This window comes from Patagioenas fasciata, chromosome 4 (genome assembly GCF_037038585.1).
Source record: "Patagioenas fasciata isolate bPatFas1 chromosome 4, bPatFas1.hap1, whole genome shotgun sequence".
NCBI lineage: Eukaryota > Metazoa > Chordata > Aves > Columbiformes > Columbidae > Patagioenas > Patagioenas fasciata.
Genome location: NC_092523.1, coordinates 29,759,863 through 29,829,687, shown reverse-complemented (window position 1 = coordinate 29,829,687; position 69,825 = coordinate 29,759,863). Strand labels below are relative to the sequence as shown.

Sequence of the window (69,825 nt, the reverse complement as noted above, 5' to 3'; positions counted from 1 at the left end):
AAACCTTGAGCAATTTTATCTTTCCCACTGTCTTGCTGCTCATTTTTCATTTGTCTCCATTCTGCAAGGCAGAACCTCTCGGTACCTCCCAGGGAGCTGAGAGCTCAGGGAGCTGATCCAAGGTCTGCATCCACGCTGTCTCCTCTACAGTCCTGGTGGCCCACTGGCTTCAGCTGGATAATGAGAGTCATGTTAGCTTGCCATTGGGTTGGAGACCAGTGCAATTCATTTTTGTGGTAATCTCTGCAAAAATGATATAGAAACATCTGAAGTAAATCAGATTTGCACGATGCACAGAGACAATGTATATGGTATCATCACTGTGGTTCTCCAAGGTTATCCCATTTACCTGGAATAAACATTTACATCTGAGCAAATAAAGTGCATAATTATGCTAATAATAAATAAATAAAAGGCAGCAGGGTTCTGGGCTCCTCGACTTCTATTACAAAGGCTCATTTGAAGTGTATCTCCAAATCAAGATCAATGCACCGAACAAAATCACATCCAGAATCTAAAAGCTGATTATCTGGTTTCAGTGAAGAAAACTTCCTTCTGCTAAGCCTTCACAGAAGCTGCATCCACAAAAACAGAGCTGATTTGAGTGTACTTTGCATCGGCTCATTCAGAGAGACATTTGCTGCAATCTGCTCCCAGTTAGTCTTCAAGTCACTTATTTCCATTACTGAGACACCTTCAGAAAGCTTTTTTAGGTAATAATGCCGCTTTCCTGCTCATCTTTAATTGTGATAGTCCTTCTGTTATAGTGCTTACACACTTCATACATTTTGTACTCTGACACTGAATATCATTTTCAAGTCTTTCAAAGATTCATAGTTGTGAAAGCCAAAAGATCCTGATGACTTTTAAGCTCTGTCCCACTTTACACAACGCAGCCATGCATCTAGCTGTAGTGACAGGGTTAGAAAACCCTGCAAATTATAATTCTAGCATGTCATGACTTTACAGAGAATACCCTCACTCACTTCAACCTGACATTCATGCAGACAGAGGTATTATCTTACTCAGCACCTAGGTATGTATTATATCACCCAAAAACACAGGTGATGCTTTCAGTTTAAAGGAATTGAAGCTGTATGTTACCTTCCAAAGCCTCTTTGAGGATATGTAATAGATCATTAACAATTTAGAGGTGTAAGAAATTTACTGTCATATCACTGTTCTGTCCTATGAATTAGGCACTTAATGAGCAATCGGTTCTTCCTGTTACCACAGATATATTTATCTGGCCGTATCTTTACAGTTAGTTACTTTTAACAGACATTTCTGATTGAATAATATCAAGATTATTAAAGGAAATCCTTTACAAATTAAAGGTGGCATAATTACTTTGCAAGAACTTGAAATATTAAAAGCTAATTGCTTTTTACTGCAACAGAAGCTCTTTCCAGCTGCATTGATTCTAGGTCTATTCAGATCTGAAGCCCACAGCTCTACACATCTCTACAAACTTGTCTAGCATTTTTATCTACCTAGTCCAGGGGTGCTTTTTTTCAAAGCCAAATGGTTCATTCCCTCCCGATTTGGCATTTTTCTGTGTGGAAAGCCAGCAGTGACTCCTGGGACCCATGCAGGTAATTTTGTGTTTGTGTGCATCTTAGTGTGTGCACGTACGTATAATATACATGGATTATCAGTTAAATATGTATTGACAGACAGCGTAGGCAGTAAAAACCAAGGCCAGAGCTTAAATCTTGTCCCTGTATTTCTCTTTCCTCTCCTGTGTTCTGGTCCCTGCTGGTAGTTTACTGCAGGAAGTTATATACTAATCAGCCTGTAAAATGCTGCTTTGGGGGAGACGGTGATCCCAGCCACAGGCTGGGGCAGATAGTAGACTTGCCTTACTTGACCAAAAGATAAAAGAGTGCATTTTGTTCCTCATTATTTCGCTATTTTTGGGAGGCAGGTTCTTTCTCTCTCTTGTTTAAATGACATAAACAACACCAAGTGTCATGACAGGAGTGGGAGACTGTCAATGCAGCCCTATAATTAGAAAATTTCCATGCATGAGGCAAAATGGGTGTCTTCAGGCCACTTCCTGACCCACTCATCCACAGATCAAAAACCCAAGTAAGATACAGATAAGAAAATGCCCAGGAAATGAAACATCCTCCATACTGCTCATTTGGGCAGCCTTATTTTTTTGCTGCAGCCAGGGGCTGCCTCATGCAGCAGTTCTGTCCAGGCACGTCATTGTGTCATCACTGAATTTGAAAGGGTAGCAAAGCAAAAGGCTGCTGTCCTGCTGCAGCTAAGCATTTTGTCTTCCTTCTTTTGTTCCACTTTCTTAACCAGCGTGTAACTCTATGGACACTACATAACACCATGGGAAACAACAGGCTTGTACTCATATTGCAAAGCCCAGCAAGTACCTCTCCTCTCCTCTCCTCTCCTCTCCTCTCCTCTCCTCTCCTCTCCTCTCCTCTCCTCTCCTCTCCTCTCCTCTCCTCTCCTCTCCTCTCCCTCTCCCTCTCCCTCTCCCTCTCCCTCTCCCTCTCCCTCTCCCTCTCCCTCTCCCTCTCCCTCTCCCTCTCCCTCTCCTTCTCTTCTCTCTCCCTCTCTTCTCTCTCCCTCTTCTCACCTCTAACAATTATTCTTCTGCAATTAATAGCAGCAGAAAAATCTGCCAACCAACTCCAATGAAATATTATCCCTGTTTCACTTTTTTATTCAACTATAATACTTGCTTCCTGGCACAATGCCACCAGATAAGCACCTTGCTTTTTGCAAATGCCAGTTCTGTACTCTCCAACCTGTGCCCATATGCTACAAATGTAGAGCACGCGAACACAAATAGCAGCCAGCAATATCAATCATGTAGCCACTTTTTGGTATTAAAGGCAAATTAATACCAGACTCTTTAAAAGTCTAGATGCTTGGGGCTAGAGGAAGGCAGAGTGGTTCACTGCAGCTGCTTATACGTACCCAGGGAGGATAGGGCAGGGAAGTTTTACTGGCATTGGCTTCTGATCTGATCTGACTGATGAGCCTGACATCTTAATGCTTGTGAAAAGTGCTAAGGACTCTTCAGTGAGAGTGTGAGGCCAAGACCTCAGTGCTGCAGCTCGGCTGAGTGTATGTACAAACTTCTCACAAGCACGAGAGTTAAGATCATCTGTCAACAGCTCAGTCCCATAATGTGCTGAGAAGTCTGGCCCAGGTCCAGGGCTAATTTTAAGCATATGGTTAGCTTATTTCAGGTCAGTGAGAGCAGCAGAGTAAGCTGCTGGCTCCAGGAGAAGGATGCTTGGGCACTGGTATGGCTGGACCACAAGGAGATAGAGACAGTGCCACCCCAGAGTATGAGCTTACGGGTGGCAACTCAAGCTCAGCCATCACCTTCCCTACACACACAGTCCCAAAGCCCTTCAGCTAGTGCCAGGGTTGCAGGGCTGCTTGTACTGCATAGGATTTCCTGTACAGCGTGGTCAAAGCCCATGCACTGTATGACAAGCATATGGGATACATATTTTCCTGTGTTTTTTGCAGTAAACAGCCACAGTACCAGATGCTTGGGAGTCCAGGCTGGTGGTTGGTGGGGAAAAAGGCTATTTCAGACTTGTAGAAAAATTGCACTGCATTTACCTTACCGTGTCTGCCCTGCACTAATGTGGGTGTGCAAAGGTCTGAACAGGTGCAAGTGTGTCTGTTTGAGAGGAAAATATGGTCAGAACTATGACCAGAGTCTGTAAAAGCCTTATATAATTAACCTGGGCAATAGTAACATCTTCACTTCTGCAGCAAACTCTTAACCTTTACCAATGAAAATAGCCAAAGCAATCAAAAAATTTTTTACGTTATTACCTCTTTTTGCTTGCATATGAGTCTGTAATTTTATGCAGATTTCATGTAGATCACATTTTTAGCTGATAAAAAGTGTAAGAGATTTCAGCTGTTACTGTTGCACTTATCTATTGAAATGTTCCTGGAGACCTACAATTATTAGAAAAGTAATTTAGTTTCAGTTTGCAGACTTTCCTCATGAAGATTGTATCTTCAAAGTCGATACACTACGCCCGTCTTCTATCCAAATCACTCTATATCTCAGGGAAGAGCATGTCTAGTAGAGAGCAGCACTTACATCCAAAACTCCTGTTATCTGAGCATGTTTAGCTCGTTAAATTCCATGTCTCCAATGTCAGCCAGATAAAGAAAGCTACTGTATATTTAGGACACAGCCTGCAGAAAAATTCTTACCAAAATACAGTATCATATTGGACTCTGCTTTATTAAAAATGACTTGTTCTAACTCAGCCTTTTCAGACTCCCACATAATATAGTGATTTTTTTTTTTTTTTTTGAGTTTTAGAGTGATGTCTCAACAACTTTCTATCTAACCTTTGCTTCTCTTCTCCTGACTCATTTACAGAAGATGTAGTCTTGTCCCCTTCCTAGCTGAACAGCAATATTTGTGTGAAATATACCAGAAGGGTACCGGCAAAGGACTGAATGTTTTGTGCCCTATACTGTGTTGAATCAGCCAACTATTGTGTTTATCAACTCAATTAATTAAAATGATCCATTTTTGTTAATTTTCCTTTCCTGTGAACTAACCTGAGAAATATGTTGGTAACACTGAAAATACCCTTCAAGAAACACTTTACTCTCTTCATCAAAACACCAAATGAAGGGCTGAGCATCTCGCAAAACTGAAGGGTCCTCTGAACAGTTGCATGGGTTGTGCTGTTTTTGTTGTTGTGGTTTTCTTCCAAGGTGCACTGTAACCCTGCCTGAAGAGGTTTGCTTACATTCTTCTTGCTGCTTTGGATGCTGTGAATTAAAAAACCAAACCAATCCATATGGACTATAGTCAGAAGACACTGACAGTTAAGAATCAGAAAAAAATGCTTTCTTCAGAGGTGTTTTCTTTAATTTGCAACACGTAGAAACTCAAGAACTTCTGTTACTGATGAGGAAGCCCGGGAACAATAGTGCTTTCCTGTGAGTATCAGTAAAGTGATGACTAAACAGGTGCTACATAGCCTGATGTTAAGCAAGGCCACCTCCAGCGGGCAGGCACTGAAGTTAAGGATGGCTGCTGAGAAAGATGGTGAAATTATACCCTATTTATTAAAATTTCCTACCATATTTCAAGAAGGCGAAAGTGACTACAAATCTGACAAGACACAGTAACTGCTGGTAAAGTGCAGTGATATGGTAATAAATTCTATCCCCACATGGTCCAAACCTCTTGTGCAGCTGTATCGCAGCTGCATTTCAAATTATGGTCAGGAAAAACAACCGTCACCTTCCGCACTGGTCTTGTGGACAGATGGATACACCAGTTTTCTGGTTCACCCACACCCTTCCTTGGCCTACCAGTTCACCTCCTCATATTGTCCCATCAGCCATCATCTCATCCCAGGCTTCCATTTTCCCTACTGGAGGTGTCCCGCACCATGAGTGTGAAAGCATCAGTTGCTTTCACTTAGTAAAATGAATGTAAGATTACAGGGAGTACACCTGGAGAATATCATCTTGCTAAATACTTAATGGGCCCATGCGGAAGCTTGAAGGCCTCTTTCTCTCCAGGTGGGAGCAGATATGGATTGTTACTGCAGGATGGAGACAGCGCTGTCCTGTCTCTTGTGCAGAAAGCAAATGTCAAGGCCATGTGAGCTGCTCAGCAAGAATCCAGCTAGCATGAAAAGGAAAGCAGGACCTCTGGGCTGCGGTGTGGGTAGTGTTTGTCAGGAGTGACATGATGTGAACTTGGGGAAGCCTGTGTTTGTACACTGCTGGGAAGGATTTTAGTAGAATATGTGTTATAGTAAGAGCCTAATTAGAATAACTACAGTTAGTTCAGTCAAGGTCAACTGAATGGTGTCAGAAAAGGTGGGATAGTTAAAGTAAGAAAACCCAAGTTGATTTCACCCCTTCAAGACTTACCTTCTTATCATGACTTTTCTCAGTTTGTGGTGATTTCAATGATGATTAAATTTTTCCTCAGACTCTGGTGATCTCCTTTGGGCCTAGCCCATGCTTCTGGTTCTGCCCAATCTTGCATGTGCCTGCTTCAGGCACTGCCCTGACATTCCCAGCATGACAGCAAGCAGCTTTTGCTCAGAAACAAAGCTAGATGAATTCATTTGAAAGAATTGCTGAACTTAGCCTCTTGTTCCCCAGAGAAATGACTGGTAAATAGATTTATTTGTCATAAATTTTTGGCTGAGTGATTTCTGCAGATGACTTTTAGCTGCAGACCATTTGCAAATAGTTTGCAATTAATATTGGAGATTTGAGATTATTTGCTGTAGGTTACATGAGAAATTTCTGCTCTCTTGTCTGGATGAATATAGCTCCTAGAATCAGGTTTCTTGCAGAAATTCTTTTGTGTATAAAATCCATATTTACTTTCTACAGATTCTTTGTAGTGTGTGGGTGATCCTGCCAGGGGCTTAGCATGCTGTCTCTGCTCCAAAAAAACACTTATACATGTGCTTAGCTTTAAGGACAAGATTAGTTCCCCAGAAATCAAGCCGAAGTTAATTTGGGCATGTGTAAGAGGAAAAACAGTGAAGTTGGTTTAGGATTATATGATCATGAAAAAATGTGCTTTCCTCTTTGTCCTGAAAATGGTGCTCAGCAATAGCTGTGCTCCTGGCCTGGCCTCATGCTCATGGAACCTCTACCCCTGCCCAGCCACCTCCTGCCCCAGTGTTCCCTGAAACTTCTCTGCTCAACACCAAACCCACAGTGACTCTGGGAGGGCTGTGCTCCCCACTCCCTGAGGCCTCTTCACCTTCTCCAACACTCCCAAAACACTGTGCCCCACTTCTACCCTCAGTCAGCACAAGACAAGCATTCTCCTGGTTGTGACAAGCACAGCAATTTTGTGATATGTGAGACAGGACTTCAGTCTCATACCAAGTCAAAGGAAAGGGCCCTCTATTTGTAATAACCTTTTCCTGAGTTTTTTCTTCGCTGGGTGCAGGATCACACCACACAGCAGCCATCTTTTTCATAGCATGAAAGATGACTTTTTTCTGGAGCTGGCAGATAAAATTATCAAAGCCACAGCTTGTTCTGAAAGGGGCTACGGTTTGTCTTAAGGACAATGACATTATGAAGAGCTTAAGGCCTGAGGCACTCAAAGAGTCGAAATTACGAATTTGAAATGCCAAATATTTACAAAATCTCAATGAGAACTTCTGCAATTCACTGGAATGAACAAGCCATACCTTTCAGAAATGCTTCTTGCTTTGCAAAAATCCTGTAGCAGAAAGGAGCCTGTGTAGATGGTAGAACTCTCCAGGGTCTGCTTCACATTGCAAACACCAGCATTTACTTCTTTTCTCTGTGTTATAGCATAGCTAGGGACAAGGGTAATATTTATTGACACTGTTTCCTTATTTCTCATTAATGTTTGAGAATTATTGGGAGAATTGATTACAAAAAGGTCATTCTATATACAGCTAAGTGAAACTGATTACCTCAGGAAGGCATCTGATGATGGACGTTGTAAAACCATATAGGAGCACACTGTGCTCCGAATCCTAGTATAGAAATACCTGGGGTAGGTGTGACCGACCTGGGAATGAAGATGCATCTGCAATCTAGCTAGAAGATCTCTCTGAGGGCGGCACACACAGACATGCTAATCGGGAGGCAGTCTGGAGCATTTTGTGTCTTATTTCATCCATCACACAGTCTTGAGATACTGAGTTCCCCCTGACTACCATCTGCGGCTCCCAATTCCAGAGATGTAGGCTGAACACTTGCTCAAATTTCTAGAAATCTAACTTCCTACACCTGGGCAAAACTCCCTGCTCCAGTGATTCATTGTTCAGCCATTCTTTGTGGGAATGATGGTCACACACGGTAATGCAGTGCATTCATGGATCTGCTTCCCATTCCCACAGGATAGATGACCACAAATCCTGCTGCAAGAGACTGTGTTGGTCCATTTTGGCTGAGTCTGGGAGACCAGATGTCCTGCGTCGATGTAGATAGTCCTGATGTGCAGGAACTGTCCTAACCCTTCAACAAAAGACTTTGCACATCTATCTTGCCTTCATGACTCACAGAGATACGGGATTTTCCTGGTCTCTCTCTTTTGAGCTGTAGCCCTGGGAACCCATCATTCATCATGCTGCCACAGGGAGGTGGGAAACAGGGGCTGCCCTGCTCCTACCTAGTGTGCTGGGGTGGAACAACCCAGCAGGGGCACGGCCTGGTGCAGGAGAGATCCCCATTTCCTGTTTGTCCCCTTTTTGGAAAGAAACCTAATCCAACACCAAAGAAAAACCCTCTTGCTGAGATCTTTAGACTTAGGATTGAGTTAACACTCAAGCAGAACTTAATCTTCCCTTTCCAAATGCGGTCACCTGGATGATGACTGAAAATACTGGTGTTACAACACAGAAAGGCTACCTTCTTCTCTGTTAGAAATCAGAGGGCTTTAGACTTCACACTTCAGGAGTGTTAGTCTATCCCCTTCTTCAATAAGCTATTTCTATTAATAAATACACAAAATTAAGAAAGACCTTGGGGTCCTATCACTCCACCTCAGCATGCAACAACAGTTGTGGGTAAGCCCCATGTGAGAAATAAGTCCTCACAGCTGCTATCCTGTTAACTTTAGCTATTCTGTTATTTTGGCTAAGTTGTCAAAATGTTAATTTCCTGATGTCTGGGAAACTGGCTGAGCAGCATCTATAGTGCTGGGCTCTGCTTCTTGCTTGTGAGACAGAGGAGGCTGGATATAAGAGAGCAGACGTTCAGCAAGTGGTAATGCAAAGAAAGGACTGCTCTTAATTCCTCAGCAGCAATTTTATCTTATCTGTGCACATTGCTGTTTCCAAATCAAGACCAGCCTTTTCATTATTATAAACAACTAGAGAGTGGGAAAATATTCCCTGAGGCAAGAAGCAGCACTTGAACTAAAGCACTGTAATGGAAGCTGCAGCACACAGCAAAATTAATCACTCCTTAAGACATACTCCTGCTCTCAGTAGAAAAGTCACTTTTGCCCCAAATGATACACAGCCTAATGTCAACTCTGTGAGTCCAGTGAGACATAGGAGAACAACATGTTAAGTCTCAGCTTTTAATCATGTGAGGCTCAATCTCATGAGGTGCTGCAGCTGAATGTCCCAGCTGCCGTCCCATAGTGCGTGTCAACTTAGCACATGTCAGCCTTAAAACACTTTCCCTGTTTGTGGAAGGCATAGGAGCCACATACATGCCTAAAACTGAGCACACAAACCCGAACCTCTTCAGGAATAGTGAGGGCAGGACCTTGCAAGACCAAGCTGAAACAAACCATGAGTAAATGGACGTGCATGGGGCCAGAGCACAACTCTTGTTAGAGGTGATGTCCAAACTCAATTATCTTCTTTAGGGAAGAGAGTTGCTTATTTAAAAACAAAGCTTTTTGTCAATAAACCCTATTAAATTTTATGACCTCTCCCACCTCTTCTTCCTGCACTGTGGTGCTGCTGCTTTTATTGGTAGTTATGAACATCCTCATTGTTACTACTCTTTCTGTGAATCTGCTTGTCGCTAGCTGTTGTATGTGGAGTGCCTGGGTGTTTTGGCATGGCGGTGTATCATTTCACCCAGTATTTTCTCCGGCGAAGTGACTGAGTCTGCCTGTAATCGGAAGACTGTTTGCGAGAGTGTGGTCAAAGTGCACCGCACAGCACAGGATGACAGCCTCAAAGTCAGCCCTGCAGCTGTTGTGCTTCTTTGAAAAGGCCTCAGTCAGCTTTTACAAATTTGCTGATGTTATTTCATTTCCATCAAACACGCCAGGAGCCCCAGAGTTGTTTCTTTGCCCATCTGCTCCAGCCTTCCTCACATACCTTGCTGAGAGCTTGTTGGAAAGGCTTCCTCTTCATTTCAAAGCCTGCTGGCACTCTGAACCACGTCACTCTAACGAAGTGCTTACAAATAGTCAAAACTCAGCAGTTACTAGTAGTCAATCACGTTCTTGAAATGTGATTGTATCAGAGGAGGACTTTGCTTTTTAGTGGTGTATGAACTTATTTTTATCAATAGCTTGCAAAAGGAGAAAGAAAAGCAAAACTTGCATGAAGTCAAGGTTGATGAAAAGCTGTTTGCAGAGCAGTTGTCCAGATTCTGTGCCCTCAGGAAGGGAAAGGAGAGCACAAAAAGGGAATCATGAATGTGATTCAGCCTGCAAAGGCAAGTGACACTGATGCTTATGACAGTTCTGGAGATGATTTTTTTTGGAAAACAGGAAGCTTTGCAGAGAACACAAACCACTAGACTCAGTTGAGATAGCAGCAATACCGTGCAATTATATGATTTAGCAAAACTGACCTAACTGCTCACTGTTAACAAGAATCACAGAATCACAGAATCACAGAATTGGCTAGGTTGGAAAAGACCTCAGAGATCATCAAGTCCAACCCTTGGTCCAACTTCAGCCCATTTACTAGATCATGGCACTAAGAGCCATGTCCAATCTCAGTTTAAAAACCTCCAGGGACGGTGAGTCCACCACCTCCCTAGGCAGGCCATTCCAATGCCTGATCACTCTTTCCGTAAAGAACTTCTTCCTAATATCCAGCCTAAACTTCCCCTGGCAGAGTTTAAGCCCATGTCCCCTTGTCCTATTGCTAACTGCCTGGGAGAAGAGACCAGTTCCCACCTGACTATAACTTCCCTTCAGGTAGTTATAGAGAGCAATGAGGTCACCTCTAAGCCTCCTCCTCTCCAGGCTGAACAACCCCAGCTCCCTCAGCCTCTCACCATAGGTCATGTGCTCAAGTCCCTTCACCAGTCTTGTTGCTCTTCTCTGGACCCGCTCCAGCACCTCAATATCCCTCCTGAACTGAGGGGCCCAGAACTGAACACAATACTCCAGGTGTGGCCTCACCAATGCAGAGTACAGGGGAAGGATCACTTCCCTTGTCCTGCTGACCACACTATTTTTGATACAGGCCAGGATACCATTGGCCTTCTTGGCCACCTGGGCAGACTGTTGGCTCATGTTGAGCTTGCTGTCAATCAGTACCCCCAGGTCCCTTTCTGTCTGGCTGCTCTCCAGCCACTCTGTGCCCAGCCTGTAGCGCTGAAGGGGGTTGTTGTGGCCAAAGTGCAGGACCCGGCACTTGGCCTTGTTGAACTTCATCCCATTGGAATCAGCCCATTTTTCCAGTCTATCCAGATCTCTTTGCAGAGCCCTCCTGCCTTCCAGCAGGTCAACACTGCCCCCCAACTTGGTGTCATCAGCAAATTTGCTGATGGTGGTCTCAATCCCCTCATCTAAATCATCAATAAAGATGTTAAACAGGACTGGACCCAACACAGACCCCTGGGGGACACCACTAGTGACTGGCCGCCAGCTAGATGCAGCCCCATTTACCAGCACTCTCTGGGCCCGGCCCTCCAGCCAGTTCTTAACCCAGCAGAGAGTGCACTTGTCCAAGCCATGGGCTATCAGCTTTTGAAGGAGTATATTATGGGAGACAGTGTCAAAGGCTTTGCTGAAGTCTAGATAGATCACATCTACAGCTTTCCCCTCATCCACTAGGTGGGTCACCTGATCATAAAAGGAAATCAGGTTGGTCAGACAGGACCTGCCCCTCCTAAACCCATGCTGGCTGGGTCTGATCCCTGGTCCATCCTGGAGGTGCTGTGTGATTGCATTCAGGATGATCTGCTCCATCACCCTGCCAGGCACCGAGGTCAGGCTGACAGGCCTGTAGTTGCCAGGGTCAGCTTTGCAGCCCTTTTTGTGGATTGGGGTAACATTTGCCAGTTTCCAATCATTTGGGACCTCCCCAGTGAGCCAAGACTGTTGGAAGATGATGGAGAGCGGCTTGGCGAGCTCTTCTGCTAGCTCCCTCATCACCCTAGGATGGATCCCGTCTGGTCCCATAGACTTATGAGGATCCAGATGGCTCAGTAAGCCACCAACTATTTCCTCTTGGAATACAAGGGGACTATTTGGCTTCCTATTCCTGTCAACCATCTCCAGAGGCCAGTTATCCTGAGGGCCATCTGTTTGACTGGTAAATATTGAGGCAAAGTAGGTATTAAGTACCTCAGCTTTCTCCTCATCTTTGTTAACTATATTTCCCTCAAAGTCCAGTAGAGAATGGAGGTTTTCCTTGCCCCTCCTTTTGTTATTAACATATTTAAAGAAGGACTTTTTATTATCCCTAACAGAATTGGCCAAATTAACTTCAAACTGCACTTTTGTTTCCCTGATTTTTTTCCTGCACGATCTAGCTATTTTCCTAAATTCTTCATAGGTAGCCAGCCCTTTTTTCCACAGTCTGTAAACTCTCTTTTTATTTCTGATTTCCTTCAAAATCTCCCTGTTTAGCCAAGCCGGTTGTCTTCCCTGTCGGCTAGCCTTTCGGCGCACTGGTATAGCCTGATCCTGTGCCCTCAAAACCTCCCGCTTGAAGTATGTCCAACCCTCCTGGGCCCCCTTGTTTTTAAGCATTGTTTCCCAGGGTATGCTCTGAACTAGACTTCTGAATAGGCAAAAATCTGCCCTCCGGAAGTCCAGTGTAGAGGTTTTATTGGTGGCTCTCCTTGCATCTCTAACTATTGAAAATTCTATTATTTCGTGGTCGCTATGCCCCAGGCGGTCGCCAACCACTACATCTCCCACCAGCCCTTCTTTGTTTGTAAACAGTAGAAGGTGATCTCTGCTTCCCAGTTTTTATCACGCATTCACAACTCTTTAGCAATTGCATGATTATGGGTTGCATTGGTCCGTTGAGCTGATCTGATGGAAAACTGTTTCTTGGAAGTGGGTTTGTTTTCTGCCAGGTGAGATCAATGGACTGACTCCCTCTAACTATGCAGTTACAGCTGTAGAGAGGAGCAATGACAATTTATGCTTGGGGCTGTCGGAAGGTATTTATCCCTTTCATTTCAGTCTGTATCATGCTGGAATAGGTGAAATATTCAGTTTCATTTTCAGAGGCCATGTCTGAGCCATCAGCTGGGCTGCTGGTGGTCAGATTCGCCCTAAAGTCAGGACTGGGGAGATCAGTGTTGAGGGCAGGAGGGAACTGTGTTTCTTCTAGGGCTGTAGCACTAATGCTAGCCCTAAAAAAGCAACAGAGATGCATATCTGAGGCTCGTGGGGAGGATGGGACCATCTTTCTCAGAAGCAGTTTCATCTTACCACACTTGTGAGGCCACAAGATCAGGGCTTGAACCTGCTGCTGCTTGTGAGTAATGTAGGTGAAAGCATCTGTGTCCAGTTGAGATGAATACTACTAGTAAAACACAATTCCTAAATCAATGTTGTTCCATTAGTGTCAGTACATGTGTGTCATGGCGAATGATTCAATCACAAGATTTTGAAACCTGACCATCTAGCAGATTTGGCTATTACTGCAGCTACACAGTCAAAAATCTGTTTAGCTGCCAAATACATAATTTCACACTCATTTGCAGTTCCCTTTCCAGAACAGGGAGCACAGTTACACTTTTTACACAGAAGGAAGATGAAGGGCCAAGCGATGGCATCAACAGCACACCTCTGGGTGAATGCAGAGGTCTTGTGCCCATGTTGGCAGCAACTGATTTTTGACTATTTTTTGTTAGCAAATGATGAGCATGACCTGGTTTCAGCAACATATTAGAAAGTGGCAGGGGAAGCTCCAAAACCACTTCTGTGTTGAGTGATCCTTCATCTTTCTCTAGGGGTGTTTATCTGGATGTGACAACCACATGGCTAGAGGGTCTCTGGAAAGACCTCAGGAGCAGGATACATACCTGGTAAAACATGATGGATTTAGGTGTCCAGGTCCCTATCTGTTCAGTCTTCTCTTTTCCTGAAGGCTCTTGCGCTTACCAAACCACAGCAGTTTATAGTCTTTTCACAAAATAGGCACTCATTCTGAGATATTATGCTGGATTGTAAGCCACAAGGATTTAAAAGCTGTCACAGGAGCTGGTGAGATGTCCTACAACAAAATCACCAGCTTCTGAGAAACAGGTGGCAGAAATCACAAGTTTTTCCAGCCCTGGAATCAAACCTTATTTCAAAGAAAAACCACCATTTCCCTGTCTTCTTAAACAGTAACTTTTATTTTAAAACAAGAGACTATTCAAATGAATTTGCATATCTGTGGAGTTATTTCCTCCAAGTAAAGGTACTGAAAGAAACTTGTTAAAAAGGAATTAGGTGTCTAGACATACACAGGTTCCTCTCACGCTTTTTTCTCATAGTGAGTACTTGGGCAGCAGACAAAATGAAGGAAGGAATAACTTTAAAATTCGGGAAAAAAAAAAAGGAGCTTTGTGCATAATTTCTGCCCAGACTGAGCATCAGGAATGTACAGAACCATTGAAAAAAAAGGTAAGATTTCAGCTTGTTTCACCATCAAAAGAATTTAGCTCCAAAATGCAGTAGACCGGCAACTCTTAATGAAAATCCAGGTGTAGGAAATTTGTATGAGTCTTCTTGGATTTTTCTTTCTTTGTTCAGAGTTGATAAGTTCCGAAATTTCACCATAATTTATGTTTTCACTTTCCCCTTACTTAATCTTTAGTCTTAAAAGTCCAGTATGCTTTAGATGATAATGGAGAAATGTATTGTAATCTTCATCGGGCTGGGATATTGAACAGTCACTTATTTAAAATACGGTATAGGAAGTGCAAACGGGTGTAACTCTGCATTCAAAATAAAGGCTTTGCTTCCTGGCAGTTTATTTCCCATCATCTCGTTTTATCTAGGTCAGGGTGTGCTTGCCACTTTCACTGGAAATCCATGTTCGGCTCTGAGTTTTAAGAAAGGATTCAAGAAGTAAAAATCAAATGGAAATATCTCCTGTAATGAAGGGGGCTATCAGAGCCTTTTGCTACAAGATCCCTTTTATGTGTGAAATATTTATTAGTCCTTGCCTGTTCATTATTTGAAGGGATATCTGAACTGGTGTATCCTTAGGGAATCATGAGAGGAGCAGAAGGAATGTTTACAGTGAAAATGGTGCTTAATCTCCACGAATGACAGGAAAAGATTAAGCAAACTGCAGATAAACCATCTTATCATTCAAAAGTATACACGTTGAATGCATTGTAAAATAAATACACAGCTGCACTTTAAATCCTTTGTGCATCAAAGGACCAGAAGCACAAAAAGGACTTACCTCAAACAGGATTTATGTGGACCCTCCACCCAAAACTAGGATTTAAAAGAATTTCCACTGAACGAACAGCTCCGTCTAGCATTTGCGTTTGCTTGGAGGTCCCTGTTGGACCTGGACATCAGACCTGTATGTTGTGCTGCCTCAACAGCCAGAGTGATGCCGGCTTTAGCACCTCCATGCTCCTCTCCTCCACTGTGATTCGGAAACTGGGCACAGTGGTTCCTGTTCCTATGCTGGCTTCACTGGGCCATTACAAGACTATACAGCCTTTATTTTAGGAAAGGCTGTTCGGGGTAGCTCATTTTATATATAACACAGTAGTCAACTCACATATCCAATAAGTGGGTGGCTTGGGTTTTATGCACTTTCTGTTTAATATAATTCAAAACTGTAGTTGCTGACATTGCATGATGACTGTCAGACTCCAACTGGACCTTTGGAAAACCTAAATATTTAGACAACACAACCTCTTGATTGACAAATGGCATTTTGAGAAGGGTTTCATAGGTGGAAAATTATCTGTGCCTATAAGACTTTTATTGATAAGGTGAGAACTCATGAGATACTTTTCTCACTAACATGTTCAGAAGATAATCTAAGTGTTCAGATGCTTTGTCATTGTCCCACCATACAATTCTCTCATAACTAGAGCATTTTTCTACCCCTAAAGTTAACGTAACAAACCCAGAGATTTCCAGCCTTCATAAAATTTTATTTTGCAGAGACTTTCCTGGCATCTGACACCGAGATGAAAATTCTTCCTCATGCGGTCCATTACAGTTCCTCTGGGGCTTGAAGGCTGCATTTCCAAAGTGCCATATGGCTACCACTAAAGTAAATGGCAGTGGCTGAGCTAAAGGCAGGGGCAGTTTCCTCTACTCCTGGAAGAGGACAACATACGAAGCATTCTATGGGATGGATAAAGTGTGGAGCTGCCCGATCTGCTGTTGTGCCATGTCACCTTCTAAAGTAAATTTCTTCCAGGTTAAGACTGTCACCAAATAGTATCTCCAAAATTTCATACAGATTTTGCTGTATCAGAAACTCACCTATCTGTCACTGGGTATTGATGTTTGTAAGAAAATGAGCTTTCTGTTCCTACTGCATAAAAAGCCCTGCCACACTAACAGTGGAAGATTGAATCTTTTTCATCTCCAACTGATAAAAGTAATGACTTTAGGTAGATGCTTGATAAAAGCCAACCAGCAAGAATTAAATCTGACCTGTTCATACTGAAGAAATCTAGATTAACTCTACTGGTGGAAATAACCTCACCAAGTATTCAAACCAATTGTAACTGAATTCCTGCCCTGAGAACACAACCTTTTAAGTTCTGTTTTTTCTTTTTACAAAACCAACAGATTTCTACAGGCAGTGCAAACACTCCATGATAGATGAAAGTCAGTGTCCTTCTTTGCATAGGTCCCTTCTCACATATAACACTGAGTGTTGCTTTTTAAGAAAATAAGTAGATATAAGCCCAAGAGTGACAGTTTTTTTACTAGTTGGTGGAAGTGTCCATGTGGGGACTCCAGATACTGCAACCAGAGGATGATATTTCAGATGAAGAATTACTTGGCATTTCTTCCTTCATCAGTCTGAGGCAAATTCATTATTGACTTCAGAGAAATTAAGGGTTACTGAATTTGGGTTACTGTCAAAAGGAAAGTTTCTTCAGGGAAAGCGTTGTCAGGCATTGGAACGGGCTGCCCAGGGATATGGTTGGGTCGCCATCCCTGGAGGTGTTTGAAAGACATACAGATGACGCTCTTAGGGACATGGTTTAGTAACAACGTGAAGTTAATGGTTGGACTTGATGATCTTGAGAGTCTCTTCCAACCAAAATGATTCTATGATTTCTTTTTACTGTTTAGCTATGCCTGCTGCACATCAGAGTGGAGAAACACTGCTTTGTTTTCCAATTGCAAGGATGGTTTGAACCTAAATATGTTCCCATCACACAGCTATCACCCAAGCTGATTAAAATAGTGAACCCTGGACCCGAGGAAGGTACAGGATGTGGTTGTGCTAGCAGGTGGCAAGTCCTTTCAGCATAGGAGCCAAGGGTCAGGAAACATGTGGAGCTAAAGGGGCGGAAGAGAAAGTAGTAAGCCCGTACTCAGTTTTCCTGGTGACATGCACATCCAAGAGGAAAGCTGGAGACTACAGAAAGTAACTTTCGCTGACTGCACCAGGCGAGCATGGTAAACCTCCCTACTTACCTTTGTTCTCCTGGCTGGCTGGGGCCATGCTCAGTGGGTCAAATGAATCAAGGAAAAATACCAGAATGCAAAGTCCTTTAACAGCTTTTAATCAGGGCCTGTCATTTTTTTCACTTACTAGCTAGAAATCATACACCTATATTTTCCCACTTGTTTCCTTTAATAATTGGGTAATGTTATTATACATTAGTAGGTGTGTTATTCTCCTAGCGTATTTTGACATTCATACCATGGATTTGCCTGAAATATTTTTGCACCAGTTCAATCAAAATATTTTCACAGGTTCACATGGAAAAAAATCTAGCGTATGAAACATTGACAAGAGGGTTACAAATGCACAGTTAAACTGTGTGAATAAAGTAAGTGGCTTTATGGATGAGGCAAAGGGGAATGAATGAAGAGACAGAGAGTACTATTCAATGTAGTGAATATTCATACATCTGTGGATGTTCGAGAGATTCATTCTTCACTGACTCCAGTTACTACATTTTCTGGGTTAAAAAAAAAGATAGTGAGCTTTTTAAGAATTTAGAAATTGCCTAGATGATATGCCTAGATGATAACCCTTTATAAAACAAAAATTCCTATATTTCCAAGTAATCTAAAATAAAGTAAGTCTTGTTGGCAGGTATCAGTGATGCTGAGTTCAATGCCTTCCTTCCTTGAAGTGCTCGGTTACCTTTTTCTTGGCACACAACAGTCAGCAGATGTCAAAGAATAAGGAGGTATGTGGTGCCAACATTTCGGTGCTGGCATAGTGTTTCCTGCAATAAAGAGTCTAATTTCAGGCTTGTGGAGAATTCCTGCTGACTCTTGTCCTGTGGCATTTTGTGGAAAAAAGTCCAAAACCAGATTATCTGAGGTCCATGACAATCATATAAGGCTTTTGCCCTAAATGGCTGCTTGCATAATAAATTCTAAAGGTGATAGTTGTGACTTCTGGAGAAAGCCCTTCCTATCAATTTAAACCTGGATATTTGGCATTGCTGTCTACTTTTGCACCTGTGTAGCTTGCGCCATGTAATTCTTGGACTCACAATTTCGATATCGCCTCTTCTCCATTGCCCAGCCTTACTCTGTTAGTCTCAACTGGAAATGCTACAGCTGAAGCATAGCCTCTGCAGAGAAAGCAACACGCCGGAGGACATTCTGGCAGCACTCCACCATGTGGCCTCCTGCATATCGGTTTTCCTGGTCTGTGATGGAAAACCTCGCCTGGAAAATGTGATCCTGAGGATGGAAAGGAACAGACCTGGGTGCTCTCCGAGGCTGCTCCCTTGGCTGCAGGATGGGTCTCTAGGAAACCCTCCAATGCCTCCCAAGGGTCTGGGCTTTCCTTAGACCTTCCTTGGCCTTGTTAGCTTTAAACAGCCCATTCTGAGTCTGGGCAGGAGGAAAGGAGTGTCCTCAATGCTTGCTATGAGTGTTACAGGGAGGGTCACCTTTTTTATTCACACAACTGAAAGGATGAGGATGATAATGCATTTCTTGCAAGCACTGAAACAGAAATTCAGAATTTCAAAATGCTTATCAGCCATGTTTACTGTGTGGTTAATAAATGCTACACTAGTAGAATTCTAAAACTATTCCTGACCTCCCACAAAGTATAGATGTATGTGTATGTTTACATACAGGTATATGTATATATTATAGCCTCCATATATATGAGTGTATAGTTATCCTTTGTCTTTTTAGAATAATTTCAACACAGTGCTAAGGTTGCCAACATGGAGGCTCTGAGCCCTTCACAAACTATTTGCTGCCTGGCTCTAACTTCAGTCAGGCTCAAGCTGCTAGTAGATAGGCTTCTTCTAACAGCATTTGCACTTAAATAATGGAGAACATTGTTCCAGTGGTCTCCCTGTATTGCCTGCAGTTTTCAAAGGTCAGACTACATGTCCTAACATTTCCTTTTGGCCTTAATGATAATTCTATGAATTTTGTGCACAGCTTGTTTGGGCATCCCCCTCCAGAAAACAGAGTGGAATGTATTTTTTAACCTTCGGTTGGTGACAACCTTTGGTGAGACAAAGCCATTGGGGAATACAGCCAGTACCTGGTCACTTCCTTTTCTTTCCTGTTGATGCTTTTCTTCTGGAAGCCACACTGCCTCACATCAGCTACTAAATGTTCAGAGGGTTCATTTAGCTACAGCCACAGCAGAAAACAGCGGGAATGTGTTACGATATTTGCTATGATGTTTCTGCTTGGATGAGACTTGCCAGAAAACAGTGCAATCAGTCAGTCAGCTTGTTCACAAAGGCATACATACAAAATACGTAGAAAACAGATTTCTGGGTTAGGGTTTCTTGTTTTGGGGTGAAGGCTCTGGTTGCAAGAACTGAGGTAGTTTGCTTTTGCTGACTGCAGAAAGTTGATTTGCATCCTTGTAAACAGAGGAATTAGACCAGCAAATAAGCTGAGATATTTTACCTGTCCCTTTTCAAATTTTTTCAAATTAATTTGTATCCTGGAAGATGAGTCTGAATAGAAACAGAACTTACCACTAGTGGAACAGTTCTTTTCTTTGGGACAAATGATGGCCACTGTCTCATAAAAGTGGACATGAAGTAAAACAAGACAAAAATTAACAGGCAAATAGACAATAATTTGTGGTGAACTTCTCTACTTTGTAAGAAGAAGATTTTGGGACATGAGTGTTAAAAATCAACTTCTTTATTACAACTTTAAAGTGATTAATCACATTTAAGTTATCAGCTGTGCAAATAAATTTTGACTGTACCATACTTGAAACAAGGCTTCCTCTGTGCTGAGATTAAAATAGTTCTTCAGAGGGACTGTGAGAGCCAGGTCAGTAGCTGTCTGTAGCAGCTCTTAGCCCTTGCTATGCCCTTTCCTGGATCTTACAGTTCTTTATGTTCTTATGTCCCTCCATTGTGGGGACCCTACATAATGTCCCACAAGATTCTTCAGTTACCATCCAGTTCTCCTGACCGTGAAAATATTTGTGAAGAAAATTATTTACCTGGAAAGAACCAGTTTGAATGTTTCCCCAACTGCTGTTTAAATGGACTGGCAAGCATTAATTGAGAAAGGAGTCACTTGCTATCAAGACATGCTCTGTAACTGCTATTTGCACTGATTTGGTAAAGTCGATTTACGTCATTTCAAACCATCGCTATAAAGCACTGCTTGTACTTTGGCAACTATTGATACACTTCAGAAGTCCCTATCAGCTTGTGCCCTGAGATCTCTCCCAGGAGTTCCTAGCTGGGACTAGGGCTGTGTGAATAATGGTTTGAAGTTGGTGAGATTCTTTCAGTTTAGTTGCTGAACACAAAAAATGACAACAAATCCACACTCTCTAAGACACCTTCCAAAAAAAAAAAAAGAAGTGGAAAAGGTATCAGCTCAACCTGAGCATATTATTTCTCCCTGCTGAAAAAAAATACTGAGGTGGTGTTGTAGGCTGGATGAAATGTTACACTTGAGCCAAGAAAGAAGTGCTTAATTTTTGGGCTGTGTTATTAAAGAACAGAAAAACACGAATTGTATTCTTATCAATCATGAATATGTGGGACTTGAATAAACCTGAGAAGACTATCTAATACCTGCTTCTATTGTAAAGCAGAATTAAATTTCATCCCTGACAGAGATCTGTCATATCCAATCTTAAACACCTCAATTGATGCCAGTCCCAGACTCCCAAGACAGCTTTGTTCAATGCTTAACTGCCCTGAGAATCAGAAAATGTTCCACATTATCTGAGATAAATCTCCTGTCCAGAAAATTAGACTGATTATTTCCTCTCTTACCCTTGATGGCTACAAGGATAATTGATCAGGGACCTCAAGCCTTTCCCCACTGGAAGGCTGTTATCACACCTATCTGTCTGATCTCGTCTTCTAGATGGAACAGTCTCAAGTCTTTCAGCTTTTCCTTGTAGGCTGGATTTTCACAACTTCTGACAAGGCTTTGCTCTCCTTTGAGTAGCCTCCAGTTTCAACTTCTATGAAGTGCTGGCAGTTTTTTCAAGTTGGTGTGATCTGTAAATTTTAGCCTGGATTCCTAGGGAAACAGGATTTACCTAATCACATTTTATGCCTGTCTGTTTATTTTTTCTGTCTTCCTGACTCATAATTTTTTAACCCTTCTGCCAGTTTCAAGCAAACATGCCAGCGGTCAAATATCTCTAAGATATTTAGTCCATATATGTGTTTCATTTAAAAAGTGGTAGGATGTAGGAGAGACATCTTATTAGAGCTCTCACCAGTGAAAGTCCGCAGTGTGATAAAATCCTTAGCAGACAGTAAGGCACCTCCATGACAGAAAGGTGCTGCAAACATCCCAAAAACCTTTAGGTGGAGATTGTTCCTTATGACATATGGGGGACACAACACCCCCAGGAGCTGGGGTGCATTGCTTCTACTAACGCAACAACTTGTTGTAAGAACATGTTAGCTAAGCTGGCTACCTGTCAGATATGTTCATAATTTTGATTTATTTCATATCAAACCAATAACATATATTTTGGCAGACTGTTTCCCAACCAGTTAGACTTTTACCACAGTGGAAATTCACCTGTAGGAGGCCTGGCTTCAAGTCAGTATAAAACATAAGGCACCACGTCATAGTGGATGGGCATTTCAGGTTTCCTCATGGCACTGTTCCATGCTGAACAACATCCTTAAATATTTGCAGGTGCGAGGACCAGAATCCAGGTCTGTCCTCCAGGACCCTATTTTTGAATAGTGTGATCCTTGCTCCCTTGTTCTCCTTCTTCTTCAGTGAATATTAATTGAATCCACATAAAAAGGCAGCTGTGTGGACAAAATGACTGAGGATGCTGTTTTCCAAACCAGCAGCATGGAGGTGAGGGTACTCTTGTGAGATGCAGATCTCTTTACAGGAGGGAATGCAGTGAGATCATGCAGAGCCAGTGAGATATTGGGGAAAAAGGATTCTGTCCTTCTCCAGCAGTTTTGTTAGCCTAGGCTTTGAGGTTTTTTTCACAGACTGTCAGCTTTCAGCCCCCTCCAAAAAAAAAAAAAAAAAGGAAAAAAATATGTTGCACATCCCTTTTTTCTGTGTAAGAATCTGTCCCTGTCACCAGTTGCCCATTCATTAGCCTGACTGACCACACATCCAGGGGCCCAGACACTGAATTACCCTCTGCTTCCTGCTCAGAAAGTGATGCTTCAGAGCTGGTTCTTGCTGCAAGTGGGAGAGAAATTTCCAGAGACTTCAGCCATAGAAACAAGTAAAGGTATTTTTTCCATTCCCCACAAACCCTTGGCCCTCACAAAGGGTTTGGTGGGGAAAACCAGCTTGGTGGGGAAAAAAATGAACAGCTCCTTGAATGAAGGGTGCATAGGACTCTCTTGTTCTGGCACGAGCAGTTGTATGGCGATTTAGGATGTGATGGGGGCAAGCAAATAAACAGTGAAAGAAATTGAATTTTTCAAAGGTGTGTCCCTAAAATTCCACATGCCTCCAGTCATAATTAGGTGCCTAGGAATGGAGAGATGTATCCAAGGCAAGTTAGACTAGTTTGGGCCTTGAGAGCAACGAACCTGCTCCTCCAGTTCTGTTATCATCAGCATCCAGCCAAGCTAGAAAAAAGCTGCTTTGGGGATGTCCACACAGGCTGACCTCACATCTCCTGTTTATAGCTGGACATAACCAAATACAAGTGACATGCTCACAGATTCCAATGAAGGTGTCAACATTTTTTGTCATGCTCTGAAAACAGGGTAATTCAAACCTCTACCTTTAGGCAAGTCTGTCTGAAAATGAGTGGGTTTATGCTTTCTTATTCCTACTGCCATGCACATTCTCACTTGGAACAGTTATAATTTCATTTCTAGCTGGCACAGTAGATTTTGTCCTTTGCAATGTCACTTGCAAACCAGCATGTTTTCTGGGGTCTGCACATGGAGTATGTGTCATGCTAAATGCATTTCTGCTTTTGCATGTGGTTTATATGAAAAATGATGGCATCCAATATTAAATGGATGCCTTCTCATTTTCTTCTTGTAGCAGCATCTTGAATATACCTCCACATCTGCCTTGGCAAGGCATATGGATGTACTGCTGAAACATACCTGATGAAAGCCACAGCAAAGCCATACTGCCTGGCTCCAGTCGTTGTTGTAAGGGTACAGGTTGTTCCAACACTGCAATCCGCAGTGCAGACGGAACTGAAGGTAGCTTCCACCCTTGCATTAGATTCTGAGGTGCTTGCAGCCTGAGATGGGGCACAGAGGTGTGATGGCTAGCTGGTCTGGCTGCCGCATCTCAGATGTATTCTGCATGGGACACTGACCACTTGCAAACTTTTCCAGCTACATGAGCAAGGAAGCACATAATCAGTGTGAGCCCTTATCTCCCTCCAGGTTTTTCTTTGAATAATTAGGCAAACAAAAGGCAGCCTGTCTGCTCCTGGGGCCGCAGTTGCTCTGGCCGGGCTTCTCAGCCAGGCTGCCCGGGAGGCGCTGACGGAGGCAGCGAGCCTGGGGGAATCGTGACAGGTCGTGGAGGAGAGTGGAGGGGGGGGTGTCCGGTTCCTCTGCTGCTTCTTTGTGTCTTGTTTTTAATGAGCTTTTGGCGACCAGAGGAGCAGATGCATAAACAAAAGCTCCTGGGTCCTGTTTGGCCAAGCTGAGTCTTCGTGCCCCATCAGACCATTCCCAGGGACCGTCCTCAGACACAGTTTTTCTCACATGCAAACTGCGGTAGAAAGGGGCTGCAGGGGAGAGGGGAAATAACTGCAGAAACACACTGATTTCAGGGTGAGAGCTGCTCAGTGAGGGGCTCTGGGAGATGCTGTATGAGCAGGGAAGTGATCTGATGAGACATGGAGTGATGCATGTGGTCTGATCGCGCCCCATCTGTCAGCTACCAGATCTCCTGCAAATCTCCGGGTCTGGTCTCACACTGTGCTGAGGTCTGTGCAGTGTGGCACGAGGGCTGAACACTCACGGAGCTCCTTCCAGACCCCCATTTCTTTACTCGTACTGTCTGGCCAAGGCAGGGGCAGTCTTTTCTGAACTAAGCCAGATTTGAAATGTCTTGATGATATGACCTGTCATTTAAAGCAGAGTACTGAGACAGAGGGTATGATAGCCTCAGCAGCCATTTCATGTTATATTCAGGACCCTGGGAAGTTTCCCACATTGAAACTTGTTTCACTCAATTACATGAATATATTTGGCTTCTCTTGCTAGCTCCCCATGGTTCAGCACAGATAGTCTCTGGTGCAAGCTGAGCTGTGTCAGTTGCTCCTCAAAGGTGAAGGATGGCACAAAGGTTGTGCAGAGACTACGGCCTAAAAGGCTGGAAAAGACAGTTGCCATCACTTGCATCACTGGGGTTCTGGTTTTGTAACTGAATATCTGTTGTCTCTTAGCTATCACAGTAACAGTGTATTTAGATGAATCTTTCATTTGGACTTTAAGGGACTGTCTTCTGTGATCAGGTCAGTTTTTCTCTCAGAGGTTCTCCATGGCATTTTCCAGTGACAACCCACTTGAAAAATCAACATCAAAGCTCAAAACATAAAAATTAGTGTAACAAAGCACATAGTATGCAATATACCATGTGTCAGTGAAGTCACCTCACACCTTTTCCAGCTCTCACTTTCCCCAGACGGCCACCATTTCCAGTGATTCTTTGCTATAGTTTTTACTTGATATTACTAGATGATTAGTCCCACAAACTCCACATAAGTAATTTGATTCAGATGAAAGGCCCTGAATCTGTATAATGACTCTCCAGACTAAAGTTACTCTTGTGCTTAAATGTTTACAGGGTCAGGGCCATATTCAAGCATCTGAAGTGTAAAGAAGTTGTCTTCTAGTTTGCTGATTGATATCACTAATGTCCCTAGTACTATAGGGCTGACAGTTCATACAGTGAAGCAGCAGTTCCTGTAGCATTATTCTAGTTAACAAGATTATACTGACAACCAGGCAAAGTACCAGAGGATTGTGTCCCATTTAGGAAGTACAGTCTAAAACTGAGATCTCAAAGGGATCACTCATGGAGATAAAAACACTTTGTGCTTTCAAAATATGCACTTCTCTGTGGATGCCCAAGATTCACAATGTACAAACTCCTTGCTGGTGGCTACTCAGTTCAGTGTGTGCACTGACCAGCCAGGAGGTTTGTGTGTTCGAGGCATCAGCCCCTCTCCTTTCCTTCTTTTTCCTTCCTCATGATGCTGTAGGGGAGAAGGAGGTGGGGAACATGGTAAATGCCAAAGGGTCTGAAGGGGTGCTAGCATTCATTTATCTTTGCTTAGATATGCTCAGGGAAAACAGTGGGTATTTGTTCCTATGAAGCTCAGGCACCAAAATAATTTTCAACAATGAAACCAACCCTTCCAAACCACTGACTCAATAGCAACAGCTGTGCATGAAAACAGAGTAACAACGGAATTGCAGGGAGCTCTGGTTGAACATCATCTGACTACATTTTGGGAAAGCCACTTGTTAAAATCAATATAGTGGCATGTTTTCTACAGATTGAAGCACAGGTAGGAGTGCAGAAAGCACTGAAGTGAGCTACCAGTGATTCCCCTGTATTCTATGGATCCCGTAGCACTTTCATGTGAACATTTTTCAGCTTACTCCTATAGTTTAATTTGCTTTGTTGACTGCTTTGGAAGCAAATAGTTCTTGCAGTTTTACCATCCCCTATCAAAATTTTTTATTTGTAGTCAACAAAACCAACATCACCACAAGTAAAGTTATCAAAAGTGGCTCTTTAGCAGTAGGTACCCTTGGTTCTCACTAGGTATTTATCACTACCACACAAACCTCATGTGCAGCATACTCTCAGCAAGCGTCAGTTGTTTAGTGATCACTGCCAGCTCCCTAAATAATTTAGTAACACCAATGACCTGACCTGCAATATGATGGAGGTGGGGGTATTAAGGTGGACTACCAATTTTCTGGTCTAAAAGCTCAATAGAATGGCAAGAATACATTTCATTTGCATGGTGCCAACGTGCTGTTTCTTGAACCGCATGAGTCTTCTGTGACTTTGCGTGGATTTCATTGGATTTCTGGGAAAAATTAGCATAGAAATTTGGCTTCTCCCACTTACTGTATCTTTCTTTGAGCAACAGAGGTGTAATTTCAAAGCAGATTACACTCATTCCCCGGTACAGTAAAACAGCTGAAATTGCATAGCATGCGAAAGAAAATCACTGCTTCATTAACTTAGTCATTTGTGTACACGCTTACACACAGATTAGCAGGGAAAGAGAAAAACGAAGCATGTAGAATTACACATATGTATATGCATGCAGTTATGTACATAGCTGTGTGTTTCTATCTACCTGATTATCTACCCCAGATGTATTTATTATCTGCAGAAGGTTTATGGTCACGTGTGTGGGTAAAGCAGTAAAACCCACATGCTTATTTTTCCCAAAGGACTGCCTCACAAACTTCCAACAGTCACCGGTTTATAATTTTGATTAAAAGGTACATTAGTGATTGAGGGTATGTTTTTGGAAGAAATCAAACCTTTGGTGTGAGAGGGGAATGGGCACTGCCAGTGGGCAGCATGCCACAGAGGGTGGGATGGCGTTGGCTCTCACAGGCAGCTCTTGAGTCCAGTTAGATGGGATGTGGCCAGTTGGGTTGGGGGGTGCATTCAACACGATTCGGGACTCCCATGTTGTGAACTCAGCACTGATACCACCAGACACTTCAAACCCGGCAGGATGAAGCTGCTGTCAGCGTGAAGATGTCTGTGTCTTGCTGCTTGTACCCTATAGGGCTGGTATTTGGGGTCATTTCTGTTGAGGGGACTGTAAGAAGCCCCAAACACGCACGACGAAACGCCACGCGAGGTTGAATTTCACTGCTGACTGCCGCTCTGGCTGTGGCCCTCCTGTCACCGGGCAGGGGGGCGCACGTCCCGGGGTTGCCCCCCACATCAGAGCAACCCCGCCGCGATCCGCCGCCGGGCCGTGGGGCGGGGCCGAAGCGGGGTGGGCGGGGCCTCAACGGCAAGCCTCGCCCCGCCCCCCCTGCACAAGAGGGGCGGTGCTGCTCGCCGGGGTCCCGCATCACCGCCGGGCAGTGTGGGTCGGCTCGGCTCGGCTCGGCTCGGCTCGACTCGGCTCAGCTCGACTCGGCTCAGCTCAGCTCAGTTCGGTTCGGCTCGGCTCGGGGCGGCGCGGCGCGGCGTTGCTCGCCTCGGCTCTGCTCGTCTCGGCTCTGCTCGTCTCGGCTGATCGCCCCGACGACGCCGTCGGGCAGAGGGTTCGCTTCGCGCCCCGTAGCGCCCTGCGACCGCGGGATGGAGCTCGGTGCGGCGCGGCTGCTGGCGGTCCTGCTGTGCCTGGCTCCCGGTAAGCCCTGGGGGAGCCCCGGGTCCGCCCTGTCGGGGATCCGCCGGGGTCCACAGGGCCCCGAGGAGAGGGGACGCGAGGATGATCGGGTGTCGGGAACGGCGCGGGTGCGGGTTTCCCTTGGGGTTGGCAGGGCTGGCAGGGCGGGTGAGGCAGTGCGAGCCCCGCTGCGAGCATCCTCTCCTCTCCTCTCCTCTCCTCTCCTCTCCTCTCCTCTCCTCTCCTCTCCTCTCCTCTCCTCTCCTCTCCTCTCCTCTCCTCTCCTCTCCTCTCCTCTCCTCTCCTCTCCTCTCCTCTCCTCTCCTCTCCTCTCCTCTCCTCTCCTCTCCTCTCCTCTCCTCTCCTCTCCTCTCCTCTCCTCTCCTCTCCTCTCCTCTCCTCTCCGGCTGGTGCTGGCCCGTCGGGGAGGGCTGCCTGCCTCGGCACAGTGTCCTGCTCGCTTGGCTCCAGCATTAGCCGTCGTTTCCGAGAGCAAAATGTCCCTGGAGCCAAATGCGGGAAGCCCGTCATCAGCGAAGAACCTGCTCAGAATGCCAGTGACTAAAGTGTGGGGACATACTAAGGAAATTGGGAAGGTCCCTGCTTGGCCTCACTTTCTTGTTGCCTGTCGTAGCTGTCCGAGCTGTCCCAGTCAGGGCTGCTGGTTTGCCCCGGTGAGACGGAATTCCTGATGGTGATGGGAGCAGCCAGGGCAGACTGAAAATCTCTCCCATCATCCTTGTAAATGTTGCACAAGCTGGGCTGTTGTCTCAGAGCAAGCGCTGACACCCCGATCACAGCCCTCAGGAAGGTGGGTGGCTCAGGGTGGGCACAATGCAACCCTCCACATGAGTAAAATCTGGTAGAAATGCATTGTTGCTTAACTGCTTAGGAGGAAAGAGATAAGCTTAGAAAATCACGGGGTACAATAAATTCATGGGATCTTGAATTTGTGAACAAACTGTGTAGAATAGTTTCTTCATGTAATTCATTGATCAGCAGTCTCGAAGAACATAAGTATATTGAATTTGTTATAAGAAAACTTGGTAGTCCTTTTCCCCAGGGAGTGAGATCATCGGATGAAGGTTCACTTCATTTCAATGTCCCACATCCTCTTAGACCTTGAAATTGGCAACACAAGAAAACAGGAACTCCACCCTGGCTGGCTGAATTGTAGTGCTCTGCAGCTAGCTCCTGACCATCTGCCTTTGCTTCCTGTTATGACAGAGTTTTTGAACTTTCTGGGATGTGTGAAAAGTCATTATTTGCCCTTCACTGCTGAATAGGTGATGTGAAAGTGTCCACTTAAAACATATTCCTGCATATGAGGCTTTTCCCATTAAGTAGCATTTACTTTGTTTGTTGCATTGATTTGAGGTTTTTTTTATATGTGTTTTCATAGGTTTATTTAATTCTCTGGATCAGCCAACTCTTAGCATCCAAAAAAATGTCCTCACAATAACTGCAAATAGCACTCTAAATATTACTTGCAGGTAAGGGCAAATCTGTCCAGCATTATTTTGATGGGGGTAATTTATGTAGTGAGTTTTTGTACAGAATTGTGGGTGACTTAATCTCTCCCTTGTCATCGCTTCTGTTTCTCCCTGCTCCCTTAGTGCCCCCCTCTCTGACCAACTGTAGAAACAATTTTAAAGGGTGGGAGAAGGGAGACCTGAGGAGTGTCGGGTTGGGTTGATTGGGTTGGTTGAGTGTTGGTCAGGTCGGGTCATTGTGGAGCCTACTGGTGAGCCATGCTCTTGACTTTCCCTTTTGGATGCTGTGTCACTTAGATTGAGCAGAAAGTAATTCTCAATTAGCTTCATTGCAGATATTAACAACAGGTCAATTTATGTGAATTTATCTTACGTGTCTTGAAGCTCCAGGTGCTGGGATGATGCCTGTTCCTCTCCATAGCCATAGAGACTAGCAGGGCTGAGGTTTGACTGTTTGGCATTGATACCAGTGCCTGTTGTATGCTCACACTCCTCTAATGTTGGCTTTTCCAGCGGTCAGAGACCACTGGAGTGGTCCTGGCCAAACAACCAGAGCAGTGCTGAGAAGCGTATCTCTGTGACAGACTGCAGTGATGGCCCCTACTGCAAGACACTAATTCTCCTCAAAGTCATCGGCAATGACACAGGGGACTATAGATGCCTTTACAGGGACAACCAGGCAGCTACAACCATTTATGTCTATGTTCAAGGTAAGGGCTTACAAAGTTCTTAGGTAGGTCTTCCCCTACCATCAAGAGCAAAAAGGGATATCAGCTATCTCAAAACAGTTTTGATGTGAAAATTTCTTAATCCTAAAGTTTTTGATCTTGTGAAGCTGTTATTTTTCTTGTTTTACATGTTGAGTCATTACTTGCCAGTATGCTAGTTGCCATCAACAGAAAAGCCTTTGTACCTGTGATTTTGAACTAATCTGCAATTTGCAATACCTGGTCTGCTGTTCACCTCCATGCAGAACTTAGCATACATATCTCTGCTGCACTCTGAGCCTGTCAGAGCTATTACTCACCGCAGCAGGAGTTTCAGACAAACAGATCTAATCCCTTTTACAATTTGTACTGTCTGATACCTATTATTAAAAACAAAAAACCAAACCAAACCAAACAAACAAAAAAAACGAAATCACAACATAAACTTCCATACATCTGCTGACAGTAATAGTAAAATCTTTTTAGGCTTTAAGAGCTAAGTTTTCAAATTCAGGCTGTCAGTTTTATTGGTAGGAATGCAGCTAAGGATTGCAGACACCCCTAAGCCTCCAGCGATACACTCAGCTTAAGTAAGCGCACTCATTGAGGCATCTGCTTTTTTGCGCTGATGGTTTGATACCCTCTTTCTGGTGCATCTTGTTTCCTTTTTATTTTTAACTTACAGTTACCATTTTGAAAAATGGGATGTTATTATATAGATGGGTTAGCTTGTTTTATAAGATCACAAACTTTTCTTTTTTTTGGTCTGACTTTGAAAAAGGTGCTGCCATTGGGGGAGCCAATATAGCATGTCACTACTTTTAACTGATATTTCCTGTAATACTTACGCAAGGAAAGTCATACTAGGGTAAATCAAATTTTTGTCGGCACAAAGACTGAAGTGGCAGGAAACTATTCTCCAGAGTGTGCAATGCTGCTGATAGCTGTTTTGAGAATAATGATATTGTAAAGCCAGGGAGGGAGCTGGTAAAAATATATCCTCCCCTATTTAGTCTCATCGTTTAAATGTTTTACCACATAGAAAAGAATAAGACTGAGTTGAGAAGATATAGACAGGGAAAGAACAAAATTGGGAAAGTTTCCTCTGTAATCACATGATAAATAATATCCGTTTACCAATTGAATATCCTTCTAGATTACAGATCTCCATTTGTGACTTCAGTTAGTGATCAGCTTGGCATTGTATACATCACTAAGAATAAAACTGTGGTAGTGCCGTGCCTTGGAACCATCTCAAATCTCAATGTATCACTACGTGCGGTAAGGAAAAAAATAAAGTATTACTATAAAAGTTACTTGAAATCACTGTGACATAAACACTTTGCTTGAAGTATAAATACATTTCTTAAAAATTTCTTTCCATCCTTGGAAATTTTACAGCTTGTGGTTACAAGGTGAGTGCTGTAACTCTGCTCATCCATGATGCTGTACTCTCAAAGTGCAGAATGGTGGCCTATGGAAGGGAGACTGCCTGAGCCAGGAGGTTAAAACTGGGACCCTGTGGTTATGGAAAATGTTGGACTTGAAAATTCAGGGTTGTTTGAATTTTGAAATCTGACTATGTGTTTTATCAATGTTTCAAACAGAAATATCCAGAAAAGGTATTTGTGCCTGATGGTAAATCGATTTCGTGGAATAATAAAAAAGGCTTCACTATACCCAGTCATTTAATCAACTATGCGGGCATGGTCTTCTGTGAAACTAAAATAGATGATGAAAGCTATCAGTCCGTGATATACATAGTTGCAGTTGTAGGTAAGCCAGATTTTTTTTTCTCTATAGCCAATGTTGTTTTGCTTGCTACAACATGCTGAACCAATTACATTTGGTTGGACTGTAGGTTATTCAATACTGACAATGCAGTTAATGCAAAATGGATGTTGTGATATATATTACTTTTCTTTAAAATGCAATGTATTGTGTTCTTCTTGGTTGATCATTGGGATAAGTGCTTCTATTTTTAGTGTTACATAGATGCCACAGAGTTGTTTTTTTTTTATTTTTTTTATTTTTCCTGACAGTGCAAGCCTTTCTCCTAAAATCACTCTGTTCTGTACTTTATTAATTTATCCAGGATCAAAGTCATAGTTGAGGGGAACTAGAGGCAGGCATCCATCATCAGCAATGGTAGGGAATTGCTCTGAGGGGATACCAAGGGAATGGGGGATCTGAAGGTCGCTCTAGGATCTAGGTTGTCTTGTCTCCTTCAGACCTGTGTCACTACTGACAGGGGTTTATGCTGTCCTGGTATGTTTTGTCAGTTGTTCATCAGAACCCAGAAATAACATGATGATTCTGTGGAGGCTCAAGCCTGAGTTGAAACTGTAGCTATTTCTCTTTTGATTCCGAGACCACTTCAAGTGGCCAGTTGGAACCAAGGTGGTCTCACCTTGCTTGTCAGGAAAACACAGCAGGCTCTTGCTTCTCTACCAGAGTCATCAGTCTTCACTCTGATGTGGAGCAAACTGAGAATTTCTGCAGAATTTCTGCACCCAGAATATTCTGGCTTGGAATATTGTAACCATTTTCTTGCACAAATTAAACTTTGGATAATTTTACCAAAGCCAGACCGTTGTTCTTAATCCTCACTTAATCCCCTCGCTAATTCCCACTTATTGCCAGGTGTGGGGATATACCTCTTTTAGTTTCAAGTTTCACAAAGGTAAGAAGAAGGTGTCTAAGGCAGAGGAACTGTGTGGGTCACTGTCTTCTGCCCACTCCCAATGCCAGCATATGTTCTGCTGCACCGTGTCTGACATGGCTCTCCAAAGGGAGATGCTCAAAGCAGGCATATCCCTTCCCTCCAGGCTCCTTTGTACACTCATCATACTCCACTGGGGTACTGAGGGGCCTTTTTGCAGCCGGGGTGTTGGTGGGAATTCTGGTGAATTCACCTGGGAAATTTGGTGCTGAGTGTGGTAAAAAAACCTCTTCTTCCCTCCATTTTTTTTTTTGTGTGTGCGCCTTTTTCTTCTGCTAGGATACCGAATTTATGACCTGACGATGAACCCTCACTACCAAGTAGAGCTAGCAGTGGGAGAAAAACTGGTTCTCAATTGCACCGTAAGGACGGAGCTGAATGTGGGGATTGATTTTAAATGGGACTACCCTTCCATCAAGGTAAATTCATAATAACTTAAAGGTGTTAACATCACAACATAAGTTGATTTAGTGTCACTCCCCTCTTTATGATATTGACAAAGCAGATGATTATATACAAAGAAAATGCTAGCATATACAAGTGTGCAAAGTGTGACAGGACTAATAACAATAAAATCCCAAACACCTCTGTCTTTTATCTATTACAGGAAAAACGTGCAACCATAAGGGATTTAAAAACCACTACAGGAGAAGTAAATAAGTTTGTAAGCACTCTTACCATCGACAGTGTGTCCTTAAGTGACAAAGGTCGATATACTTGCGCAGCATCCAGTGGCCGTATGAACATGAAAAACAGCAGTTACTTCATTATCCACGGTATGACATATTCCTCTTCAATTTGCTTGGTTGCTTCAGATTTGGGATTTATTACTGGGATGCACAAGGCATCTTGGTGATGAATCAAATGACAGAAATTAAGCAAATTGCAGCTACAGTATTTCCCTTGCACTCATTGTGGGATTATTTTTATACCATAAGCTTACCTAATGATAAGATTTTAAAGGATCCTGTATGTTACTGAAAGCTGTAGAATCCCATAGGAAAGTGGGCAGTAAAATAAACTGGAGTAAACCTCTAGTCCTTTCTGTGTTGTCCTCTTTGAAGTCCTGTAAAGCTGAATTTGTGTAGGTGACATCATATAAGGGTTGCCTGCTCTCACTCCAGATGAACTTTTGCTAGATTCTGATGGCTCTATGGGACAAGAGTCTGGGTCGGCATGAATGAAGCTATGAAAATAAAACTTTCAGCTTTTGCCTTATGAATAAATGAATCAAATGGAGTTTTGGTCATACGGAAATGACGCAAAGGAAACAGCTTTGGCTAAGTGCATAGATAAGTATGACAGATTCAGCCTTTCCTCAAACCTCTCTTGGGCACAGCCCCAGTGGCTTCACTGACTTACCTCTAAAGAGAATTGCCAGCATGAGAGTGGCCCTTTTTTAATCTCTGAGTCAGACAAAGAGGTTTGTATTTTCAAGGAGACTGGTTTTCCTGAGGTCTGTTATTCCTGGTGCCTAAATATAAATGGCACTTTTTTTTTTTTTTTTTTCTTTTAACGTTCAAACTTATTATGTGGCACAGTGATTCAAGGTAGATGCAATTTTCTCCTGGGTTCTTTCAGTTTTTCTTCATGAACCAAAAGCAGATGATGTTCTATAGTGAGTGTACCAGATGTTGATACCAGCCTAAATCTTAGCCAAAGCCTAATCACTGTCAGTCTGAATGCAAGTTTAGAACTTATAACAAGTGATGTAGATCATATAAAAGTATTCTGTGACTGCAGCGGTTCAAACACATACTTGAGAAGAGACTGAAAGCATCTAACTTTATCACATTGTAGTTTTGAATACTATTATTCTGTGGAATTAGTAGATCAAGCCAGTTTTATGATATTTGTTGATTTATGTATGTGTATAGATTTGACAGTTGGTGCACCATCCTGAGAGCTGAGTCTTATCTGCTTTCCAGAGCTCTCCAGTGGTGGGACTGGTCTGCTTCTCTGTGAAACAGAAAGAACTGGGTTTTCATGGGGGCTCCAGAGCCCACCAGCTCTCTCCAGTTTCGAGCCAACAGTGGTGTTGTGTCCTCTTTGTCATCCACTGTTAAGTGCTATTGACCAGAGACCACTTATGCTTTTGTTCACATGGAAAGACTTTTTTTTTTTTTTTTTTTTCCAGAAAGTCCTTTTATTCACCTGGAGAGAATGGAGAATGTGATTGAGACAAGGTTAGGTGACACAGTGAAAATTCCCGTCAAGTTTAAAGGATATCCTCCACCAGAGGCAAAATGGTAAGAATCAGGACACAATGTGTTTGAAAAACTGAGCTCTTCTTACTCAAGGTAAATCTCTAAAGTGGTCTATATTTTCTTCAGGTATAAAAATGGAAAAGCCATCAACACAAATCATACAGTTAAACTTGGCTACACATTGGTGATCACAGAAGCAACTGAAAAGGATGTTGGGAATTACACTGTTGTCCTTACAAACCCTACTAACAAGATGCAGAAGAGATATACCTTTACCCTGCTTGTGAATGGTAAGTGGCATACAGAGATACTTTTCTTTCATATGTAGATGTGGTTTATTACTGTTTTTAGGCTTAAATTAATCCCAGAGCTATAAAGAGGTAAGTCGGGGTGGTGGCCAGGAGGAGAGCACTTGAACCTGGGCCCTGGGAGGACAGAGACGACCTCTCTCCTGGCTCCAGGACGTGCTGGTCAAGAGGCTGCAGGCTCCTGGTGTTGTTGTTGTGATGATACTTTGTGTGTGTTTTTTGTTTTCTGTATATTATTTCTTTGCCTCTGTATCCTGCTCTTTTCCTGCCTTCCTCGCTGGCTGTGCTGCCAGAGTCCTCCCCCACCCTTCTCCATCCTGGCCCTGTCCCACCTCGCCCATCCTTCCTGCCCCAAGCCAGCTGTCCCTCCTCTTCTGCTCTGCCTTCTGCAACCCTCCTCCTCCTCTTCCTCCTTCTCTCTACTCCCCAGGAAACAGCCTAACACCCGTGCTTTGAAGACAGGTCTTGGAAAGGGCAGCCAGGCTACATGCAGTGGGGAATAATATGCATTTAATGACTGGGGATAGTAGTAGGAGTTTGAGGGCTGCATTTTAAACCAGAGGCTAACGAAGGGAGATTTTATAGTAGTAAGTGTTGTGCCTTGAGGGCATGATGCTCAAGGTTCTGGGCAGGTTCACCTCTTCCTAACATGTCCTTATTCCTTGGAAGTGCTCTGCATTGTGCTCAGAAGTGCAGCACAGCATGAATTAGTCACTGGGGCTACAACGCGTGTAGCTGGTGCCATGGGGGAGCTGTTAGTGGGTGGTGTGACCTGCTTCTCTCTCCTCCAGTCCCCCCACAGATCGGCGAGAATGCACTGCTGGCCCCCGTTGACTCCTACAAGTACGGCTCGACGCAGACGCTCACCTGCACTGTCTACGCTGTCCCACCACCCGCTGCCGTCCTCTGGCACTGGCAGCTGGAGGAGGAGTGCACCTTCAGCCCCCAGTGAGTGCTGAGCCCCTGCCATCTTCTGCAGCTTATGTAGCTCTTGAGGATTGTTTGCGTTGGAGGGGATTTTTTGTGTGCATCCTTTGTCCAGGCTCATTACTGAGCACAAGCCCAATGACTAATGAAGAAAAGATTGTTATAGTTAATAGTCCAATCCCTACAGACATGATTTGCTGAGGTCATTATCATCGGTGGTGAGTTGCAGAGGCAAGGGCCACCCTCAACGAGGAGCCAAGAGTGCCCGCCTGTTGCCATCATGCCTTAGAATCATGTATCTGAGGGTGTTGAATGTGACACTGATATTAAGATCAAGGTTATAGATTTTGACGTAAGTCCTTTGTAGAGAGTAAAAATAATATTTTTTAATCTATCATCACTAAAATTAATTGCATCTCAACATCTTTCAAATTTTCTTGAAGGGTATCTTGGCTTGCATGAGGTTTCAAAGGCAGATATCTGCCTGCACTCCCCTCAGACCTCCTTGTGGGCCATGGCCCAAAGCGCCATCCTAAACAGAGGAAACTTACTGTTTATGCTAATTATGGATCTTGGTGGTGTTTTTTTTTCTTATGCTCAAGTGCTGAGTGTGACAGTGCTCTTTATCTGTGTGAAAGTGTATCTCAGAGGAAGTGCACTGATTGATGTTGGGGAATGATAGAGAGAGTGCCTGACTGAGATTCACGCAGCTTCACTTATCTGAGCTTGCCACAAGCCCAGATTTCCTTTAAAAAAACAAAAAGCATTCTTCTTTCCTGTTGTTGTTTTTAAAATGATTTCCACTAGTTTCTTCCTTTGGTGGCTGGTTGCTTCCTATACAATGGCTACTGTCCTCTAGAAATTCTTGTAGAGAGTTTAGTGATTTCTATGTCTCTCTGTCTTCCTTTGAACTAAATTAACTTGAATCATGCATTTATGAATGGAGGTTTGTTCCCAGAATAGCTGCTTCCCTCCAAGCATTCTGACTGAGCTGACACAGGCAGATTAATTAGGAAATTCACCTTTAGGCTTGGGGGTTCCTTATTTTACAGAGCACAAAGGTCTCAGAAGGTTATAGGGTGCAATTTAATAGAAATGTTTCCAGAAACATACTCTTACCTCCAAGATGTAGGCTGTGTCTAGTGATGCATCTGATTTGTAGATAAATATTTGCCTATTATGAAGAGAACACAAAACCACTCTCCTGAAGGGTGACTAATAATCTAATGCATACATCTCTACTTATGTCTCAGGAAAGTTCGCTCAGGAGCCAATCCATATGCATGCAGGAAATGGAAAGTGATCTCGGAGAGAAAGGGTGGGAATCAGGTTGAAATTAAGCACCAAGTCGTTACTATTGCTGGGAAAACAAAGGTGAGCAGCTTTTCCCTTCTATCAGTTGGGGATAATTGACCCTGTTCAGCAGTCCACAATCTGGAAATCCATTTCTAGAGATGAGATGATTTCCCCTTATCCCTGAACTTGGGGCCCTGCTCTCAGCTAGTTGTGCACACTCGTACCGAAGCAAATCATCAGAGGTACACACTTTCCAGTCCTTTAGACACTGACCCAAAGTGAGTCTCCATTGAGGGACAAAACTTAGATTTCAGTGCTCACCTTTTAGCGGTCTGAAGTCAGGATGGTTAATCTTGACATCTAACTGTAATAAGGAGAAGATGAAGAGACTGAAGAGCAGAAGAAATTGTGGGTGCAGCATTTATTAACACATACACTGAAGTGTGCCTTCTTGCAGGCTGCTGTTTCATGTTCTCTTTTGCCTGATTGCTACAAACTTAAGGAAAAAAAATGTAAATGTCAGGAGGGGATTGTGCTCTCACCATGACATGAATCTGTGCTTTGGAGGGATTTTTGGTTGTGCAGATACCCACAGAGTGCTTTGTTGAGCTATTGGGGTGGTCAGGCTCATGTATGTACTTTAGCACTGATGTGTTATGAAATTGCTTGGTTGTTCTTTTGTAGACTGTGAGCACCCTTGTGATTCAATCAGCGAATGTATCTGCTTTGTATAGATGTATGGCTACAAATAGAGCTGGATCAAGTGAGAGAGTTATCTCCTTCCATGTGACCAGTAAGTATACCCTGTTGAGGACAGCCATATTGATGTTATTTCATCTGTTTTGCTGATGATGGGCACTTCAACACTTGTCTCATTCCTGTCCTTTATAAAATCCTTTAATCCTTTAGGATTTTAGGTTTACCTAAGGTTTTCCTAAGGCAGTCTTTAAAGTCATCACCTAACTTCAGCCAAGTGATTAGTTCTGCTGGCATCAATGGAGTGGCAGTCCCATGAAAATGGCACAAAATAGGCACTGTTGTCCTGAGAGCGATTGCTATTGGGCTTTTGCAATCACTTATAAGAGCTTCAGAGAAATTATGGTGGTGTCAGAAAATGAGTAAAGATGTACTGTAAAAGCTAAAAATCATGTTTTTGAAATCAGTGGCAGATTCTGTCTCTTGAAAATTAATCTACATTTTCACATGCTGAACTATTATTTTAATCCAAATTTGAAAACGAACTAAAAGATAATGCTTAGAGTCATATTAGGTTGCTGTAAGTTTCTACAGGTAGAGGAACTGTGTTCAGTACACAGGCCTCCATTTGATCCATTTTAAATGTATTGCTTTTAATGAGATTGTACCGTTTAGGTGATTGATTTTTTTTTTTGTGTGTGTGTTTTGTTTCCCTGTTTACTACTGGATAAGATGAGGATAAGGCTATGTTTATAAAATGGCTTTTTCGAGTTAATGTTGGCAAAATAATGTGCGACCTCAGAGGAGTTTCTTCTATTTTTTCTTAACTTGCAGGGGGTCTTGAAATTAATCTCCAGCCTCGGAGTCAACTCACAGAGAAGGATAACATGTCTTTGCAATGCACAGCAGACAAGTTCACCTTTGAGAAGCTATCATGGTACAAACTCAGTGCTCATGCTTCGCAGACTCCCTTTGGAGGGCTGCCCATGCCTGTTTGCAAGAACCTCAATGCTCTCCAAAAGCTGAATGCAACGGTTTCAAATACCAATAGTGAAAATGTCACCTTAGAGCTCATCCTCCGTAACATCTCCCTCCAAGATGCAGGGGACTATGTTTGCATTGCTCAGGACAAAAAGGCTAAAACACAACACTGCCTGGTGAAGCACCTCACTGTGCAAGGTATGGATCTCTTCCTGTCAACCAAAATGGGTGATGAAGTATAAAAATAACTGTAGTAGTAACAGGTTTTGGTATCTTCAGGCATTGCATGTGTTGGTTTAATGGTGCACGCAGTTTGCTAAATATGTTTAGATAATTTGTTGTAATGTGCAGGTCTGGGGCTTGTCCAGGCAGCAGGGACTTACCATTTCATCACTGCCAGTGAGGAAACACTGACCAAGCCACTGTGCTGTGTAAGACATGAGTTTGGCTTTTGCACAAATAGTGGCATATGTTTAGCTCAATAGCTTCTCAATTTTACTTTTCAAATATGTTTTTCCCCTAGTTGTATACATGTGTGTATTTGTGACATTAGTGCTACTGCTTTGTGTCACTGACTCTCGAGTTTGAAGTGGTGTCTATAATTTAAAACTGCCATGAAGTGATGCTGGTGTTCGGGCACAAGCAATGCAAGCTGCTAATCAGTATTTCACACAAATAGTGATGACTTTGCTTTGGGGCCTAGATGTCTAGGCTGATTAGGCAGATTCGGGAAAGCACCTACGCGTGTTCATGGGCTGTCTTGAATGAATGTCTGATGAACTGGTGATATCAGACTTCTCATAATGACCCTGGAAACAGAAATGTCAGGGAAGCAATTTCTCATTTATGCCCTCTTCCCTCAGCAGCCTGATCAGGTACAAATTAAACCATCTAAAGCAGGTTACATCAATACTGTTAAAATTTTTTTGGCTATTCTAATTTTTCAATGTCATGTGGAAGTCTAACCATGACCTTAACATGAATCCTGTGGCTGTTGGTGTTACAAAAGAATTTGAGACTGTTAGTGGACAGAGCATGTAGAGTATCATCAAGTACTATTGCTGCAAAAATGGATGTTTTCTTTAATGGTCAGTAATTTTGATATATTTTCAAACCAACAGAGCCCATGGCACCCACACTTGTAGGAAATCTGGAAAATCAAACAGCAAACATTGGTGAAACCGTTGAAGTGTCATGCACAGCGAATGGCATTCCTCCTCCAAACATCATGTGGTTTAAAGATAATGAAACCCTTGTTGAAGATTCAGGTAAGGATTGCTCCTTTGCTATGAATTTTTATCACCTTAAGGGATTTTTTTCATGGGACTCACTGCTAATTTTCAACATGAAAGGTTTCATTTCAATTTTTTACATAAAGTGGCATAAAAATAACAGAACTAAGAATCATCATTTTTTCTAGGTATTGTTTTGAAAGATGGAAACAAAACACTCACCATACGTCGAGTGAGGAAAGAAGATGGAGGGCTATACACCTGCCTTGCCTGCAACATCCTTGGATGTAGAAAAGCAGTGGCTTTTTTTTCAGTGGAAGGTTAGTGTTAGCCTCTTTCCAGGTTGTGCATGAATCTTTATAATCACTAAAAGGAAAACCTACTGGCTATCCTGATTGGAGATCTGAAAATACACCATGAGATTTACAAAAAGTCCTGACCATTCCTATCAGGCTCAAATTGGGTGCTGTCATAGCCATTGTAATTCCAGCTGTTGAGGCTGACACTTTCTTCACAATGTTGTTTAGTGCTTTTCAACAAAGGCTGACTCTGTCTTACTTGTGGTTGCAAAGAAAACTCTGCCAGTCTATATTACATGCAAACCTACACAACAGAGCCTACCTAAACATGCAGATATCCTGGGGCATCTCTGTTGTCTTGGTAACATAATTGTCATACTATGTTTTTTAACAGTTGTAACTGTCACAGCATCTAAGAGAAGCTGAGTGAAGACTTTGTGTAGTCTGTTGTGATTGCCATCCCGTTTCAGTGCCAGGCAAAGGTAGCGGTTTTGGGTTAGGGGACTCCAGCTGCAGTCCACCAAGCTCTGAAAGTAGCATTTGTGAGACCCATCTCTCACTCATTTTAGTCCTATTCTGGCACACTGAAATGCGATTCGTAACAATAAACAGTAAATCCTAACAAGAGGTTAGTCTGCAGTCTCAGTAGCTGGAACCATGATGGACTTTCCATCAAGAACTGCAAGGAAAAACCTCAGGCTAAAAGCCCCTTGCCCTTAATATTAGTGCATTTGCACATTTTAGTCACTGAATCCTTCACAAACTGCTGTCATATAGGTCAGGGTGATTGTCTGATCTGTTCTGTTAAGGTAATTAAGGCAGTATCCTGTTATTCTTCTAGCTCTTATTAGGATATTAAGGTGTTGGGCAATATGTTTACATGGACTGGAAATTATCTGCAGCTGACATCAATGTAGATTTCAGCTGATACGGTAAATATGGCTAGGACATGTCTGTTAATGTTGGAAATCCGTGTAGGACATACCATTTCATTCCAAGAAATGTATAGTGCAGCTCATCTGAGTCATGCAATGGAGTGTGCTGCTGTGTAGGAAAATCTGTATAGTGCAAAGGATGAAATACAGGAGCACGATGTGGTGAATGGGAGCTGGATAGCTGCTCCTGCACATTGATAAATGTTCGAGTGGTATCTGCTGGAGACTGTTTTACTGGAAAAGGGATGTCGTAAATAAGACCTTGTAGAACCACATTTTTTCTTGACTCTAGCTGAAGCATATAGAGTCAAGAGAGATTGTTCTCTGGGTCATTCTCACAGCACTTTATTTACTATATGATTTTTCTTTTCAGTTTCTGGAGAAAGAGTAGTTAATTTTGAGTCTTCTAAAACAATTATTTCTCTTTAAAATATGAGATTTTACTTATTATATTTGCCAAAGGTCCTGATACTGTCCTTGGAACAAAGTTTATGTTAAGAAACTGGGTAGTGTGTAAAACAGCACAGAACTAAGTGTAATATTCTAACATAAACAAAACAAAAAGCTTGAGTTTTTTCATTTCTGTGCTCCATGTTGCACTTTTGAAGCAAACCTTCAGAACAAGGACCTCCATTCTCTGCTTTAATGAATGAACAACACCAGTATGCTTCCAACTATCATTTAGATATTCATTTATTTCTTCCCAGGTGCTGAAGAGAAAACAAATCTGGAGCTCATTATTCTTGTTGGCACTGCAGTGATTGCCATGTTCTTCTGGTTGCTTCTTGTAATCATCCTCCGGACCGTTAAGCGGGTAATGAAAAATTCTGGTACTGTCCTATCAGCACTGGTCTCGCATGACAAATGAGAGCTGACTTGAGGCCTTTTGTGTTGTTTCTTTCCATTGTTCTTAGATCAACAGACACATTTTTTCTGTCCATGCTGCAGCATTCTTGCCTGGAACCAGGGGCACAGAAATTTGTTTTTAATTGAACAGGCCCTCGCAAGAGACAAAATGTTTTAGCTGGTTTTGTTTATTTAAAAAAAAAAGAAAAAAAAAAAGTGCAAGTAATTAAAGATGATCAGATTCATGATGACATGATGTAGGGAAATGGTAGCCTGGCATTGCTGGGAACTAGTGAAACACGACAAAGTGAGAAAATGAAAATGGCACTTTGCCTGGACATGGACAGCAAAAAAATCTGTGCAGCTACAACTAATTCCATTTTCCAGGCCAACGGAGGAGACATGAAGACTGGCTACTTGTCGATCATCATGGATCCTGACGAAGTCCCTATAGATGAGCACTGCGAACGGCTCCCATATGATGCCAGCAAGTGGGAGTTCCCCAGAGATCGGCTAAAGTTAGGTGTGTCTTCACCACACGAGCCCTCTAGTGATGTTGTAGCCAGCCCAGTGCTGGGTGTGGGGTGCAGGTCCTGGCTTGCCATGGGGCTGCCCTACTGCAGGACCCCAGGTGGGCTCTCTGGTCCTGTGGGATATAATGCAACCTCTCCCCATTATCGGCCCTCTGTTAATTTATGACATATAAATTCAGATTACATTTGCTGTTTATTCTGCATGTTTTTTTCCACCGTGCCAGGCAAATAAATCACAGTGTGTCCATCTTCTCACTTCAAGGTAAACCTCTTGGGCGTGGAGCTTTTGGTCAGGTCATAGAAGCAGATGCATTTGGGATCGACAAAACTGCTACCTGCAAAACAGTAGCAGTCAAAATGCTTAAAGGTAAAAATGCTGACTAAATCTTCATCTTGAATGTGCAATATAGGGATAACTGCCAATCCTATAACCACTAGACAGAAAATAATCAAAATGTTTGTACCAATGAGGTATACAAGTTTAGCTTAGCAGTTGGTGTCATGAAGCAATGATTAGGGCAAGTACGTGCCTTTATCTCACTGACAATTGGAGCAACACGACTGTGGTTTTTTAGCCATAGCTTTATAGATCTGCTCGGCTTCAGAACATAAACTTGTTCCTGCTAGCAATTTGCACATGTCCATTTTTGTCTTATGCAACCTGGTAGGGAGCTTTCTGCAAGTCTCAGACAGCAGCTTAGGCACGCTCCAAAATGAGCAATAGTTTAGAACAGCTTTATCCTCACTTTAAATCACACTGTAGTGCCTCACATTCACCATGGGAAAGCTGAATGCTCTGGTTCCCAGACACACTGTTCCTGAGGAGGATGTAGCTGGGGCAACAAAATGGGAGTCCCAGTAGCCAGGGGCTGTATCCCATCCTGTGGTGTACTGGAGGAAGGGTGGGAAAAATAGGGTATTTCTGACAGTACAGTGTGAGCAGTTGCAAGCACAGCCAAGACCTGTTGCAGGCTCGTTCCAATGTGATGACCATACAGTAATCACAATAAAAATTAGGAAGCCCTGTGCCTCCAGCTCCTTAGTGGTCAGGCAGCCTGCAGAGAGCTGCCTCCTCCACCCCTCTCTGTCCACTGCCTTCCTCTTCCCCTTCTGTCTCTGGACACCAGCTGTGTCTCCAGGCTTTTGGTGGGCTGCAGGGTCAGGCATGTTTGACCCTGTCTCCCCCAGTCCATGGACCCATTGCACCATTAGTGTGGACCCCAGCAAAGGCCATGGGACAATGTTTCCAGCAATTCTTGCCTGGGAGGGTCAAACAGCAGAGTACAAATTGCTCAAAAGGTCTGTAAGAAAAAAGATGTTTGCTAATCTGGATTGTTTGTGTCCCTGTTCTAATGTACTGCCCTTGGAAAACTTGAAAAGTGCTAAAAGCAGAAGAAAAACAGCCCTGTCATGCATGTGCCTAGCTTTCATCACTGTCCTGCAGCACAGATGATCCAGGCTACCAACCAACATGACTTCTCACTAGATGGGCTGGAAAAATAATAGAAGATAATTCAGAGGAGGGTAAAACCTCTCTGTCTGTGATGCTCCTGATCTGTGTTGTTTCAACTCTGCAGAGGGTGCAACCCATAGTGAGCACAGAGCACTTATGTCAGAGCTGAAGATCCTCATTCATATTGGCCATCATCTCAACGTTGTCAATTTACTTGGAGCCTGCACAAAGCCAGGAGGTGAGTAACTTCTCAGTGGGTGGAAGGGGGCTAATGAAAAGTCTATTTCTGCTGCACAGAAGATCAAGTTTCAAAATTAAGGTCTGGAAGAAATTACCTTATTTTTTTAAAAAGAAATCATTACAAGAGTGAGCAGGTCCAGAGGTGGACTAAGGGCTCAGAAGCCCTGAGTTCTACATCCAGCTCCATCCCTTAGTTGTTTTATCGCTGCTTTTTTGGACCTCAGATCCACTTTTATAATGGACACCCCATGTATAGCAGACTTTGGGTCTGAGTCTAGCACCAGGTTTAACAAGTTGGTCTGACTCTTGTCACTGGCTACAGTTCAATTGCAAGCTGTGACTTCCCTTCCTGGCTTTGGGTGGGCTGTGGGTGCCTCTATGTGTGTGTAGGAGGAGAGATTGCAACTTGGAGTCCAGCTCGGGGTGGATGAACCTATTTTACTTTATAATCAGGGACAGATGTTTTGTTTAACAAATCCAGCACTGCATGCTAATTTGGAAGAAATTCAGTGTAAAGTGACTGAGTAATAATTTTTCAGAGAAGCTGACTTGTTGGCTTACTATGGGATCAGAATTTAATTTGTAAAGTTCTATGACAAGTGCAGTAGTTGGAGGAAATGTAATCCATAAATATTTCTTTCCGTGCTTATGCCATAATAAAATAGATATGGCTGATATCCATCCTATGATGGAAATTTATCATTGTAGCATATGCCTGCATGAAGAAATTTGAGCATGAAATATCACTTTTGGACTGTATATTCATGCATCTATTTCTGAAACCGAGATTCCTGTTTATAAGTTTTTAGGACTTAAACACATGATTTTTGTGCAGGTAGTTTATTGCAGATGAGTGGCTAATTGCACTGAAGTTCATTCAAATATCTCTGTTACATCCTTACAATGTCAATTAGCATAGGCGGTTATTGGCACTTCAGGTGTAAACACAGCACTATACATTTTCACGTATGAAATTAGGCCTGTGATTTTCAAAAGTATGTGCTTTATTTTCACTCCACGTACAGCAGAAAATTAATAATTTCCCTGCTTTGATTAGATTATTTTTTTTTATTACTGGTATTTTTAAAACCTCTGGATAGTAGAATGCTTTTTGAAGTACATGTATTTCTAGTCACAAATTATGCTGTGAGATAAGGTAAGGTATAAATAGTCTTTCTAAGGAATTGCTTGATGTGTTACACAGGCCCACTCATGGTGATTGTGGAATATTGCAAGTTCGGAAATCTGTCGGCTTACCTACGGGGCAAGAGGAGTGAATTTGTCCCGTATAAGGTAAGAAGTCAAGGTTAACAGCATAATGTTCGATTCAGTGGGTTTTTTCCACTCACCATGTTTCTGTTTTTAGTGCTGACTGTAGTGGTAATCCTTGAGGTCGCTGAATATCTAGTCCTTCTCATGGGAATGAGAGATGGCAAAGACATCAGAGGTCATCTACTCTTTCCCCCGGCCCCTACAATGTAGCTCTTTTGTTATTGTTAGCTTAAAATGTGCAAAGGAACTGGGCTTCCACTATTTCCCTTGGCAGATTATTCTACACTTGGCTGGATCTGTCAGGAAGTTTTTTCTGATTATCAGCCTGAATTTTTTCCTTTCTTAGTTCAGCTCCAGACCACCTTAAATAACTGCACTCCCTGCTTAGTGTATATATCTGTATCTGTAGGTATCTTCTGTCATGTGAGTATCCTTTCTGCTGTTCCTGTGTGTTGTTGATGAACCAGGCTATACATTTTTTTTTGGCTGTTGATAATTTTGTATAAGCGATGTTATCTCATGAGTTTATGTTTCGCTTTTCACCTCCCAAGTCCTTTGCAAAGGTGAGTTCCCATCACAACAGCCCTCTTTGTACCCCAGTTCAAAAGAAGAGTGTGGATGGCGGTTGGCATTTCAAACTCATTTCTGGTCGCCTGTGCAAGGGGATCTGATTTCTGGAGAAGGCTGGGAGGATCCACACCCTCTAAGGGTCAGATTGCCGGATGAAGGGCATGGCTGTGAGTGCTCAGCAGTGAGCATCATGCTCAGGACCATACCCTTTTTCTCCACAGCAAGGAGGGAGGCCCCTGGACTGTGCTCAGCTGCGCTGGTAGACCTGAACTTCAGTCTTCCTGCAGCTGTCGTGTTTAGATAAGAGCTCCTTCAAATTGATTGTCGGTTCTCCAGGGAGTTGTTTTTCTTTATCCTTGGAGTCATTGTTTACTATTTTGTACTGGCAAAGGCAATTCGCTGCATCCTCTTGTGAGGTAAAAAGGATAAACAAATATCCGAGAGGCCTTGAAGGAAGAGGCAGGGTTTCACAAGGGTGCTGACCCTTGCTTACACAAGTGGTGGTGATGGGAATCAGCAACAGAAAAAACAGCTCTGCCAGGAGAGAAAAGCCACCAAACTGAAGCAGCAGAAAATGGAACCATGGTGGAGGAAGCCAGTGAAGCTGGCATTCTCCCTAGAGGTGTTCAGTGGCTTCAGGGAAGAAGGAAGTAAATCAGATTTTGAGGTCTGCTAGGGTTTTGGCCAAGGTACAGATTTAGCAGAAGGGTCTTTGCAGCCGTGGGAGGTAAAGCTGTAGCAGTACAGAAAGGCTGAAGAGTATGAGAGAGGGTTTGGCAGCATCCATGAGTGCTTCACAAGCGGTGGGCACCAGGGGGCTGAGAATGCCAGCTAGTTAGCCTGTGTCGATTCCCAAGCATGTGGATATGTTGATGGGGGGTGGCTGGGAGGACATAGGAGTGGGCTAAAGCTATGCTGTGGAGTGGCAGAGGGTGCTCGAGGCGATCAGCCTACGTGGCTGTGGGTTGAGGTTTGCTGGCACTGTCACCAGGCAGGGCTGATGCCCCAACCAGAGCTGGCTTGGACCTGAGAGGCCAGTCATGCCAATGCTGGACTGCCCTTCCTGCCTTCAGTGATGACCATGGCACAGACTATGGAGAGCATCTCTGTCTCTCCCAAGGAAACTTCTAGCACACTTTCTGCTTCTGATTTCTCCCACTCTTCCCTCACATTTCTAGACCAAAACTGCCAGGTTTCGGCAAGGGAAGGAGAACTATGTTGGTGATGTCTCTGCGGACCTGAAGCGACGGTTGGACAGCATCACGAGCAGCCAGAGCTCAGCAAGCTCTGGCTTTGTGGAGGAGAGGTCCCTGAGTGATGTGGAAGAGGAGGATGGTAGGTACATGTCTTCTGTCTTTGGTGGGAGGTGATGATGGACACAAGGGGCTGTGTGATTTCCAAAGCTCCATCAAAAATAAGTGCGGGGTATTTCCTTGATAACCAAAGTTTCTGAACTATGGATAATCTAGTTCAGCAGCCCAAACCCCTCAGCCCAATCCCAGGTAATGTTCTCTCTGAAAAGGGTGCAGGTTTAGTGCACTGCCTTTTGGAGATTTGTCTGTTTAATATCACAGTGTCTTCGGGGAAAATTGCAGAGGACAAACTCTGAAGGCATTGCAGAGAGGGACATGCCAGGATGCTCAGTCAATTTCCTTAGTGTGTACCCAGAAAGAAGTTAAACATTATGAAAGGCCATCTGCTTCACTGCTTATTAGCAGAGAGGTTGATTTGCCTTTCCTCTGTGTAGGTGATCTGTCAGGAACAGGAAACCTGAATTACTGCTCATTCAAAGCGTTCCCTGCACATACAAACGCTCTGCAGTGGCTTCACTGATCCATTTGCTGTGCTCTCCTTTGGCAGAGACAGTACAAAGTGCTTGGTGCTGCCAACGTTTTTCAGGGACCACTGCTTTTAGCAAGTGGTGGGATCAGACTGATCAGGAGGGAGGCAGCAGCTGAACTGCCTGTACCTTGATTTCTACCAAAAATCATTTAATGCAAAGAAAAAACATTAATATGTTAACAGGGAGGATGATCCTGTGGTTTCAATTGTGATCATAATAGGTAATGTCAGGCATGCACTTTATGCATTTCCACACCATTTTGGTCCTTTTCAGACCTCTCTGGTGTAGCTGCTGACCCTCCAAGCTGGAATGTTGTGAGAGGTATGCAGATGTAAACCAGACCTTGAAATGAGGGTTTTAGCCACCGGTGTTGTAGTTAGTGGTGGATTTCTTCTTAAAATCAAGACAAGACAAAAGTAATTGAGTTCTTTATTTCAGCAGGAACTAAATGCCTAGGTATCTTTGTTGGATACCTAAGTAAATTATTCCTCCAGGTCATTAGAAGATGAGGTTAGGCTTCTTCTACTCTAAATTACAGGGTTTTTTGCCAAATTCAAGTCTTTCTGCCCATGGCGTATTCTTCCTCCATAAGGACTAGGTGGAGCCTCCCTCTCACCAGTTTCCAGATTCATCTGCTGAAACCACAGCAAGCCTTTCCTACCTTAAGAACTTGTGATCTGAGTTTTGGTTGTTTTTCTTTTGGGATTGTTTCACAAATCTTTCCACTGGTGGGAACTCTGGAAATAAGCAAAGAGTCTCGAGGTATAACCCATGATCTCGAAGTTTATTTTACACAGGCGTGGTTTGGTGTAAAATGTGTTGTTAGTGATAATTATATAGCCAAAAAAGGGCTCAGTTTGCTCTTCCAGTTCAATGCGGCATAATGTTAAGATGGACGTTTACCCAAGAAGCAGTTATAGGTGAAATCGGTGACAGAGGGCAAGTTTGACTGTCGTCTGATTCTTTGCAGCTGGTTCTGAAGACCTTTGCAAGAACCCTTTGACCATGGAGGACCTCATCTGTTATAGCTTCCAGGTGGCAAGAGGAATGGAGTTCTTGGCTTCACGCAAAGTAAGGAACTTCTCAGGAAGAGTGGCATGTTATTTATTTGACTGTAGGAAATAGCACTGTAGGTCTATAGAAGGAAATGGCACGTTCATCATTGGACTAGCAGTCAGCCGCAACATTTTCTTTTTGCCCTAAGACATATCTGAATCATTAATACTACAGAACAAAACAGCCCATGCATTTATTGACAGAAATGTTAGTGATCTGTATAAGGTTTATGGGTCACTGATTCATAGAAGAATGATTAAGTAGTTGGAGGGAGGGAGCTGACTGATGAGGGCAATTAAAAGAATTAGGGACAAATCCCTAAACTAGAGTAAAGGGGTTTGCCCTGAGGAGGTTGCCTGTAACTTGTGCAGCGGGATTGGAAGGGCAGTGTGAAGAAAGACAATGCTCACGTATGACACTTTGTAGATGACTCATTGGAGAGTCTCTTGCCAAAGATACCTTAGCAGTCAATAGCACCTCACCAGCATTTTGGACTTCTTGGTCCTTTTCTGTGGTTTGATGCTAAATACGTATACTGCATGTTTCAAAGGATGTAAATTCCAGCAACAGGGGGGAATTGCCTGCAGTTGTACAGAAACAAAAAGTACTTAGAAATGGGAAATGGAAATAGAATCAGGGAATATAACACTTCTCTAGGGTGCAAGCTAGGTGTTCAAGAGCAGACCTTAGAGTATTTTCTAAAAACATATATGTGTCTACACTTTGTACATCCTGACTGATGTGTATAAACAAAAGGATATCTTTCTAGGATCTGTATTTCAAGGCCATACTAGAAACAAATCTGCAAGTAGTTTCAGAATCTGGCTTTTTTACTTCAAGCTATTGAGGCTTGAGTTTTGAAGTCTTTAGGTTGCTGGCTAAACTGTCACTCTACATAGGTAAAGGCATGGACTTTTCTGTCTGTAGTCAAGATTAGTTTGTGTTGGAATCAAATCAGCATATGTTTTTCACAGATAGAGAGGAGTACACAGATCTGAGTGAACCTAAGTAAATCTAAAGGTAACCAGATCTGAACCTGTTTTGTGTCAGCTTCTTAGGATAATTAATTAGCTAACTTCAAAGGCCCTCTCTGCATAGTGGATAAACAAATGTATGTTTGTACTTGGGAACACAAGTCTCCTTGAGCCAAATCAGTTGTGACCATCAAAAAAGCACTTAAAATCAGTAACTGTTGATGCTGAGATTTCTTTTTCTTAAAAGGTTTTAAGAATAATCTGGCCTTTGAGGGTAGGAGAGCACATATGTGAAAGAGATCAGTCCCGTGGATGGAGCTGTGGTGACAGGCAGCATATTAAGTTGTTTACTTCTCTTTGCAGTGTATCCACAGGGACCTGGCTGCTCGTAATATCCTCTTGTCAGACAATAACGTCGTCAAAATCTGTGATTTTGGCTTGGCTCGAGACATCTACAAAGACCCAGATTACGTCAGGAAAGGAGATGTAAGTTTCAGATTCTCTGTTTGAGAATTAATACAAAGTCAGGACTTCTTTTTTTCACCTAAAATGGGTTTATGGAAACTCAGTGTTTTGTTAAACTGTGATACTTTTTTGTTTATGAAAATGCTTTCAGGCCAGACTACCCCTAAAATGGATGGCACCAGAAACCATTTTTGATAGAGTATATACCATTCAGAGTGATGTATGGTCCTTTGGAGTTCTCCTGTGGGAAATATTTTCATTAGGTAAGTCATTTTACTGAGCCATCTGAAATTTTAAACAACAGAATCTGAAGAATATGGTCAAAGTGTGCTTGGATCCTCCTTAGCATTTTTTTTTTTTCTTTTTTTCACTTCTTGAAAATTTCTTGTTTATTTTCTCCATCAAAATAAAATACTAACATTTCCTTAAAAATGCAAATGTAAGAACATGGACTTGAAATGCTTCTTCATCCAATTCCATTATGTGATTAGGTGCCTCATTTACTCAATCAGTTGCCCTTGCCATCAGAAATATAAATTGTTTGCACATCCAAATATATTGAATTACTTTATTAACTGAGGCTATAGTGAATTATTTGTTTGAAAATTAATCCCAAAATTTAGGAGTCTAATGCATTAAAATTACTGGTGCTCTCATTTTAGGCGCATCACCATACCCTGGAGTGAAAATTGATGAGGAATTTTGCAGAAGACTGAAAGAAGGAACGAGAATGAGAGCACCAGACTATACAACACCAGAAATGTGAGAAACTGTTCTTCCAGCTGCCCATGTTTACCCCACAATAACAGCAGGTGCTCGAGCAAGCAATAGGTGCTGTTTTCTTCATGTTGGTATTTTAATGGGCTTTGTCCTTCCAGGTACCAAACAATGCTGGATTGCTGGCATGGAGACCCTAAACAGAGACCGACTTTTTCAGAGCTGGTGGATCACCTGGGGAATTTACTGCAAGCCAACGTCTGTCAGGTACATGAAATGTATTTTCTGGTTGCTACAACCACCAGCTGAACCCTTCCTGTCCTGCCAACCACTGCAAAATCTCACAGTCAGGGACGGTCCACTGGAGCTGTCAGGAAACCTGGGCTTCTTGCACCGCTCTTCTTACAAGCAGTTGGGGCAACTTGCAGAGAAGAATTACTTGATGAGGACAAGACTGGAGAAGTCTGTTGTGGTAACCCAAAGCCATCTGGCCTTACCATCAAGGGCTTTCCATGACACCACTGCTGTGGTTTTTTAGCTGTCTTACTGAGGAGTTGTTGGCACAGGCTCAGTTTCCTGCTCTCCTTGTGATTCCTCTGCCTACTGCAGAGGCATCTGGGCAGGTAGCACCTCTTGATCTTACTGTGCCAAAGATGGATGTCTTAATGTATGTAAGGATGTGGGGTGCAATGCTCTTAATGACTGTTCTAGAAAACAAGGATTACAGGCATTTCGCTGCCTGCCAGCAGCTCCGTGCACGTAAGACTTGTGCTGTGTGCAGGTGTTGTGGTATTAGAGCCCACCGCATCAATGGGGGTACATGGGTTTCCCTCCCAGGTTCTTCCTCTTGTGCCTCCCTCTTCGTGTATCATGGAAGTGGACAAGACCAGGGCAATAGATATAAGCACTCTGGATGAAGGAAGCTGGATTTGGCCACATGCTCTCCTATTATATGAGTTGTCCCTTTCTGACCTATTGTTAATGATGTGAATTACCTGCCTTTCCAAACTATTGTGTGTTCTGTGCAAACCAAAACTCAGCATAGTGTTTCTTCATTTCCCTAAAGAGCAGCTTGAATCTTATGTATTAATCACAGAATCATAGACTGGCTGAGGTTAGAAGAGACCTCTGGAGGTCATCTGATCCTACATCCTGCTCAGACAGGACCACCAGGACCATCAGTTGCCCAGGACCATATCCAGACAGCTTTTGGATATCTCCAAGTGTGGAGATTCCATGACCTTTCTGGGAAACCTGTGTCTGTGCCAGTGCTTGGTCACTGCTCAGGAACAGTAAAAAAGTGTTTCCTTGTGTGTCCAGAACATATTTTGTGTAGAGTTGCCCATAACCTAATATGGTTGGATTGCTAATGATTTAGACCCTCTTGTCATGAACTGTAGTGTACTCTGACTATAAAAGACAAATGTTATTTACTGTCTGATAACTAATAGCTAATTGTGCATGTGTCATGTTGTAAATCAAAAGGGACAGATGGAAAAAAAAAAGAAAAAAGGTGGAATCTAATAAAGGATTTCTTGTGGGACTATAAATAGGTATGCAGTACTGAAGGATGGATAATCTATTTTCCTCTTTAGAGAAGAAACGTAAACAAGTGGAAGTAGTTTTTCAAAATGATATCCTTGTTATTCACATTAAATTAGAGGCCAAACTATTGATCAAAAATTTTTTTTACCATCTCCATTTCATTATTTTTTCATTTGTTTCTGAATTTAGTCTTCCTGTTTAATACGCTGTAGTCTAATCCAGTCTCAGTTTCAGTTTAAAGTAATTTTTTCCTTGGGTTCATGTTCTTTGTGTCATTTGGATTCAAACATTTCTAAAAACTATGTATTTATTTCAAAGACATCAAGAAAAAGTTCAATTTCTATGTTATGTTACAGTATGACATAAAATTTTCAAATTTTTATTTAAAACTACTTCGTAGTGGTTCTTATTAAGTTTCCTTCTTTTAATGTAGCTGCTCCTGTAAATGTGGTATAATGTTTACTTCAAAAAAGCAACCAAGGTAGCACTGTTGGACTGATGCATTCTCCACATGTGTGTATAGCTGTTTATGTCTGTGTGTCTCTAGCAAATTTATTTTTTGTATTTATTTTTCTGCATTCTACAGGATGGTAAAGACTACGTTGTCCTTCCTTTGTCAGTATCGCTGAATATGGAAGAGGATTCGGGTCTCTCTCTCCCAACTTCACCTGCTTCCTGTAGGGAGGAAGAGGAAGTCTGTGATCCTAAATTCCATTATGACAACACAGCAGGAATTAGGTATTTTATATGGTGGACATCCTACTGGGGCCTCTGGTCAGGTTTTGTTCATGCTGGGGGCAGGGAAAATGAAAGGAAGAGACTTCAGCTGCCTGATCCACATTTAACCTCCTCCATAGGGATAAGAAAGAATCTGAAGAGCTTCTATAGGCAAAAACTAGTTTCCTACCTCCCCAAATGGTAGTGATTTTTTTTTTCACTGTCCATTCAAGATTTGGTATTCTCATTCAAAAAAACCCACAGGAATATTTGTTATTTAGTTCTTAAGAACCAGAACAAATACAAAGTCATACTGATCCAATTCAGTTGTCTTCACACTCTTGTATTGCAGGTCCCTAAAATATTAATGGAAATAGATCCATCATTAATAACCCCTTTTGCATTTCCTCTCCTAAACTGAAATGCTGGTAAACAGGTCATGAATTGATAGGCAAAGGGAATGCCACCTAAATAGTGTTGTCACTGTTTTTTGTCCACTGCTTGCTCCTGGGCATCCATGATAGACCAATAGTGGTAGATGCTCTTGGGCATCTTGATAGAGGTGGCTTCCCCAGGAAGGAGATTGTACTAATGCATTTAAGCAGGGCTTATGTTAGATGTTATGAGGACCTCATGTGTGGGATTTAAGGGAGATATTTTCTTATCCAGTGCTGCCTAAGATCAAATTCAGCCACTTAGATGCTTGGAGCTCCAGGGTGCTTCCTGCAGTCTCAGAAGACAGCAAAGGATAGGAAATGGATCCAACCATCAGAGCAGGGATGGACTCTGCTGGCAGTTTTCACATGGTTTCCACAAAGTGAAGTCCTCTCCCTCACTGCTTGTGTTAGATCCACCAAAGACAAACAACGCTACAAATGATTTTGGGTACCGTGGCGGATCACATTTTTATGTGGCCCTAGGAAAGACTAGGTAGGCACAGTGCATTTTGAATTTCAGTTGAACTTACAGTCCTAGAGTGGAACTCTCAACCCCATGTTTTAGTAAATGGGCAGCCCAAAATACAAATACTTAAAAGACACAAAAGAATGATTTAACTCTGAAAACATCACACCTATTTCCACTTCTAATACCTCCTATATGGCTTTTCCCAGTCCCAACTTCCTGTTATGAACAAAAGTAAAACCCCTGCATCAACCTTTCAAAGAGACTTCAAACCTCTTTTGTCTTACAGTGTGACAGGGTTTGTGAGAAAGCACTTGTGGAAACCATGCTCGGAGAGGAAAAGGGAGGAGTTCCAACCATGTTTTGGGGCTTCCTTCTTCTGTTCTGCTGCCTGAAAATGGTTTTGTAGGCATGGATTTTGCTATACATATAGTGGTGAACACTGATCTGTTCAGTAATGTCTTTTTCAATCTTCACAAAAGTACTGACTATGAGAAAGGGCTGATAAATACAGTCTCTGAATCAAAGCTGGAGTAGGAGAAGGAAGTACAGCAAAAACATAGAGAATATTAAAGAATATTTAGATTGCTTAGGTAACTTAAGATCAGCAGGACCTCCTAACATCTGCCATATTCAGCTTAGGCAACAGATATGCAATTTCTGAACCTGGAAATGTTGTCGTTAAGAACAGTCACATGAGGCTAAAGAAGATTTAAGAAACTGTAAAGATAATGTCTTTTTTTAGAAAAAATAGGAAAGTAGTAACCCTGAAATCAGGTTAACTTGAATCCTCAGAATGATCCTGGAATAAATGATCAGATAAATAATGGCAAATGCCTATAGGAGGAATAAAGTAACTAAAAATGGCCAGCGTGAATTTGCCAAGAAAAAAATCAAGTCAAACCAATCCAAATGCAAACACGTGTCAGGAAATGCTGTCAGGACATCAGCTGAGCTCTCACCGCCACCGGGCAGGAGTCAGACTCCACGTGTGGCCTCTCTTTGCCTGCACGCTATTTATTCCTGGTCCTGTTTGCACAGTAGCTTGGCTTAAGCAGGAGGATCTCATGCATTGTAGCCTACGTGGAAAGGATAGACTGACTTGTGTGGGCTGAGCAGAAGCAGGACTCCCATACCTGGAAGGCTGTTTAGATCAAGAGGCTGGGATTCCTGGTCCTCAACACCCTAATTACTGTAGTCCTGTCCAGGCAGTTCTGTGCCTGTATGCGCAAAGAAATGCAAGCACAGGAGGAGCTTTCAGACTAAGAGGCCAAGTTGTGGAATGAATTTCTCATCATTCATGGTCAGATAGTCCAGGAGGGTAAATGGACTAGATTGTCCATTAGATACTTTTGGTCCTGGCAGGGTTGGATGAGGAGTGGAATAGATACCACTGGAGAAAAACAGGAACAGAAGACATGGTTGGTACAGAGATCTTGAAAGAACCGTTTTTGTTAAGTCTAGGAGGAGAAACTAGAGAGGGAAGATAGTAACATCTTTTAGTATATGAAAAGTTACTCAAAAGAGGATGTTAGTTGATTATTCTTCGTACTCAGCAGTTGGGCAAATTTTATTTGCAGCAAACACTCGGGTTTAATATTTGAAAAACATTCTAAAGTGTCATTGAGCACCCAAGCAGGCTACACAGGGAACCTGTAAACTCCCCGCCAGTTTAGAGAAATGTCTGTTGGAGATAGGCAGGACTCAGCATAGCCGGACTCAAAGCTGGGAAATGGGATGAATGACACTCTTGATTGCCTGTAGCTTTGTGCTTCAGGTGGATGCAGGCTTTTCTTCTAACTCCATGGATTTTTTTTCATTAGCTGTTAGGAACATAAATTTGTCCTGTTTAACTGGGACAACATCCATTTTATTCCATATTCACATAGACAGAAAGCTGTGGGTAGCTGTTTTGTTTGCTGTATTAGTATCTCCATGAAAGTAAACTTTATTTTTTTGTCCAATATTTTTTATGGATGTCGTCCTGACCAGAGAGCTTCTTTTGGAGAAGTGCCTTCAAGAGAGATGTATCACTCCCTGTCCCGATCCCCGCGGCTTCAGGGCCGCAGTCTGCTGAGTCTGCTGTTGTTGTCCTGGCTCCAGCCAGGGGTCTCAGAAGTGCAGTCCAAAGGAAGAGACACATGTCTGTGCTCCAGGCTCCTCTGTTTATTATACTTCTAAGCAAAGCTTGCAGGAAGCAAAATCCTCCAGTGTAACTGAGGAAAGGAGCTGTTTTCTCAAAGCCATTTCTTAGAATTTGCTCAGAGATCAAGCTTGTCAGCAGCAGAAGGTCAGAAACATGCCGCTTTCTAGGCTGTACATCCTTTTCAATAAATGGATATTTTGAGGTTTGCATAATATGTTTTGACAAAAGGATTAACTTCTCTGTAGAGATGAAAGGATTCTGATACCATTGTGCTGTTCGCAGCCAAGTTGCAGATAGTGGACACAAAACTTTGTTTTGTTTTGTTTTCTTTTCAGTCAGTACCGACAAGGTAGCAAAAGAAAAAGCCGCCCTGTGAGTGTGAAAACATTTGAAGATGTCCCATTGGTAACCACTGTAAAAGTTGTTCAGGAGGTGCGTTTGCCTGTTGTTTGTATGTATTTTCCTTCTGTTGATGTCCTTTTTCCTGTGTTTTGTTTTTTTTTCTTTCTTTTTAATTTCTTTCCATTTAATACATTTCTAACACCTTTGTAGGAAAACCAGACAGATAGTGGAATGGTTCTTGCATCTGAAGAACTGAAGACATTGGAAGAGAGTGATAAACAAGTGAAAATACCCTTTAGGTAAGGCTGAGGCTGCACATAGGATTGAGTATGACCTTTCGCTTACAGCATGTCAGAAGACTGATTAGTTTGGAAAATTTTTTATACGACAAAATCTTTTCTTACTGTATTTTTAAAAACACAAATAATAATTGTGCACTGTATGCCTGGCCATCTGCATTTGGTACCAGGAGAGGAAAGGTTGGAAGTATCAGCCAGCACCGATAAAAGCACACGCATTTATCATCTGCAAAAGCACCAGTCACCCCTTGAAGGAACTGAGCTGATGCACACAATTGAGCATATTTGTGGTAAGGGCTTGTCTGCAATGACGAAGCTCTTTTTTTCCTTCTTCTTTTATTTTTTTTCCTAAAGCTGACTCTTGAGTTTTCAGGATGTATCTGGGTGTGTTTTCAGAGCATTATACAGGGGTTTCATTGTGCAGCTTGCAGGAAGCACAGTGTCACTCATGGAGCTGAAACCTCATGTATGCCCTCCAAGAGCTTTCCAAGAGTTTTTTATTCCAGAACAACCTGAGTGCAAATAAAAGTATAGAACTGTTATGATGGCACCATAGCTGAAATGTGTGAAGCTGCTCAAAGTTTTCTCTCCATTTAATCTGCAGTTACAATCTAACTCCTTATATCATCATAAAATTAAAAATGTTTTTAAAGCTTCAGTGAAGCTAGGGTGTATCATTGAAAGCATGTTTAAAAAGGCCTGAAGCCAGTTTTGCTAAGTGCACCGTTTTGCTTTGGTTGTTACTGTGATGGGAAGCAGCTGCTGGCAGGCATTGCCCACCTGCCCTCCAGAAGACAGTCTCCACAGCGCTCTCAGTCCCTTTTCTGCTTGTTTTTCACAGCACACTGGTGCCCAGCAAGAGTAACGAGTCCGTCATGTCCGAAACCTCCAACCAGACAAGTGGGTACCAGTCGGGGTACCACTCGGATGACATGGACACCACTGTCTACTCCAGCGAGGAGACTGAACTCTTGTGTGCCCGGGAGGCTTCGCCCCTGCCCTGCCGTGCTCACGGAATTGCCTACGAGGGCCCTGTGCCGCTCCCATCCCCACCGCTCTAGAGCGAAGCTGGTGGTACCGGGTCCCCTGGGATGTGCCTTCCTGGCTGGTGGTATTCAGGTTTGATGTATAGAAAGACAGCGTCTGTCAGACTAAGAAAAGACATTTATTTTTCTTGAAGAGGATGCAGAAGCATCTGGCAGCCAAACAGCTCTGTGCCAGGCTGTGAGGTGCTTTCCTCGAGAGATGCTGGCAGCTGAGGCTGCAAAGCCCTGGCTCTGGTGTATGGGGGCTGTGCTGACCCAATGGCAGAGGCAGTGTGGTGGCCTTTTGGACCTCGGTGACACGCCGAGTGTCTGCTTGATGCAGGCAGCGGCACGGCATTCAGATTGACTGTTTCTACTTGTACGAAATAACTGCACAGCCCTGGGTTTTGTTTTTAGTTTGTTTTTTTTTTTTTTTTTTTTTTTTACCCTTTGTGGCTGGACTCCAGGAAGGAAACAGCCCGGCACTGGCTTCTTGTTTCTCAGAGTTATTCCTTGCTTGCACCTCCACAAACAAAAAAAGGAACCTCCAGCTCAAGGCTCTGGCACTCACCGACAGCCTGAGGCTAAACATAGGCTGGGCTAAATATAGGTGGGGGCAATGGTCTCTGTCCTTGACAGAGAAAAAAAGTTGCTGTACCAGACCTCATGAGCTGCATTTCCTTGGAAGACTTGCCTGCTGAGGTTAGTTAGCAGGGAGGAGGCAGAGCACCATGCCAAGTGACGGAACATGGGTGCTGGGGGCATGCTTCACTGCTGGGGATGGCTCTGTCCCCTGGTCCTCACTGGCACCCTTGACTCATGCCATGTGCCTGTCTGCTTCTGAGCTAACCTGAAATGGCTGCAGGAAATAGTCCCTCTGAATCGCCACTGGGGCAGCCTCTACGAGGGGTAGAAAAGGCGATGTAACCTACTTTAGGACCATACAATGCCCTGTGGTCCTGATGGGGAATCCTAACAGCACCCCACCTTCTCATCTCATCCCTCCTCCCTCAGATGCAGGTTGGACTCTTTCACTTTGCAAACTCAAAGTCTCTTCGCAATGGCAGAGATCTTGGTTCCTGTAGTCTTGGGAATCTGTGACTGGTTTCATGGCAGCTCCAATCTTCTCTGAGTAGTGAGATTGTGCCTAATTGTTGGACAACTTCTTACCTGTGCTCTTGTAGTCCCAGAGCTCTATTGGTAGACACGATGCAGGCTACAAGATTTTAAAATGTAAAGCTATTTCTACTGAGTTCTTTTTTGTATTTTTATATATATATATATTTTTTTTGTTTGTACTTACTATAATGTCAAATGCTGGGAACCATGAATATAAGGCATATACAGTATTTATAGCCTCTTTATGTAGAAATAAATGTAATATATTAAAATATAAAGATATATATTATATAATGGATTTTGTACTATTCACATTTTGTGTCAGTGTTCTGTAGCATTACAAGAGTCACAAAATTTTTAATAGCTATAAGTTTCACTTTATTAAAGGGACTGAAAATTTAGAGGTGGGGGCTACGAATAGATCTGTTTGATTTTCTTGCATGTATTTTTCTTATATCCTGTCTATTGACAGGGAAGTTAATCAAATGACGGTTTATGAATCTAGTTATTATTACCATTGTACAGATCTATGAAGATTTCTGTAGGTGCCTACAGTAAAGAAACTTAATTGCTTTTTGGTAGCTGGCAATAAGTGCCTTTAGAGGAGTAGTCAGAGGGATAGACTGCTTGTACAGACTGAATCTCCTCTGAAAGACCTTATTATGTTCAGTTAGGGAATGGCTGATATAATTGTATTGTGGCTTTTGCCTGGAGAGTAGCAGTTTCCCTTAAAGCCTTATTCATCTTTTCCTACTTGTTTTTCTTCCATCTCACCCTTATAGCTGAAATGTTGTCCTTGCTTTTGTGTAGCAATGTCTTCCTTTATTTTAAATCTATACTTAGAGCTCTCACCTTTTCACTCTGTTGTTCACTTTTTGGCGTTCTCTTCTGTACAGTGTAGGCCTTCATTCTCAGTGTAAGGCTGGCCACCGTTGGGGTTACCAGGACTCGAAGAATCCGAACAGCTTATACTAAAAAAAAGTGCAAGGGGAGTTAAACCAGAAACTGCAGACTTTAATGCAACTTCTCTTTATGGCAGTTGGAAATGACACATTTATAGGCTACTGCATAGTGAGAGAACTCACCTCAGAAGTGGGAGATCTCACTGCTAAACTCTGCGCAAGCTGAATATGGGACAGATACCTTCTACAAACTATGTGCATGCCACAGCTGCAAGGCTGTGAGGTGTCAAGCTTCAAATGATTCTTCATTTTTCTCTCTGAATCTAAAGCATTTTACAACTGTGAAAGCAGGAGCTGGGAAATCAGGTAGAAAAATATGGGAAAGGCTTCCTAGATCTGTCGTAAGGGCTTCTAGGAAGGATTTGTATTTTCATGTGTATATTTCCCACTTATCTTGCTTCCCAAGCATGAGTATATCCAGCAGAGTATGTTCAACAGACAATGCTACATCCCCTCTCCCCAGTATTTTTCAATATATTTAATGAAAGTGTTCTTCTGTGTATTATTACATGATGGACATAAAATACTGACACTGGCAGAATCTTGATGGGTGCCTGGCTGAGTCACATGTTGGAGAGTCTTGGTGTAGAGGTAGTGATGGAGATCTGTCATGGATGTCCGTTTACTCTAGATCTGGAGCTCCCCAAGGTCTGGGATGTCCAGTTTAGAGTTTTAAATTCTGTAGTTTTGTTTCCTCTCCAGCCTAGTGTAATGCACAGTATGTGCCACATACACGCAGTCAGACACTTCCCTGTGTGTTTGTAGTACCTCTAAAACATCCACCATGAAGTTACAACATAACCATTTCAGTTAATGACTTTTCTCATTTATAATCCTTGTCAGTCAATGAAAATGTCTTGTGGCTCCAAATAATTTTAAAGATGCCTGAAAAATGTGGGAACTATCACACACCTGTGTATAGGAAAGGAAATTATCTTATTTATTAGCTGTCCCCCCGCCTCCAACCAACCAATCAACAACAACAACAAAGCCCGCACAACCAAACAACACCCAACCAAACAACATATATTTGGTTTCAGGAGCAGGCAAAGCTTCTATAAATGTGTTCATTGATTTGGCAGCCAGCAGCACAATTCCTTTCTTAGTCCATGGCCATTACATCCTTTAAAACACCTGGGCTTTTTGTTTTACTCTGAATACAGCACGTTCAGCTAAACCCCAGTCAGGCCACATCTGTCTTGGTAGATGTATTAAATTCCCAAAAGGATATTTGTAATGAAATGACAAACATATAGCGCACAGATTTGCAAAGGCCTTGCAAACCAGTCCCAGCTTTATCTCCCTTCTGCAGCCATGCAGTGGCATGTCAGCGTTCAGATCAGCATCCTTATCCATGAAATGCATGAGAGATTCCAGCCTGGATTTCAGCCCAATGAGCTGCAAACAGAAGGGACATTCATGAGATTAAGAATCCAAACATATCACTGTGAGCAGCTGGCTAGGAGTGGGGAGAAGCGGTGATGGAGTTGATTCCTCCTGTTCAGAAGGACTGCCAGCATGAACTGGAATTGCTGGTAGGTTTGGATGTGGGGAATCAAGCAGAGCCCTGTCTGGAAGAGGCGGTTTTGCAGCTTGAATATGGCTCATTCAGCTCTTATCAATGTAAACACAACCCATCTGAAGAATGCAGGGGCATTTGAGCATGGTAGCCAGGTCCTTCTCCCTGAAAAAGACACTGTAAAGTGTAACTCGTTCTTTGCATGGAAAATCCAGCCCTTGCCAAAGCTTTTCTTATTAACACATCTCTGATCACAAGCAAGTATATTTCACACAAGCATGAAAACATTCAACTGAAAGTGTTATGATGCTTCTCCATGTCCTCTTATGTGATTGTCCCCAAGCACCATGCCTAGGGACTTTTGGCATGGAGTGCTCATTAATTCTAAAAGCAATGTGTGACTGAAAAAACTTACAATCACAGAGCTGTTGAAGTTGGAGACAAAAATTTCCTGCTAATTGCATATCTTTTTGATGGTTCTATGACTGGAAAACATAGTTGGGTAGGATGGATAGCCTCCAGATATAAAGCCGGAATTTACTATTTTTATGTGAAACATTCCCAAACCATGAATCATCTGAGGTTTCCCCTCATCACTGGTACTTGAGTACACGCCCTGTGTTACCTCGCGGTATGGGACCTCACAAAGCAACAGCAAGGGCAAGGAAAACAAAGTCAACGTTTGTTCTTACTAATTGGCAAATTTATTAGGGACAGAAGTTAACCAACAAAGACCTTTTCCTTGGACTCCAGCCCTGCATTTTCATTCTGCCTGGCTGAGCATTACATTCTGTGTCATAATATATGTCCTCAGCTCCTCAACCCCTGACATTCGGGCTGATTAAGTCCCAGAAGGTCATTGGGAAACATAGCAGGAGCTCGTAACATATGGTATTGATAAACATCTCAGCATCAGAGATAAGGGGCTGGTCAGTGTAATCTTAGGAAGCTCAGGTTTTGTTACCATAAAACTATACAATGTAAAGCCTAATCCCTACACAGATTCAATTATCTGTTAAACGTATCAGGTTCATGATGAAGGGTGTTCTGATTCCCTAGATGTTATTCACTGGCTGCCACTAGTTGGTTCAAAAGTGAAGTATCTCTGTCTTGCAGCTTGTTAGGGTGACAGGTTAGGGTGAATGATGGCTGTTCTGTAAGTTTTGGGGTGGGAGTAAATGAATTAAATTTCCAGACCCAGCTGTAGCATCAGACACAGCCTCTGGTGTCAGGAAAAATGGCAGTACTTTGTGATTTCCTAAGTCCTGGTCAAAAAAAGACTTTCTTAAAAGTGGGTATATATGAACTGAGGTTTAATTTTATTTTTCAGGGGGAAACTGAAGCTGTTCAGCATCCCACAGAGCTGTTTCCCTGGGCTCCATGCTGCTCTCTCTTCCAGTACAGTCATGCTAAGTGGCATGATTAGCAATGGTTTCACAAAGTGAGTGGAAATGTAGTTACTTTTAGTTTTATTTCTCTTGGTCTGTTTTCACACTACAGTCAGAAGCATGATTGCAACATGCTGTAGACAGACATGATGTAGTTTTCACCCTGCCTGGCTAAGCAGCAGTACCAGTGGGGGCCCAGCAGCCTGGACTTCTGCTTGGCACAGCGTTGCCCATCGATAGTGGGACACACAGCAAAGCCCGTGTTGCTGGCACCAACCTCACCAACAGACAGCTGGCTGTGGGGTACACCTCTCTGTGTGCCAAAATCACACCTTCAGCTGCAGCACATCCACATTAAGGAATAACCTCAGGGATGCAAGTCAAGTTTGGTTGCTGGAGTTTCTTGCACTTCTGGGTGGACTGCACTAACCCATAATTATACCATTGTCACGCACCGCAGTGGCAAAACTTACCTGCAGTGTTTCATTTCTTTGGTTTCAGAATGTCATTCCTACAGTCTCTTCCCAGACTTCCCAGTCTTTTCCCAGATTTTAACTTCGATGGCTCCAGGTATTTTCCAGTAAACGGACCAAGTATTCCCTAGTCATTTTCTCCATGTTATTTAGCATTTCAGGGGCAGCTATCCCCTCGGTCATTCCCTTTCAAGCCCATAGTAAAATCTGTTTGCCTCTCCCAAAACCTGCAAGTAGGACCCCTTGGTGAGAAGGTGACATCTGCTTGGCACAGTTCCCAAGCAGGTCTCCACCAGATACCCAACTTCTGTTGGGAGGAAGGATAGTGTGGGACAACCAGCAGAAGACAGATTTATGTCAAACGACTTGAGTGGCGTATGTACCACAGCATCAGCAAGCATTGGTCAGCGTCGAGACCCGACTTTGCTGACATCCTCTTAGTGTTGCTATTTTTGATAGGTGACATGTTTCTGAGGATCGAGCTGGACTTGTCCCATTTGTATAGTGTCCCCCGCTCCCAGGCTGTTTGTGCTGGCTCCTGCCTGGCTGCGGGCAGGGATAACAGGCAGAAAGCAGGGGCTGTACGGCTCAAACACCACACAAGCAGGGGCACCAGTTACCACCACGAACTAGTAGAGCAGAGTGAAAGCCTGGCCTATCTTATCAGTTACTTACTGAGTTAAGACTCGAGGACATAAAAACTCTGTTTAAAATCTGGGTAATACCCATAAAGGGAGCCCTTAGGAGATAACTTCACAAGCGGTACTTTTTGGGTGCACTTATGTGTAGTTTTAAATTACATTCGCAAAGACATCTTTATATTGTCTGATAAACTTCTTGAACTGGCAACAACTATTTAACATTACAGTTTAGTTAAGTACTAAAACAGCAGGGAATGTGCAGCTAAAGTGATACAATTATTAACGTACGGTTTGGTAAGACTATCAAAACAATGGCTTTAGGCGTTTCAAGCCTGCTCTCAGGCTAATGTTGCCAATTTTTCAGGAGGATTATTAAGTTTTATTAGCAATTTGCATCTCAGTATAATTATACGGATATTAGAGAAATCAATATTCTATAATGTAGAGTCCCTTAATGGCTATACAGTTTGTTGAGTCTGTTATGGGATCAGCTCTGAAGTCAATTTAGGGAGGAATCTTTATAATTCTGCTGGAATTGGGCTTTGCATGATGAAATAAATGCCTTATACATTGAAAAGAGAGTTGCAAAACCTGTCCTCAGTATTGAATCTTTGTATTCAAGTGACAGTTTTACCAGTAGACTTTGGAAAATCTTTGCTGTATGTTTGAATATCTTCCCCCCATTCTGACTCCCAAACCTCTTTAAAATTCCTAAGCTCTGCATAGCTTTCAAGAAAATCGATATATTCATATAAATATATTCATTCAAATCACCACGCCATAACCATGTTTGTCACCCATTGCAGAAGTTCACTGATCTAAGGTGATCTAGGCAGAGAACTATCTGCTGCAGAAGTGTCTGTGACAGATTTCTCATCTGAATTGATGAAGCATTTTTTATTTTTCATTATCTAGTGTTTTTTCTTTTTTTAAGGACTTTTCCTTAGGTCTGGGCATATGACAGATAATGGGAGATTAAGTATCTGTACTTCCTTTTGTGTCAAAAGCCCCAGGTGTATCTTTCTTTTCAGGCAGCTTTCTTTTCAGGAGCTATACTCGCAGTATCTTTACTTTCAGTATAGTTCAGCCCAGCATTTCTCTGACACTTAATCTGACTTAAGGTGGCAACATCACCAAAAGAAACTGCCCTACCTTTCCTCAAGACCCTCAGGCTTCACCACTAACCCCTGCTGTACGCTTTCCTGTGCTGGCAAAGCAGCTGCCTGACCACAGAGTGAATCCAGTCAAAAGACAGAGCTGACTGAAAGGAAATGGGGGGGTTTGATTGGTTGGTTAGTTGGTTGGTTGGTTGGTTGGTTGGTTGATTTGTTTTCTCAGGTTACTTTGAACTCAAATAAGTCCCAGGATGCAGTTTGCTAAGCCCTTCAGGGCTGCAAAGGGACATGGCAGCTGCAGAAGGGAAGGCAGTGGGTGCTGGCAGCGGTGAAGAGTCAACTTCTTTTCTTCTGCTGGCTGACACCGCTCATGGAACTAGAGCCATGGTGGCCTTTTTCAGAGGCAGCACGGCGTGTCTGTGTGGCTGTAAGCAGTTTTCTGCATTTTTTGTATTTGTGTTACAGAGAAAGAATGATAATACCTTGCTAGCTCTTCACATAAGTTGTACATATCTCACAGAAGGGGAAGAATTGTAGGGAAAAGCTGCTGTCTCCTCCAGCACAAGAACTAGTGAATATTAGCTGAGAAAACAGGGGACAAGTTCAAAACAAATGCAACAATATACTTTTAATCTGTGTTTGGTGAACCTGCAAAACTCTTTTCCACAGATTGCTGATACTTATATCAGTTCAGAAATCTGTGGAGTAAATTAATGGAAGAGGAAATCACTCAGAGGTGCTAAATATAAAGGTGCCATCACAAGCTAAAGAAATCTCTGAGCTGCAAATCATGGGAAACTGAAACAGGATATTTGGGAGAAGTTATCTATGTGCTTATCCTTCTCTTTTACTCTTTCTTAGGCTTCCACTATCAACTGCTAGAGCTCCTAGAAGGGTGCTTTGGTATACTGTGATATGAGCCCCTGAGGTTTTTATAAATTAACATGTAACCTCTTAGAGACAACTAGAACAATGGTTTGATACAGTAATTCTTTGAGAGAATTACAGTTTTCAGGCTTCACGTAAAAGATCATAAGTGCGTGCACTGAGCACTGCATAGGTTAGTAAAGGGAATTCTTCTAAAATTGCTCTAAGTGGTCCTGAGCCCTTGGAAAATGAGTGTGTCTCCAAAAAGAGCAGGAAGGGGCAGTGGGTCAGACATAATACCTCGCATGTGTGACTGCAGCCTGCAGTCTGGTCTCAGTGATGCTCCTGCACCACTGTGTGCCAGCTGCGCAGCTTCTACTTCATGTCAGCAGCTCATTGAAGAGCTATGCAACCTCTGGATGAGAGACTTTAGGCCCTGATTTTCAGCCTTTTGGCTGCAAATAAACAATGCATTCCTGACATTTCAAGTACACAGTCAAAATATCCTCAGCTTCAGCAGGCTGCTGACAAGTTGTACAGAGGAAATCTACTACAGCCTCAGGAACTGATGGGTTTCCTACCCATTCTCAACAGATTGACTAGTGCTAAATATGTATATCCTGTATTTCCACACAATCTTGGCAAAGAAGTCAACCTGTTTACTCTTTTTTTAAGACAGAGAAAAACATAAGGTGAATTTGAAATTGTAATTAATAAAGGAAAAAACAAATCAGATTTTTCTTATTGCTCCATGCTTCTAGCATAAAGTTCACTGAATGCCAAATCAGACCACGTTCAGCAATGACCAAAAGGGAAAATTCATTAACATCATTGGGAATTATGTGCAATTAGTAATATTACAAGGAAAAATTTCCTGGAGACTTAAGCATGGGAGTGTTGAACAACTGCTGAAAGTCCATGAGATGTAAACATTGTGTATTTCTGTATGTTTGGATGTTCCCCTACTATATTGACCTTTAAGAGATACTCAGATATTTTGATCTTGGGACAGTCTCCAGTGACAAAACATAGCCAAATGCAGTGAGCTCAGTTCTGGAGCTGCTGGGACTCAAATCCACAGCTTCTCTGCCCAGAAAATGAACTTGAGCAGAAAAGCCGCATCAGATGTGAAGCTTGGTGTGTGGTGCGGTTGAGCACACAATACCTGGCGGTATTGCTACAGCTCTGTCAGCCTGTGCACGGCATGTGCTCACTGGGGTGAGGCGTCAGTGGGGGATCGGGTCCAGGGGCAGTACAAGCCACGTATGGTGCGTTCAGGTAAGAGACCTTCCCAGGACCATAACTCAGCAGTCAAAGTGTGTGTGGGCTTCCAAGCCTTGCCCATAAGGCCGAAGAAACTGAGCAGACAGCCTGATAGTGCTGCACTCCATGAAATCCAGCTCTCTGTTTCAGGTTACACCTCACTATCTGTGATTTTCCAGCGAGTCAGTGTCTCACTTAAAGTCTTCTCCCACGTGGGAGATACAAGCTTGTAGACAAGCTGCTTCTGCAAATATTCCTGTAAGTCTGTGATGGGGCCCCAGGAAATTTCAGAAACAACTTACTTTGCTCCCTCTTTAAAAAGACTCTACCTTAACAGTTTAAGATGAGCCCTTAGGTGTTAAACATTCAAATAGTTTTTTCTTGTTGTCTTACTCTCTTCCTTCACATACACACTGACACCTGAACATTTCAGTCATCCTTCCCAGGGTCTTCAGAGCAGGGTTGTATAAATTTGATCTATCTTCTCTTAACTATTGCTGGGGATAGATGGAGATGCAAGCAAGGCTGTGATTGGCATCATCAGAGCAGGAGCTAATCAGCCCCTGGGAACAAATGTTTGCTGTTCTGCTAGGAAAGCAGTAGAGAAAATTCCAGTTACAGCTGAATTTCTCTAAACTCAGCCCTGCCCAGATAAGGGTGTTCCAAAATAAAATAAAACTTGTTGGAGGAAAAATGTGTTAGTGTTACCCAAGACTGGAATAAAATGGAGAAGTAGACAGGTCTGTTTGCAGGACCACAGAGAGACAGAGTCAAGCCCCCACGAATGTAAGCCTCATCAGATCTCCTCAATGCACTCAGAGCACGGTGTTTTGCTTCAACTCCATGGTCTTTCTTGGGAGTCTTACCAACCTGTGAATGAAATTTTCTTTCCTCCAGCCCAGATTTGCTGGCCTAAATTTTTCCTCCAGCAAATTTAAAGGAAATTTTCTTTTCCTCCAAGGTTTGCGGTTTGAGCTGGGAGCTGTGGATCCCTGTGGACCAAGGGAGCTGGGGACAGGCATGGGACATCCCTCATCAGGAACAGCTCCTCATCTGCCCTCCGAGCCTGGATCCAGCAAAGCTGAACAAGCTGCGGCTCCTGCTCTTGCGGTCAGATTTCTTAGTGCCTAGTGAGTCACAAACTCCATTGAAGTCTTTCCCCAGCACTGGAGTATATAGGTATACAATGAAATGGAAAACTAATGGATTAAAATGGTCAGTGGATTAAAAAGTCACTGCAGAGGGCAGGAAGGGAGGACAGACAGACAGTATGATCACATTAGAGTGATTTCCTGCCCAGGCTCTACAAGAACCATCAGAGCTGTGTTGTGCCAAAAGTGAAATGTCATACATAACATGCCATGACCACTGAATACTTTTTTTTAGAGAGTTCAGGGAAAATTTGCCTTTCTTCTTTGAAATTCACTTCATTTTTGCCCTCATACAAAACTTCTCCTTATGAGGAACATCATCCTGCAAAAGGAACTGGATGAAACTCTGCCCTCATTGAAATCTGGGAGTGTTTCACCTTTGATTTTAATCCAGACAAGGTTTTACTTGTTGCTATTTCTGCAAGATCTCACAAACTGTGCATAGAAGAACCACCTTTCACTGGTCTCACAGTTTCTGACCCCAATGGGACAGTATCTGTGGAAAAAAACAACAAGGCAAATTAGACAACAATAACTCAGGCTTCTCCCTGCAAAACAGCAGTCCCCTCCCAGCGCAGCTAAAGGAAGCAACAAGCCAGATGAGGAAGGTAAACTTGGGATTTGAAAGGAAAGAGTCTCTGGTATTTATAAAAGTCAGAGGTTCACACGGAAACTTAGTTACAGCACTGATCCTCTCCAGCCTATTTCAGGATATGCAGCCCTTTATTCAGCTATAGCATTTGACTCATTAGTGTTGGAATATTTTTCCTCTTTTTAACTCTTTCAGTGGAAAACCTTGTAATGATTTGCAACCATGTTGACAGCTAGAATATCCAAAATAAGAGCTGAACACTGAAATTCGTTACTTGAGTAAGAACAGAGTGAAAACTAAATCACAGCTTTAGCATGTGATCTGTAAGCAACAAAGCCACTTGACCCA

General features: G+C 42.8%; 1 protein-coding gene across 1 annotated transcript; it reads left to right on the top strand.

The window, feature by feature from the left end:
- Positions 1–27,411: 27,411 nt before the first annotated feature.
- On the top strand, positions 27,412–59,804 carry KDR (kinase insert domain receptor). Its single transcript, XM_065836687.2, has 30 exons — positions 27,412–27,659; positions 29,041–29,131; positions 29,645–29,841; positions 30,995–31,119; positions 31,446–31,614; positions 32,840–32,979; positions 33,168–33,336; positions 34,698–34,809; positions 34,894–35,057; positions 35,867–36,023; positions 37,256–37,376; positions 37,983–38,091; positions 38,829–39,173; positions 40,097–40,243; positions 40,396–40,527; positions 42,149–42,255; positions 42,675–42,810; positions 43,083–43,187; positions 44,398–44,511; positions 45,718–45,806; positions 47,534–47,690; positions 49,169–49,269; positions 50,592–50,714; positions 50,845–50,956; positions 51,356–51,455; positions 51,572–51,677; positions 53,542–53,693; positions 57,057–57,153; positions 57,274–57,362; positions 58,204–59,804. Exons 1-30 carry the CDS (start codon positions 27,608–27,610, stop codon positions 58,421–58,423), a joined length of 4,038 nt encoding a protein of 1,345 aa, XP_065692759.2. The 5' UTR covers positions 27,412–27,607; the 3' UTR covers positions 58,424–59,804.
- Positions 59,805–69,825: the final 10,021 nt, after the last annotated feature.

Bases quoted from the DNA above. Each gene is read 5' to 3' on its own strand.
- KDR (XM_065836687.2), top strand. From the start codon at position 27,608: ATGGAGCTCGGTGCGGCGCGGCTGCTGGCGGTCCTGCTGTGCCTGGCT. The intron at 31,615-32,839 runs GTAAGCCAGATT...TTCTTCTGCTAG, and splicing joins ATACATAGTTGCAGTTGTAG to GATACCGAATTTATGACCTG. The intron at 40,528-42,148 runs GTTAGTGTTAGC...ATTTCTTCCCAG, and splicing joins GGCTTTTTTTTCAGTGGAAG to GTGCTGAAGAGAAAACAAAT.